This window comes from Polistes dominula, unplaced genomic scaffold, assembly GCF_049000335.1.
Source record: "Polistes dominula isolate Pdom_NZ unplaced genomic scaffold, Pdom_raw_medaka contig_24, whole genome shotgun sequence".
Lineage (NCBI taxonomy): Eukaryota > Metazoa > Arthropoda > Insecta > Hymenoptera > Vespidae > Polistes > Polistes dominula.
In genome coordinates this window covers 6114547-6177500 of record NW_028301150.1, presented here as the reverse complement: position 1 = coordinate 6177500, position 62954 = coordinate 6114547, and the positions used below count along the sequence as shown (strand labels likewise).

The window sequence follows — 62954 nt, the reverse complement described above, 5'->3', positions numbered from 1 at the left end:
ACCCAGTGATTCTACTTGCCTAAGTAGAAGAATGAGAGACGCTCTGTTCTTCTTTCGGTCTCGGCTTCGCATTCGCGCAACCGAGACACGGACCGGCCGCCGAGTGGCCGCACTGACATCGGCCTTCTGTCCCGAACAGCTGCGCATGCGACACCAGCCGAGCGATCGCACCCTTCCACTGACGTATCATCCTCGGCTTGGTACCACTATGGATATACACCCTCTTATTATGATACAACTTTCTTATTCCTTTTTTCTTATCCTCACCTTTCTCATTTATCCGATAATGCTCATTTTATCCTATTATTCTATACTGTTACTTATTAATGAAAAAATTGCTATTTTATAACCTACGCGATTAGGGAAAAAGAACGTTATTCGAATCATCATTTTTCCCGGGTTACCAAAAATACATCTTCCATCATTGCCCTAGTCGTCACCGTCAACGTAGTGCACGTAGTTGCGCTTGCTCTTTGTCGTCCTATCTTTACCTCTCCTTCTCTCCCTATCCCTCTTTCTCTTTCGAGAAGTCGACTCACAGTCGCGTCCAAACGCGCTCCACCCTGCTGCTGCTTGCGATCAGATGTTCAACATTTGCTTCTTTCGTCATCTCTTGCTTTTTAGGTCCTTTGGGATTTCAATTTAAAACCTATCCAAATATTACTCGATTTTACGTTCCTTTTTTTGTTCTTTCATTCCATATTTATTTGAACACAAAAGAGAAAAGGAAGGACGCGCGTTTCCCGCTTTTCTACTCTCTATTGTTTTATTTTGATTTTAAATATTATCGGAAAATAATCGAATCCATAATAACTTCGTTACTATCGTTCTTTGTGATTCATATAAAGTATGAACGAGGCGTCAAATGAACATCGTTATTGGTCTTTTTTAATGGGTATACTTGTTTGTTGTTTATCGCGCATCTACGAGATCAAATTGGGCTAGTTGATTGTCGAAAAAGGATTAGAGAAACGTGAAGACGTCATCGTTCTCGAACCGTACAATACGACGACAACGGTGACGACGATGAGGAGGCAACGTCGTACTGAAAATGTGTTGAACGCGCCGACGCGCATCATCCACCTCCTTTAGCATCGGTTATTCTCTTAACATTCTTTTCACCTAGCTTGTGTACTAAGAGATTTGATATTCATCAGCACATTATAATGATTATTTTCTACTCGACACCACTTTTATAGTATAGCTTTAGTAACGAATGTAAATTACGATGCTAAAGTAAGTCTAGCATAACAGGATCTATCATATCATTGTCAATATTACTGTGATCCAACACAAAAGAAACGTATGAATGCGAATGAAACTTCCGCGTTAATCGCATGACAGGGTGGTGGTGTTTGTGATTTTTCAATAACGGAACAAGTGGGAATCCTAGAGAGAAATGTTTCCCGTCCTTTCCGAGTATCTTCGTCCCACATTCTTTTTACGCGTTTTTTTAACGACGATCAACGTTCTATTCATTCGTAAGAACCAATACGGTGCCACGTTAGCAATCACGCATGCAACCAACAACCACACACACACGCAGTCATGTACGCACGCATGCACGCACGCACGTGCCAAACCAAGTTGGACGTTTCTGATGCGCTTTATATTGTCCGACGAAGCATAAATTATACTACTCAAACGACCTCGATCTATCTTACAAGGGTAGGATTAGACCTGTAGAATAGACCGATTTTTTGAAAACTCTACCCAATTATATGGGTCTATTATGACCGTGCACTGTATAAGCAGTAAAATCCAATATCTTACTTACTTGAATACTCAATCGTTTTTAAGTAAAAAGAAAAGGGAGAATTTTCACAAACACTTTATATATCAGCTGATAATGGCCCAGATTTGTAACCGCAAAATCGTTTATATCGGACGATTTTCTTTCACTTTCATTTAAATTTTATTTTCGCATTTTCTATTTTTGTTAGTATAAAATATGTTTTATTTTAATATAAAGAGGCTATTTAAAGGGCGAAATAGATTAGTCAAACTTCATTCGTCGATCAGCTTTCGTAACAAGCGGATGTTGCTTAAAGATGAAAATATCAAAAAATAACACTGCCAATAAAAAATATATTTTATATAATAAGAAATATAAAAATTAAATTTAAATTAAAGTAAAAAAAGAAAAGTCCGAGCCGTTGTTAATTTCATGCATAAAGGGATAGGATCGAATCAAGTTTGTTTGATCGGTAGGCAAAGATGCATCGTTTAAGGTGATCAAAACTAATCGAATATATTTATTCTTATATTTGTTTTATTTATTATGGACGGAGCACAAAGCATTATTTGCAATCAATGCAGTCTTAACATAAAATACATACATATTTCAATCTTAACATTGGTAAATGTTTTTCTATTAATTTGCATGTATTTTCTATAAACGTGTGCACAACAGTTGAGCACACACAGTTTACATAAAACGTAAAATATTTTTAAACCTATTTTTGATTACGTTGCAATGAAAAATATCTGCGTATTCGGATAAAGTCAAAACTACGCAAAAAAAAAGTAAACTATTCTTTTTATTATATTTTTCTTCAGACTTTCATATCATGCTCTCGTTTGATATTGTAAAAATGACAATTAATTTTTCACTTACTTTTTTTTAAATGTATGATTAATAAAATCGAAAATATTTTCACAAGACGTCTAAAGATTTCGACAAATTAAATGGCTCTAGGCCATTTATAAATATGTCCTACGAAGCAATTATACAAACTTTACAGAGTCATTCAAATTTCTTTTTATTTCAGCGATAAATCTAATAAATATGCCTTTTTTACGTACTCCTATACCTTACGTAGTTCTACGTTATAATCAACATCGTTTGATGAAGAAAATCGGACCCTTGATAGATATCATTTAATCGTTTATACAAATTCTGTTAGATAATATTTGAATATATTTATATTTAATATTAATTTTATGTATGTGTGTACGCGCGAGCGCCTATTAGTGTTTTTTTCGTGCGTATATATATTTATTGTCATTATTAAATTGAAGAATATCTTCAGCATACAGATAGATCCCACTTTAACAATTGAATTCAAAAATGTTCTTCTGCTTCTGATTATTCATTTCTCTCATCAGCAATCTAATAAGTGTGTGTAATATAGTTTAAATCTGTTTAATTTAAAGAAATTTTGTTAAAAGAGAGACATTTTCGTTTTGAAGAAATGTCGATAATTCATAGAGCAGGAGCTACCTGTACCCTAAATATTTGAATTAGAAACAATCTTTGATACCCATATTTGTGCTATTCCTTACGAATAATTATTTTCAATACGTTAGAGAATTCAATATTATTTTCCTTTCCTTAGTTCGTCAAATAGATTAAGGATATGAAAAATTTAATGAGAACATTATAACATGAATTAACGAGACAATGTGATGGAAAATGTGATGTATACTTGGAATATACATTTTATGGAGCATACAAATGGAAAATATCTGATATTTACTGCTAATAACTGTTATTTACTGCTATGAAAATCGTTAACAATGGCCTTAGATATAAATTCGTTTCTGTAATTAGCAACAGTATAATACTAAATAGTTGAGTAAACATAAAATCTGTATAACTTGAATATTATATTATATACACGTTTACACGGTCTAACTAAATGTAATTGTGCACCCAAGGTTCAACAGAGCAGTCTGTTCAAATGTAATCATTAATTATTCGTATAAACAATATAATAATGGTTCTCCAACAATAAGTACATTTTACAAATAATTCATCAGTCATTGGATCAGCATGAAAGATAAAACGTAAACAACTTGAAATATTATAATAATGAATTAATATAGATGATATAATTCATTGACAAGTCTTCCTTTACCTGATATGTAACATTGCTACTTGTAAAAAAGCAATGTACCTAATTTAGAAAATACTGACTGGTGACTTAGTAATACGTATATTACGCTATTCTTTAACTTAATTAAATCTTTGAAAAGTGATAATCGTAGAATAACATATTTCTTGTTAAAATTTGTTAAATAAATATTATTTATATATACATAACATTTAAAATAAATATTATATATATATATATATAAATAACATTTACTAAAAGATTTTTAGTGCGTTATTCATTCTTAATAGTTTAAGTAAAATAGTAGCTTACACATAAAATGCAATCAATTTCCTGGAATGATAGGACATTTCTATAGAATGTCTTGCCAATTGGAAAGAAAAAGTAACTCCTGAAAAAATATTATCCTAATCCGTGATCTTCGAAAAATCCTTGCGGGGTCTCCTCCTGAAACATAAGCAATGTGAATAGTTTTGGAAAATTTTTTGGAGTACTTTGACATAATATATGAATAGGGATCAATTACTTTGATGCTGCTTCCTATTATAAAGTCTATATAATACTATAATCACAGAATATATATGAGTAAGCAAGCACGTACCTACTTTGACTCAAGTTATCTTCTTGTTGCAGCTTCAAATGATGAACTGAACCCTTTTCATATAATCAAGTAATTTTGTAATCATTTTTATTAATAAAGTGATGTGTATAGTGCACGTTTATATACAGCGCCTAAATTTTTAAGCTTAGTTTAAACAGTTTTTCTTTAGCATGCTATAGGGCACCTCACATATATTATTATTAATTGTGTTAATAAACAAAAATCTATACAAAACGAACCATTATTGGACTGAGAACACAAATGTTAAAATAATATTTTTTTTTATTATTATTTACTCAATATATTAGTTTTATTTCTTATTTGAACATTTGAAAAAATTTCTAAATCACAATTTGTAAAAAAATTGAAGCGCGATTTGTCCAAAAATTTCTTAACGTTATACATTTATGAATTTATTACAAATACATTCGATGTTCTTGTTTCACATTGAAAGATCAAATCTTATTGCTTATACTATACGCTTACGTAGATATACATACATATAAAGATGATTCCAAATTGTACTTATTTACTATTAAAGATATCTATCTAATTTGTGTATACATATAAATTATTCTTTCTTTCTTCCTTCCTTCCTTCTGTTTTTTTATCTAGTTATACCACCAAAATTCTAAATAGTTTCTTCCGACATATAACGTATATGAATACAGATTTTGTTCGAAAATTTCTTATGTTCTTCTAAATACGTATGAGATATTATTGCCACAGTTATAGATCGTCAAAATCTACAGGATAACTATGATATAATATTAATACAAGTGAAAAATTCTGATTGTAGAATATAAAATTTGTATCTTTGAAATGTTATATTATTTTGTACCACTTTTCAATTCTCATACTGCACAATCTGTTGGTACAAAAATATGACATTATTTTTCAAATTTGAAGGGGAAAGAGAGTGAAAGTGAAAGTGAAAGTGAAAGTGAAGGTGAAAGAGAAAGAGAGAAAGAGAAAGAGAAAGAGAAAGAGAAAGAGAAAGAGAAAGAGAAAGAGAAAGAGAAAGAGAAAGAGAAAGAGAAAGAGAAAGAGAAAGAGAAAGAGAAAGAGAAAGAGAAAGAGAAAGAGAAAGAGAGAACTGAACGGCGAAGAAGAGATTAATCTATGTAGAAAATCTCTTGTGATAAAGTTGACACATATGATGATGCACACGACGACATAGTTCTCAAGGTGAATTTTTCGATGCAGATGTTCATCCAGGTAGAGTCATTTCTGGCATGTAGAATATATAAGAATGCAGCACCTATAAAAGCCCTATCTCCCGCAGAGCACCTTCCACAGCTTCATCCTTCCACAAAGAAACAAACGCTAACTAGTTAACGCATACTCTTGCGCAAATTAATTTGTTAACACTTTTTACTTTCATTTCTACAACATCATACAAACTATTTTATCGATTTTCAATCGATTCTGATAGTACAGCCAAAATAAATGTACTTCTATTATTCTTACATATTCATTATATTATGTTTCTTAACATACCTATTATTATTTTATGCACTCACAATGTTTACATTTATATCAGTGCCGTGTGTACACATTTATATATATATAATTATAAATACTTTAAAACAATTAATACTAACAGTCTTTATATGTATCGGTGGTACACAAGATGGTACACAAAAACTATCACTATAATATTCACAAGTTAACATTTCCAATAATGATGGTATAATAAATATGTCTCTTTTAAAATAATATTTAACTGTATATTTTTTTTTTAAACAATTATAATAGCATTAGCATCATATAAAGTAACAAGCAACTAAAAGCTAATAGTGAATAAAATATTCTCATTGGGATAGGTAAAGAGTTTACGTGCAATTTATAAATAGTTGGTAACATAATTTCTATCGTCTGGTATAAACGTTAATAAATTTATTATTGGAATACAATAACAATACATATGCACACAAACACGCGCGCATATAAACACTAAATTGAAAGAATAACAAGAATTCATTATTTATTAAATGTCCATAATACATATTGTCAAGAAAATATGTATAATTGGCAGCATATCCATAGCAATAATTTTCACGTTTGTCAAAATATTGCCATAAAACTACATAACAAATGATGTTAAATTTTTTTCTCAAAGACTCCTGTTATTAACATGAAATAGTAACGTTATTAATAATGGAAAGAGAGAAAAATACTAGTATATATTAGATACTATAATATTTTCCTTAATATTATGGCAATACTGTAATGTATATAATAACAAGGTAAGCATGCTTATGTTCGTTAACAATCATTGAAATATCAATAAAATAATATCAAATATAATGGCAAGCTTATCATTGCAACAAAGCAATAGAACGTTACTAGACCCAAACAAACTAGAGGAGAAACAAAAAAATCTTTCTTTCATATTCTACCAAAACTAAAATCAGTTTATTATTACATGAAATAAATTAGTAGCCTATACAATACATATATGATGCTAATACAAGAATAGTTGTTTTACATTCTTGTGAATCAAACTGACTAGATACAATACATTGTATATTATGCAACTTCCCTTATTATTTCTATGATTTATATATCATCTCTAATATATGCTTTGTTATCTCTCATAAAATATGTACATCATTTACATGGCACATTAAATATAAATGAAAACATAGTTTCTGCCTAGGTTACTATTATATAATTAGTTTATGTTAACAACAGAACATCTTTCATTGATCTTGGCACACCATAATTGACTCGTTGAGAATCTTCTATAGATAAAAAACGTATTTGAAAAACACATGGTCATGCAGTAGAGTTTACTTCCATGGAGATGCTACCGCATACACAGTATATAGTATTGTCATAAATAATTATATAAAATCTCGCTATACAAGCTCGCTTAAAATAATCAATTAACAAACACATTAAGCAATCTATGCACGCAAGATTAGCCATTAGAATATTTACTTCTCCATATTTTACTAGATTAACTCAATCATGGATAAAATATTTCTTAAACATGTTTATATAATTACTAGTTACTGTATAAAATAAGATAAGGAACTTAATATGGTTCTCAAAATAACCTTTCATCTACACCGATTCCATAAATTAAACAAAAATAAAAAGTACATAAATAGCCAAAGAATACAAAAAGTATTATTATTTAATAAGAAATTTTCAATTAATCAAAATACAGGAATATTATTTTATAAAATACTATAAAAAGAAAAAAATTAATGTCAATTAAAAATTGTTAAACGTAATTAAATTTTACGATGAATATGTTAAATAACAAATTCAGCCAATAAATATTGATTTCGACTGACTCGTCGTTTGTACTAAAATTGTAAGTCTACCTTTTATAATAGTATTGAATAAAACAATGAATCATTTGTACGCGAAGCATGTAAAATATTTTTTACGACTAGCATGATTAATGAAACAAAAATAAGAAAAATGTATACTTTCATTGTCATTAATAATAATATCGCAAAAAATATAGAGAGAATTTAAATTGCTATTATTATTTGATCTTATAGCTTCTGATGTATATTAAAAATTTCCCTATTAATTTATATATTATAATCGCTGTCAAATTATTTTTTCCTAATGCAATAGGTATTAAAAAAATATAATTATTATATATCTAAAACTGTTATATCAAAAATATATATGTATATACCACGTTATTATATCAATAAAAAAAAGATAAACATGCAAACCACATTTGCATCACAGTTTTAGTAGTATTTTTTGCATAGAAATCTTGTTCTTTTGTCTATCATTTAAAAATTGCATATTACTCTTGTTAGAGATATTACACAATAACTACTACTAATAAGAATAGTATCCATGGATCATTTAAAAGTGCAGCACTAGTTAAAGTTAAGTTTATTATGCATGTTTAATCAAAAATAACATATATGTATATAGCTAACTAAAGTTTGAACAAATTTCTATATATGCTACACGTTTAAATGATCAACGTATCACATTTAGGAAAAAACAGTCACACGAACACATTGTCAAAGAAGAAACATTACAATTCAATGGGTACATCTCCATAACTAACCTCCTGTAGTAAATCCTGAGCTGCAATGGCTTTCAATACATTCTTCTTGCTTGTTTCTTGTATTTCTCCGCCAACTAATAATTCATCCAATATATAGTATGCCTTTTCATAATTAAAAATTATATCCAACTCGCATACCTAAACAAAATATACAGTAAAACAGATGCATGCGTGTTGTATATGTAAAAATAGTTAACAAAGAAGATGAAAGGAGAAATTTGGTAATTTCTACTCACACTACCAAAATATTTATCCAATAATTCAACATATCGATGTATAATTTCTAGAGTGAGCAATTCATTATCATTTTGTTCTATTGCACAACAAAAATACAAACTTGCATATCTAAAATGAAATATTATTATTATTATTACTATTATTATTTCTTTTTTACAAAAATCAGAATATTCTAACAAATGGCAAACTAAATATATACTGAGTGTTAATATAAGTCAGAGATACCTTTTATAAACAACTTTGACATCTTTCCACTCTAAAAAGCTTGACATTTTTGGTTTCCGGGCAAGTATTGTCGTAATTAATTCTCTCGTAATCTTCTTCTTCAATTTATCCGGATGCGCGACATACCACTTTTGCAAGCGTAGCTTACCTTGACGGCTGAACAACAACATAAATTGCATCTAGAAAAATAAGAAAGACAATACTACGTGTAAAGAAAACTTTCTTTTCCAATATTTTCTTATGCAGAGATTAACGCACCATTTTGTGCAAAATATGTTATGTACTGTATGTTTTCAATATACTGTAAATTTCAATCACAAAAGCACTATTTATTTCAAAACGACAAAAGGCAACTTTAATTTTCATTCGACTATTTGTCGTTTATTACTAATGAGGTTATTGCATAATAGACAAATATAAAACTAATCACTTAATCACAAAAGGGAACTTTCCCTTTATCTTATGGCTGACGTACGCTTACGTCGCCTACATTACAGACAGTGATCCCAGAGACTTTAGTTCGTCTGATCGACACAGGGGCGGAAAATTATTATACGCCCCGGGAAAAATTTGAATTCCAATAATTTCTCGGATGAGATTTTCAAAATCTGGAAAAAGAGTGCAAGTTCCAACTTTTTCGAAGTTGATGACCTTTTTCTTTTTTTTTTTTTTTTAGTCTTCAACTCTTGAAAACCGGAACATCGAAAATCGAAAATCACTAGTTAAACCCAAACTTATTAAATTTGATGACTGAAAAAAAAGGTCATGAAGCTTTCAAAATTCAAAATTGGACAGGGATAATTACCGTAAAATCGTACGAATGGGATCACTGATTACAGAGATCTATTAACACGACTACACGACGTCACTTTAGAACTTTTATTCTTGTTAACGGAGTCTGCATTGTTGGCACAATATGCTTTTCAATTTGAAAACTCAAAATGTTTATCAATATCCTTTTTTATTTTTAAGAAAATAATGTCTCCTAGTAATGTTATTATTTTAATATGTATAATATTAATTAATATATATATATATATATATATATATATATATATACAGAAATGTTGAAACAGTAGGATATAAATGTATATATACATTATTTTTTGGAAATTTGATTATAACAATCTAGGGACAATACTTAAATAGATAGTATATATATGTATATTTAGTTACTACAAAATATGGTATGTCGAAATAGGGATGCATTGTAATGTTGATATGTGTATAAGTATGAATGCTAACATGTTAGTTAACGTAGAAATCGTCTTAAAATAAGGCATGAGTTAAAAACGCGATTAGTCTTTTCGTAAATGATCATTGTAATGATATGTAATTGTTTAAACTTATTATCTTTGCATCACCTAATAGTCTAATTGTAAGATAATCAAAAATACGAGGAGTTAGTGTCAAGTCTAGTCGAATGAATTAACATGGCGGTGTGATACGATGTTTCCAAAATATGTAATAATAAATAAGTTGGTACATGTAATATTTTTTTTAAAGAAATCCTTATAACTATAAGCTCTTATAAAATCATATCACAAAATAAAAAAAGAATAAAGTTTATTCAATATTAAATCCTATTGTAGATAAAATTCAAATAGGATACTAACTAGATGGCGACATAAGCAATGTCTCACATCTCAGAATTTAATATGGAAGCTTCGTATTAGCGTTATGAGTCCTCTGCTATTTCTTATTACTTGTTATTCAGTTTGTGCCGTTGCATTGTGTACATTTTAAATTATTTAAATGTATCTGTATATATTAGAAATTTAAATATTACACAAGTATATAATGCTTATATATAATGTTTAAATATGGAGATTTTTTTCATGTGTTAGCCTCTTTTGAAGTGTTTTTATGATTTATTCTTTCTATTGGTCACATCTATTTGTAATATTTTAATTTTAAATAACTTTCAACAATTATAAATCAAATAAATCGGATAATTTGTGCTGTGTGTGAGTAGTCTTGTATATTTAATGTAGAAAAGTATTTAAGTGCTATTTAGGTTATGTTTGTAATCCATGTATGTATATTATAGAAAATTCTCAACTATTTACTTTAATCTACAATATTGTATTGATATAGTTCAAAGACTTCTGGATTCAGAATAGTACCAATAATAGAATAAAAATATTGAAATATATTTTATTTTGAATGCAGAATAGATAAGAAAATATGGCGCAAAGATTTCCTGTTCCGAATACAGGAAATAATGGTCCTCCACCACAACGGTATCCTCCTTCATCTGTACCACCAAATCTGCGTCAATATTCAGGACCAAATTTTCCAGTAAGTGTCTAATATTTTTAATGTATCCTTATTTGATATCAAAGCAATGCAGACACATGGCTATAGATTTTTTTATGATTTTACATCTAGATGCAACAAAGATCTGGATTTACACCTCCTCCGCAAATGAGCAACACAGCACCAGGACCAGGAGGAATAATGAGACCTAATCAGCCTTATACCAATATGCGTCAAGGTCCAATGCCAACGCCTCCTGTTGGTAAAAGAAGCGCCGATCAAAGAATACCTTTATCCCAGCAAAAACCGTATGTAATAGATATCGCCTGTAATATACACTTTTTCATTTATTTTAATAGGAAAACAAATACGCCTACTTTTAGAATAATTGTTTTACATACATTTTTTTTTATCAACATTACTTTGATATAACATTATACCTATAACGGTATACCTATAATCACTAATTTACTCATACACGATTGATCTCATATTTCTCTGGAAAATCAGGAACCATACATGTCATCATCACGCTGCCAACAAATTTGTACACACATTGATCCTTGAATCTGTAATTTTTACAAAAACTTATGTAGGTATTTTTGGAACAGTGACTTTTCACATTCCACATCCAAGAAGAAAAAGAAACTTGCTGACAAGATATTACCTCAAAAAGTACGAGATCTGGTACCAGAGTCCCAAGCTTATATGGATTTATTAGCATTTGAGAGGAAATTGGATGCAACTATAATGCGTAAACGTCTTGATATACAAGAAGCCTTGAAACGTCCAATGAAACAGAAACGGAAGTTACGCATTTTTATTTCCAATACATTCTATCCAGCAAAAGAAGCAGCTGAGGGGGAGGAGGGTTCGGTTGCTTCTTGGGAACTCAGAGTCGAAGGCAGATTGTTAGATGATACTAAAAATGATCCCAACAAGGTATAATATACAATCCTTTTGCATTAACAACATTTTATATTTTATATTCTTGTTGGTAATAACATTTTTCTTATATGTATATTGTGCAACAGGTGAAAAGAAAATTTTCGTCCTTTTTTAAAAGTTTAGTTATTGAATTAGATAAAGATTTATATGGACCAGATAATCATTTAGTTGAATGGCATCGTACATTAACTACACAAGAAACTGATGGATTTCAAGTCAAGAGACCCGGAGACAAAAATGTTCGTTGTACTATTCTTTTACTTCTCGACTATCAACCTTTACAGGTATTACATATTTTCATATTATCCACATCTGTTTTTCTATCTATATAGGAGCATTCCATGTCAGTTTAAACGTGAAAATTAACTTTTTTCATTCTTTGATTTTTTTTTACTTTCTCAAAAGTACTATTTCCTATTTCACAAATTTTAAACTTAGGTTAGTTATATCTTAAAAATGAGTGGTTGAAAAAATTTGAAAAAAATCATTAAAATGTCTCATTAATAACATAAAATTTTCAGCTGAATCGAAAGGAATCAGCTGGAAAAGTGGCCGATTTTACATGGAATGTCCCATATGTATATCATTTTCTCGAATAAATATTTCAAATATAATTATAATTTACATGTGTATTATTTGTTGCAGTTCAAATTAGATTCACGACTTGCACGATTATTAGGTGTACATACGCAAACTCGGCCTGTTATTATTTCAGCACTTTGGCAGTATATCAAAACTCATAAGCTTCAAGACAGTCATGAACGCGAATTCATTAATTGTGACAAATATTTAGAACAAATCTTTACTTGCCCCAGAATGAAATTTGCAGAAATACCACAAAGATTAAATCCATTATTGCATCCACCTGATCCCATTGTGATTAATCATGTTATTAGCGTAGAAGGTAAGTTCAGTTAAAAATATACTTTATTTAAAACAGTATATGTAAACTTTTCTATTTCTAAATCTATCTATTAACTTTGATTTAGGCACAGAAACTAAGCAAACTGCGTGTTACGATATAGAAGTTGAAGTCGATGATACATTAAAAACGCAAATGAATAATTTTCTGTTATCGACTGCAAGTCAACAAGAGATACAAAGTTTAGATAACAAAATACATGAGACCGTTGATACAATTAATCAATTAAAAACGAATCGTGAATTTTTCCTAAGCTTTGCTAAGGATCCTCAACAATTTATTAACAAGTGGATTATATCTCAAACAAGAGATTTGAAAACTATGACAGATGTCGTTGGAAATCCAGAAGAAGAACGCAGAGCTGAATTTTATTATCAACCTTGGGCACAAGAAGCTGTTTGTCGTTATTTTTACACTAAAGTTCAACAAAAACGAGCCGAGTTAGAACAAGCACTTGGCATACGAAATTCATAAAACTATTACAAAATTGTCTATCAATACAATGGAGTGTAGAAAATATTTTCACGATAATCTTTAGTTACAGTTACTATTACATTTGAGTTTTTCGTAATATTATATGTAAACTACAAATGGACTCTTTTCTCTCTCTCTCTATTTCTCTCTCTCTCTCTCTCTCTATTTCTCTCTCTCTCTCTCTCTCTCTCTATTTCTCTCTCTCTCTCTGTTTTATTTTTCTGATTGTGCGGTTTAAATTATACAATCAGTGATTATTAAACATTGATATATTTATGAAGTGAATATGTATTAGAAAGAGAGACTTATTTATATAAATACGTATATTACGTATATTACTGGAATAAGATCTTTTTAAATGAATTATAAAATCTTATATTATATTATATATTTGCTGCAGTACTATTATCACTAAATCTTTCACATAATGCAATTAATAAAAATATTGATACAAATGTATTACACATATTTTGTTTAAATACGTTTTCAATTTACGAAATTTATTTTGTCTCATTTAATTGTTGATAATAAATTAATGTGAGCCATTTTAGCTCTATCTTGCGGTGGTCACAGGAAGCAAATTCAGTCGCAATTGTTTTACTAGCAGTGTTGCCAATCGACAAAGAACATATTATTCATCTATTTATCTATTCTCTCACTCATTTGAACTTTAATTTTTTAATTATTTGTTCATTCGTTTTCTTACGCTATTGTACTACAATTAAATAGGGATCCTATAGGAGGGATGCGCCATGTACATTGCTGGGGGACCGGAACTCGATTTTGCGCGCGAATGATTCAAACATTGAAATAATTATGAAATAATGAATTGCATCAAATACAGAAAAAAATGAACTATATTTAATGATAATTAAAAATTTATATTAAAATAGAATAGGTTACACGAAAAAATTATTATAAATTCAAGCGGTCCCCAAAATTTTCAGCCAATGGCACATGAGCTGAATATGAATGGCGCATCCCTCCTACAGGATCCCTAATAAAGTACACCATGTTCTTTCAAGTTCACTTAATCTTATTCGATTACCTATCTTCTTTTAACCAGCGTGCTTAAGCAGTACCAACCTGCCTCAGCTCGCCGCATTATTCTTTTGATACGCATGCGTAAACAGTTTTTTTTTACAAATTAAGAGCTTTTAGTTAAACAATTTAACTACAGGTGGTGCTAATGTGGTCTTGATTTTTTCACGTGTATAAATATATAATTCAGTAACCTAAACAGAAGATTTTATTTTTCTTTAAAATACAATTAATTATGTATTAATGAAATATCTAATATTATTAAAACAATGTTAACGACAAAAGTATATTTTAGAAAGACTAAAGGCGGAAATATTTTTAAGGTATAACGAATATATGTAAATAATTCTTACCACTATAATTATGCTTTTTTACATAAGATTGTGAATTTGTTTCTTTATATTATTTAGACTGTTAAGGAACACTACTTGCGGGATGATCTTTGGTGTGGTTCCAAAATCTGCAAAGAAACTTCTAACAATGTTACAAATCTTTGCAAACAAAAAGATCGAGAATGCATACTAGATGATGAAGATACCAGTGCAAAAAGCACATTTTTTTCATCACCATACTATCTTGTATTGGATACTAATATTATTTTACATCAAGTAAGCCATCCGTAATCTGTTTAATGTATTTTGTCTTTTTTTTGTTACCATTTTAATAGTAAGCATTTCATTGGTTTGAAATTATATTTGTGTATCTTTTTAGATTGACATATTGTCAGAAAATGTTTTTTACAACGTTATTATTTTACAAACTGTGTTAAAAGAAGTACAACACAAAAGTCCAATCGTTTATAAAAGATTAAAAGAAATCATTGCCGATGTTAAAAGAAGATTTTATATTTTTGTCAATGAACATCACAAGTAAGTCATTTATATTAAATATAACAATTATTTATACCATTTATGTTATAATTCATTCATTTTGTTTTATTTGCGAAGAGAAACTTACGTGGAAAGAGTACCAGGGGAAAATATAAATGATCGCAATGATAGAGCTATACGCGTTGCAACAAAATGGTACAATAAACATTTAAATGTTAACGGACATAAAGTTTTCGTTGTTTTATTAACAGACGATGCGGAAAATAAAATGAAAGCTATGCAAGAAGACATTCCTGTCTATTCTAGTAAGATACATTGTTATATTTAAACGAATGAAATTAGATTATTGTACATGTATATAATATTAAAAGAACATAACATAATTTGTGTAGTGGAAGAATACGTTCAATCATTGGAAAAGTCAAATTTTTTGCTAGACAAATTATCTAAAAGAAATTTTCAACTGGAAACAGAAGGACGAGAATTTTTTCCATGTCATTTGCCACCTTCTGAATTACATTCTGGTATTAAGAATGGAATATATTTTCAAGGAACATTTTCCGCATCGAGAGAAAATTTTCTCGAAGGAAATGTGAATGTAGATGGAATAGAAAAATCGGTAAAAAAATCTTGTTCGTAACATTTTACATATTCTATTGACAACTTATTCGTTCGTTATGTTTTTGGATTATATTAGATACTGGTGCAAGGTAGAATGGGGCTTAATAGGGCCATCGACGGTGACATCGTTGCGGTTGAACTTCTTCCAGAAGATCAATGGTCAATTCCCAGCGATATCGTATTACAAGATGAAGAAGATACAGATATACCAGACATATTAGATGATGAAAAACAATTAAATAATTTGTTTAACGTAAAAGACACCGAAAAAACCCCAACAGGGAAAATAGTAGGAATTATTAGAAGAAAATGGAGACAATATTGTGGTATCTTAAATCCAAGTATTATTCAAGGGGTAATTATATCTGTATCTGTTATATCGATAAATTGTTTTATAATTATAATTTATTTCTACGCAATATATGTTTATCACTTGTTATATATTATTTAGAATGTAAAACATCTTTTTATACCTGCTGAAAGAAAAATTCCTAAAGTAAGAATAGAAACTAGGCAATCGGAATTATTAAGTAAACAAAGGATTATAGTAGCCATAGATTCGTGGCCAAGAAATTCGAGATACCCATTGGGACATTTTGTACGCGCTTTAGGTAACATTGGCGATAAAGAAACGGAAAATGAAGTATTGCTTTTAGAGCATGATGTTCCACACAGCAGATTTTCCGATGCAGTACTTAGCTTTCTTCCAAAAATGCCATGGTCTATTCCGGAAAACGTAAATATGATTGATTTTAGAATGATAATGTTTTCCAAAATTATCTTCTAACAACTTTTTATAATATTTAGGTTATCGCGGCAAGAGAAGATTTGAGGCATTTAGACATTTGTTCCGTAGATCCACCAGGGTGTACTGACATTGATGATGCTTTACACTGTAGATTATTACCGAATGGTAATTACGAAGTTGGTGTGCACATTGCAGACGTAACTCATTTTATTAAGGTTGGAACAGCTTTGGATAAGGAAGCTGCCTTAAGAGGTACTACAGTCTATCTAGTTGACAAAAGAATCTCCATGATACCAGGTACGGAATCTAATGTATTGATGGTTCGGAAAGTCGTTTCGTTTTTCTTTTGTAAAAATGAAGATAATTTTTGCTTCGAGGTTAAACCTAAACATTTCAAGTGGTTATAAATAGTTGAATTTGATAAATTTAACCTCTCATCGATCTCATGTGTTACTATTTGTAGGTTTGCATAAACTAATGCCATTATTGCGTTAGCAAAAAACGAAACGATTTTCTGAACCACCTAATACTTGTTTTATAATATATAATCTTTTACAAAAAATAAAAATGTATTATTATTCTTAGATTATTGATATTTTTATTTAAATATATTTATTTATATTTATATCTATACAGAACTACTAAGTAATAATTTGTGCTCTCTAAGAGAAAATGAAGATAGATTAACATTTTCTTGTATATGGGAAATGGACTCTGAGGCAAATATCATAAATACCAAATTTTGTAAGTCAGTAATTAAATCACGTCGTGCCATGACTTATGAAGAAGCTCAAATTAAAATCGATGACGTCAATCAGAACGATGTAATTGCCGAATCATTAAGAAATTTAAATAATTTTGCAAAAAAATTGAAGAAAAAACGAATGGACAAAGGGTAAGAGAGAATATATACATTGTTTCTCTCTCTCTCTCTCTCTCTCTTTCTCTCTCTCTCTTTCTTAAACGTATTTGAGATGATAAATTTTAATTTTCAGGGCTTTGACTTTGGCATCACCAGAGATCTATTTGCGAGAAGATAACGAAACTCACGAACCGATTGATGTACAAGTAAAAAAATTAAGGGATACAAACTTTATGATCGAAGAATTCATGTTACTCGCGAATATTTCAGTTGCTCACAAAATTTTTGCGGAATTTCCAGAATGTGCGATGCTTAGAAGACATCCTGAACCATCGCAAAAAAATTTTGAACCATTGATTAAAGCTGGAAAAAATCAGGTAAGATAATAAATTAATTATATATAAACTTACATATATATTTCTTCATACGTATTTTCTGTATCTATTATAATAGGGTTTTGTAATAAATACAAATAGTGGAAAAGAATTAGCTGAATCATTAGATAAAGCGCAAAAGGAAGATAATCCTTATTTTAATACTATGTTGAGAATTTTGGCAACAAGATGTATGTTGCAAGCAGTATATTTCATCAGCGGAATGCACCAACAAAATGAATTCTATCATTATGGATTAGCTTCACCAATATATACGCACTTTACATCACCTATCCGTAGGTAGGTATTATGTTAAATATCTATTTTTCATCTTTAGATATATACATCATATAGTGTAATTTAATTCACTAAATCAATGATACCATTACATTTGATTTTATTTATTTGTAGATATGCGGATATTATCGTACATCGTCTCTTAGCAGTATGTATTGGAGCAGACGTTACTTATCCAGAATTATTGGATAAGCAAGAAAATCATAAATTATGTTCTAATTTAAACTATCGAAATAGGATGGCACAGTATGCTGGTCGAGCATCAGTTGCATTAAATATTCATGTATGTATACATTATTAGCATAAAAACATATATATATATATATGCATATACTAATTATTTCTATCGTTTAGTTATTTTTCCGAGAAAAAGTCAAAGATGAAGAAGGATATATTCTTTTCGTACGAAAAAATGCACTACAAATATTAATTCCAAGATATGGTTTAGAAGGGACATTGTATTTAAACAAAACTGAATCATCTGTTAATTTTATATATAACCGAGAGGATCATTCTCAGTCATACGAAAATATAACATTTCGAACATTTGATCCTATTGTAGTGCAGTTAAGTTTAGATAGATCGAACGTTCAACATGAAAAATTGATTTTCAAGCTTGTTAAACCAGAGGTAAATATTAAAGAAAAAACAATACAAAGTATATCTAGGAACGATCATTTAATTCCACTTATTTTTTCAAAATTTTTTAAAATATATTTTTCATTTGTAATTACAGATTCCAGGTTTCAGTGTTCCTCCAATAAAACAGGAATTAGTTGAACAACAACCCATTTCTAACGTAGAAATAAACGAAGCAAATGCAACGGAAAAAAGAAAAAGTTCAAATGTTTTACAAAAGAAACAGAAGAAAAAAAAGAGGAACTAAATTGAATAAAATATATATTTTTTTAAAATTATGAGTATATTTTTATCCAAAAAATATATACACAAATTGTAATAAATATTTATAATAATTATGTATGTGATGTTATATCGTTATTGCTATTATTATCGTACTTTTACATATATTTTGGCCATAGATATCAAAATCAAGTTTTAAGAAAATCCAACTGGAATATTATTACATCAAACAAACAAAAAGAGAAAACATCGACTTTTTTCGAATAAATGTTGATGACCGAATTATTAATCTAAAAATAAATATTCTTTTTAAAAAAGTAATTTAAACGATTTGATCGTTACGATAAATATTTATAATAATTGTAAATCATAGCAATAGAAAGGGAAACAGGTAATAATATGTTCGAAGGAGTTTTGTACATATAGAATGTGAAACACGTCGTATTGCGTTATTAGACGATAACCATTAGTTATTAGGGTCGATTGACAAGAATAACTCGACGTAAGGACCATGTTAAAAGACTCGTTAGAGTGTGCGTGCGTATATACAATAGTAATCACGGTCTTCCGAACGTCGTTGTTCATCGTTATTCACGGACTCTAGACGCATCAAGAGTGTCAGAACAAATTTACTTTTACTAACAGATCTTTTGATGCTTGTCCTTGATATCGTTTACTCTATCGAAGGTATTTCATTTAGAATTTGGTGTATCTTTTTGGCTTGCAAGATCATTCAAAGTCGTCTTTATACTTGTCCAGGCAATATTCGCTCTTATTCTTATCAATGTATTGAGTGACAGCAATGAAGTTGATGCATTTTTTACTTTGGCATTATCTTGCATAGTGGTAAGTATTTAAATTAATAAAATATATTTTAGATTAGAAAGAAATTTTAGCGATTTTTCAAATAACTATTAAAAGAATATTAAGATTACGTATATAGCGAAATAATGTTACATATAATATTTATTATTCTACTATTAATATTATTATTAAAATAGTATTATAATAAGTATCATATCAAATTTGAAAATATAATTAATATTGATTTTGCGTGATTGTGTAGTAAAATTGTGTATGCGTGGGTTGAAAATACGTTAAAAAGTATAATTTTATACGATTGTTATAAAGTTGTGTCTTATCAGATGAGTGGGAGCAGAAATTCTAAGGTCAAATGGTCGGACGACTATTTTGCAAATTATCAAATAATTATTTAATGAAATATTTATTAATTGTAAAAGATTACCGCATGCGCATACATTATCATTTTCAATGAACCATTACTACAACCCTTATATTTAATTGTTCATCTATAATTTACAATGTTATCTAGATTAAAAAATAGTTTAAATATTTTTTACAAGATATTTATCCTTGTCAAGCAAAACTCGTCAAGCTTGTAATAAATCATTAAAATTGATAATTTTTTTTTTAAAGTAAAATGAGGGCAAACAATACGAGTCGATACAACGACGAAGATTTTTTCAGCGATGGTGGCCCTTGCCCAACTTGTCGACTTGCTATTAACGAAGAAACCGGTAGACTAAAGTGCGTAGTTTATGAAGTTAACTCTCGATTTTTTTGTTCTTTATTAATTTTTCTTCTTTTTTTCTTCCCTCCCCCAATCATCATTCTTTCAATACATCAGATGGTGCACAGAAGGCGATGATACTTGGCGATTTCGCGTTAGATTAATGTTATTGATTCCTGCGGTGTTATTACCGATCATTATAATTTTCATAGCTTTATCGCGATCACAAATTACCGATAAATTAGCTCATCACCGTACATTTAGTCCGATTCGCAATTCTCAAGAACAGACGAAGAATAATTTTGTTGAAAATCATAATGCCTTGGTCCGATCATCCGAGAGCAAAGAAATACAGCAATCTCTTGATGGAAATGAAGATGAAGATGAAATTCGTATCTCCGAAATTCAGACAAGTTACGTACCGCCAAACGTTCATTTTTTAATACAATCTTCGAAACGACGCAAGAGGCATACGGATGCGGTAATGTGCATATATTGATATATTATAAATTTATTGTGAAATACATTTTATAATAGAAATTCGGCTAAAATTAGATCAAATCTCATTTGGTATTTATTCATTTATTTATTTATTTTATTTACATTAATTTATCTTTTTTTTTATAGGAAACGACGTTGAAAAAGAGTAACGATTACAATGCTATCAAATCGATCGATGAAATACGCGAGAGAATCCTACCTAAGGAAAACAAACAAATAGTTGTAAGTAGGAAATAATGATATTAGGAAAAAGTTAGCAAATCACATATTGTAGCGAAGTTTGAGATTGATTTTAACGCAGATAGCTAGTGGTGGGGTCACTCAGAAAAAGCACATCGCAGGTACGTCGAACGACGAAATGGATTATTTTCTACTTGATTATAATCCAGAATTAGAATTTGACGAGCCCTATGCATACAGCGATATACAGGATTATGAAGATTACTCGAAGTTGGTACATCCTTTTCTCATTTTCATCCTACGTTTATGTAGCAGCCTTTCTAATCGCATTCTGCGTTCTGCGTTCTGCGTTCTACGTTATTTGTTCCACGTGAAGAGAGGAAAAGACAGCTGCGGAAGAGAGAGAACAATTAGATTTCAAATCATCGAATCAAAAATATCGGAACATTAAGGATGAGAGGGATGAACGATCGCACGAACGGATGATCGATCATACCGAGCGAATTAGCACTTATTCCGTTTCTATTGGCAACGTTTACAGAAGATGGCCTGATAATTACGATCATCGCAATAAACACGATTCAACAGATTTCCATGCTTTTTGGAAAGACGAAGGCAACGCGAAAAGCATCAGAGAGGCCCAAGGTATGCAAAATATTGCATTTTTTCGCATATTGCGTTTTTATATTATTAACAACTGACGCTTATCTATTTTAGCAAAAATAATGTTAGAATATATGGATAAAACTGCCAATCCGTGTCACGATTTTTATCAATACGCTTGTGGAAACTGGGAAAAACGTAATCCCATTCCAAAGGACAAGGCAGCCTACGATACCTTCGAGATGTTAAGAGAATCGTTGGATATTGTTTTGAAAGAATTGCTCGAAGATGAAGTTCCACCTAACGTTCAATTAAATACCGACGATGCAACGGTCAAAGCAAAGTATCATTTTCAGAGTTGTATGAATTACGGTCAGTTCAAATAAACCTAGATAAAGTATTCATTTCCCGTGTTTAAACGATTAAATGCATTAATCAAATGTGCCTAGAGATCTTGGAGCAGCGTATGGAACAGCCGGTGCTACAACTTTTAGAGGAACTCGGTGGCTGGCCTATCTTGAAACCTGATTGGGATGCCGATAAATTTGACTGGTTGCTTTTGGTCGCACAGTTGCGTCTATACAATAATAATATTCTTATTTCCGAATGGGTTGGTCCAGATATTAAAAACAGTGACCAATATGTTATACAGGTGGGAATCGGATGATACAAGAGACTTTAAATTTTGCTGATTATTTAAATATAAGTATAAATATGTAATTATTTGACATTAATGTTTTCTTCGATTTTTCTCGCAGTTTGATCAAACGTCCCTTGGTCTTCCTACAAGAGATTATTTTCTTCAACCGTCGAATATGATTTATTTGAATGCTTATAAAAATTATTTCATTAAAATTGTAACCCTTCTTGGTGCTTCTTTGCAAAATGCTACTGTTCATGCAAATCAATTGATAGAATTTGAAACAAAACTCGCAAAGGTATAATAATATTATTATGAATAACTCACATTGTATAAATGATATATGCATATGCTTGTCAAATGTTCTTGCATTTACATAAATATATATAATTCATTATTATGAATATTTTTCTCATAGATTACATCTTCGCCGGATGAAAGGCGAAACGTTTCTGAGCTTTATCAAAAAATGACCATTGCTGATTTGATATCGATTGTCCCTCAAATTGATTGGCACAAATATCTATCGATCGTTTTAGCTCGGCCTGTGGATAATTCTGAATCGGTTGTTGTATTTGCGCTACAATACATTCAAGATTTGGTCTATTTACTCTCAGAAACCGAACCAAGGTAAAATATTGAAATGAAAAACTGCTATCCGTTCTTACTAACGGATACTCATTAACAAAATGTGAAATTTTAACTTAACTTATTGTCTATCGTTTTATTTTTTTAGAACTATAGGAAATTATCTTTTATGGAGATTCGTACGACACAGAGTAAACAATTTAGACGATCGATTTCAGGAAGCTAAACAAAATTTTTATTATATTCTCTTTGGAATAGAACAAGCTCCTCCTAGATGGAAGAATTGTGTATCACAGGTCAATGCCAATATGGGTATAGCCGTTGGTTCAATGTTCGTTCGAAAGTATTTTGATGAAAAGAGTAAGAATGACGTAAGTTATTTGATCATGTGAAAAAATCTTAATTATACAAAATAAAAAATAAATATACCACTTTTTGTAGACATTATCCATGACACGAGAGATACAACAATCGTTTAGGGAATTATTGAATCAAACTTCGTGGATCGATAAAGAGACGAAACGATTGGCTAGCGAAAAAGTTGATGCTATGCTTTTAAGAATTGGTTATCCAGATTTTATATTGCAACCATATTTATTAAATGAACGTTATAAAGATGTACGTTGTTTACATTTACTTTCGATTGCATTATCCTGTAGAAGATGCTATTAATATAATATTCTAATCTACTTTGGTTTGATATACTCTTCAGGTTGTAATCCATCCAGAAAAATACTTTGAAAATACGTTAAATATTTTACAACACTTGACAAGAGTGGAACAAGATCGTCTTGGGAATTCAGTTAATAAGACTTTATGGAATACCGCACCCGCAGTCGTCAATGCCTATTACAGTCGCTTCAAAAATCAGATAAGTCAGTCCCCTTTTTAATATTATCTCATTTTTTTATTAGATTTTGTTTGCACCAATTGGCTTTTTCTTCAAACGTCCATTCTTATGGACGCAAGACATTTAATTATAAAAGTACGTAGAACCTGGTCTTTACGCGTTATAAGTCATAATCCCGTATACGGTCACAAATTCAATAGAAGAATGCCAATAAAATTTAGCACATTTCTCATTTATTTACTTGCTCCCCCATCTCAGTGTTTCCAGCGGGCATACTACAGCCGCCCTTTTATCACAGATACTTTCCAAGGAGCTTGAATTACGGAGGAATCGGTGTAGTGATAGGCCACGAAATTACTCATGGTTTCGACGACAAAGGGAGATTATTCGATAAGAATGGTAATCTACACAGATGGTGGAAGAATGAAGATATTAATGGCTTTCACGAAAGAGCAAAATGTCTTATTGGTAAAATATTCATTGGTATCTCATCAATATTTAATCCATCTAGAAAATACTTCATTATCGATAAAAAAGTTCAGCTATATTTCAGACCAATATAGTCGCTATACAGTAAGCGAAGTTGGCGCACAAATCAATGGCATGAATACGCAAGGAGAGAATATCGCCGATAATGGTGGTATCAAACAAGCATTTAGGGTAAATACTTTTTCTCTTTGAAATATGATGGATGTTATAAGAAATATTGATACATATTAAAAATAAATTAAAATGACGATATAGGCTTATGAAAGATGGTTGTATTTAAATGGCGACAAGGATGAGACTCTGCCTGGTATCAGCGCGACCGGAAAACAATTGTTCTTTTTAAATTTTGCTCAAGTTTGGTGTGGTTCAATGAGACCAGAAGCTGCTAAAAATAAATTAAGAACTGCTGTCCATGCTCCTGGAAAATTTCGCGTGATTGGTACGTTGTCAAATTCAAAGGCTTTCGCGGAAGTTTTCCATTGTCCTCTTGGTACACCTATGAATCCTGTCAACAAATGTTCAGTTTGGTAACGTAGCAGTAGACAATTATCCAAAGTAAATTTTCAAAATAGATCATAGATTGCTTTTATCAATATATCAATATATTTTGCAATAAGTTATCCTTTATTCAATGGGAAATATATTTATTAATTCGATGTAGTTCGCGTTTATTTTAGAAACCAAATGAATGTTAAATTAGAAGAAGAGTAAAAAAACAAATAGAAAAAAAATAAGCAAGTTTTCTTTTACATTTCATTAGAAAAGCAACGAAATCACTTATTTTATGTCTTCAACAATGCGCTCATTCATTTATATTTTCTCTTCTTTAATATTATACTTTTTTCTCTACTAATGTTTACAATTTTGTACGAATAATGAAAAAACATTCCATGTCGCTAATGAAATATATTCTATACACGTTATTATAATGTTAATTACTTTATTACGTAATACTCACAGCGGTTCAAAAACGCACGAGTTGTTTCCACGCAAGTTATACACATAAAGAATTTTAGGTAAAAACAATAAAAAATTTATATACATTCCTTTATAAATAAATATAATATGTATATCTATATGTGTTTATATATGCGTATACATATAAGTGAGTTTTCCATGAGTTTTCAGTATGCGCACTTAAAAAATCACTTTTACGACTCATTAAAAATCGGAATGAAGTATGTCTGCTGTCTGCTGTATGTATGCTTATGTACGTAAGGGCTGGCTACATAGATTAGTCCGAAATATTTTCTTTAGTTTTATCGTAACTAATTCTTTTTGTTGCACTTTTAAAATTCGTTCGAAATTGTTGTAATATCACAATTAATTTTAATGCTACAAGATGTTTTCCATCTTGGAAAATATATCGTTTATACGTGTATAAATCGTCCGTTCACATTCTGTAAATTTGATACTTTTGTTTTATTACGATTTTTTTCTACGATGGGCTTTAATTATATTGTCGTATATGCAAACAATTTATACATAGTTGTATTCGTGAATTTATCAAATGTTTTTTTATCATTTTACATCAAAAATCTCTTCTTGTTTATAAATTGAAAAAGAAAATAACTAAGATTTAACGATGCATATATAGCATTTGAATTAATTTGAAAAGAAAAATTACTCTCTAATAATGAAAAGCTACAGAAGTATAATTATAAATAATAATTGATGAAAATTATGAGATTTTTCAAACACGTTATTAAACAGAGGAGTCAGTACTGGATGTACTTATAAAAATTAATAAGCTCTATCGATCTGCACGTATTTGCAGTAATTTGTAATATATATATACTTATTATATATATATTTATTCCTTAAATATATATACGCATATGCGTCGTATATGTATATAAAGAATACTGCATAAATAATACAACCCCTAGTATTGCAAATGCTTTGTATGAATTAACACAAACCGTAACAACATTTCAAAAAAGGACACATTTGTCACATAGAGATTTCAATGACCTTAACACTATTATGTATAGACATTATAAACCGTTATTACATGAGCTTGGACATTTTACCTTCTACAGCATTTTATCAAAATTGGCCTATTAAATATATAAACATATGTTTCGCGTGTGCTACTTCCGTCCATTTAATAAAACGACGTAGAATTATATCATAACTTCCTGTTTACGTCTATTAATGTCATTACGTATACGTATTACGTTATAACAAATATCTTCACTTATGCAGAAACTGGTACTCCAAAATGTCTTCTTCATCTGTAAAGAATAAAAATATTTCATGTTCCAAAGTATGTAATGTCTCATATCTACTGCACTGAAAGGGCGCTATACACTTAAATACACACACATTCTGTTGCAATTATGTTTGTGCAATGATAATTTATAAATATTATCTATCAAAGTGTGTATATAATAATAATAATAATAATACAAATGCAAACATATCAAATGCTAAACATCAACGGTGCAAGAAATTTTGTTTGTTTGCTCGTTCGTTCGTTCGTTTTTTTTCTCGTCGAAAAATACTATCCTCTCTGTAAATTTTAAAATAATCGTTTGATTTCAAGATAACGGTCTATACCGAGATTATTTTAACACAAATATCCAAACCTTTTAATTTTGTAATCATTCTATATTCTTTAATGGAATGTAAAAGAAAATATGAAAATAAAACTACACTCACAAATATTATCTCTGGTATTGTTGTCCAAATTACTTGTCCGCGTGCGACATTCTTCGTGCATACGTCACCCTGCATAAACCATCAGCGCAGCACAAGGCACAAAAAGGACTCTATTATGTCTTTGACATAATAATCATCCATATGCATACAACAGCAATCAGAAAGTAAATTGAGTCGCTATCAATTTTCAAAAGAAAAAGCAGTCGCGACCTTTTAGAGCAGCAGAAGTGAAAAACAAAAGTTAAACCAATGATATGTCTGCGAACCACAAAATATATAAATAAAATACAATGAGTTTAAAATAACAAGATATTTCAATAATATTCCTCATATAATTATTTAATTAATTTATAAAAGAGTGAAACTCTTTAGGTGCTCAGACATATATCAAACCTGTCAGCAACATCAAATATTTTTATATTTTACAATGATTAATAATAATAATAATAATATGATAATATTGACGAAGAACTTTTGTAATTAGTTTTTACGTTACATACGTATAGATAAAGATGCATAATTTTTTAAATTAAAACGTTTCATTTGACTATGCAATTTTCCATATAAGTTACAATGTGTTTATAATTAATTAATGTTTTACCGTTATTAACTACCGTATTAATAATTCACTTATAAAATCTTCTACAAATTTTTATATACGTTTGACGTCATTGATTATGATTCGTTAAGCAATTTTTTGTCTCTATATCTACCATATATACATGTATATATATATATATATGTATACCCGTTTATAAATGGGTTTTTAAAGTATGCCGAGAAACATGCTGTAAAATCTAGAATTAAAGATCATTCAAATTCAAATAATATTTAAGAAAATTATGCGAAATATGCTCATTTAGAAAGTATTTTTTGACTTAATCAAAATTCGAGTATAATAATGAAGTTGTCTTTGAAAAATTGCATAGAGTGGATTTTACAAAATTGTTCTTCATATCATGGAAACAACAAATACATAAAATTTGCAATAACATATATAATATATGTTGAACGAATTCATAAATTTGAAGAGAAAATGTATTCTAAATACTATGCAGTGCATGAAAAAGAATCAGCAATACTGTAATATAATTTTCAAGTGAACACAATTGTATATACAATATTTAAATTCTAGGAGTATGCACAAAATCATATTTTCAATCATGTTGTTTCTTTGTTTAAATGCACAAGGTGTATAATAAATAAATTTTGCATAACAATGAAAAAAAAAATGTAATCAAAAATATTTCTTACAAGATGGAATTAATAAGTGCATACACCTGAAAAATGTGTACAAGTTTTCTAGTTTCCTTGCACTTTTAACATGAATAAGATGGCACATTTAATACGAGAATAATGATTTAACCTTATATACACATTATTGAACCTTTCATGGTGTAATACCAAATAATAGATAATACGTGAACAGCTTTTTCCATTCAAATAATTTTAGGTGTTTGTAATAAAATAAAAGCGTGTAACACGTAACAATAATAATGATAATAATCATAATAATAATCAGAATAATCATAATCATAATCAATCATAATCATAATCATAATCAATCATAATCATAATCATAATCATAATCATAATAATCATAATCAATCATAATCATAATCATAATTATAATCATAATAATAATAATAACAATAATAATAATAATAATAATAATAATAATCATAATAATAATAATAATAATCAAACGATGCATCAACTATTGCATAATGTGCCTTCATAAATTCGGCATATGCCTGACTTCACACATTTTTCATCATATAAAGATTCTTTAAGGCAACAGTTGGTGAATCGTTCAGTACATGGAATAGTGTATTGTTGATTTTAAAGGAATAGTTGGCCCATTGTCGTAGACAGTCCTAAAATGCAATGAATGGAGAAATATTAATATTATTACAGACCATTTATTACACACAGGTACACATGCACTATATGCTATGAACAACTTATTTTGACATACATTTTTGTCAATAGTGTTATTTTTGTGATCATGCTTGTGCTCTATATTTTGTGCTATCATGCTTTTGAAAGTAAAATTACTTTAAAGATTAAAGCGTATATCACTGCCTATTTACTACAGAAGAAATGTATGTCCAGTGATAAATAAGTAACTAAAAAATATTTCAATTTTGATTATTGTTACTGTACTAATAGAAAAATAGGCCGTTTGTATATAATATATTCAATGGATTTTGACAGTCATACATTAATGAAGAAATAAATATAGACATAAACATGAAAAGTCAATTATTAAAAAAATTTTTAGCAAGAGATTGGCTTTAAATTACATAATATCTTTATAGATTAATAATAATCTAATAATGTCCAAGAAAATGGCACTCATCTCGAATCGAAATGTTACGTTTACATTATGATTATACCGAGTTTTAGTCTACTACATAAAAATAAACTACTAATACATCACCCTGGTTAACAACTATGTATTATACTGGTTATATCTTCATCCAATCTACACAAAATTTGACAGTAAATAGAACATCTGTCAAAATCTACTTAATTTTAAATTTGTTTGCCACTTTTCCTTCTTCTTACTATATTATTATTACTATTACTATTACTACCATTGCCGTTATTATCGTTACTATTGTCGTTTTGTTGTTAATATAGTTACTATCAATGTCAGTATTGTTATTGTCTTTAAAAAATAAGTTTAATCTATTCATATAATTAATACTAGTATCAACATTAATTGATATAAATTTCTAAATATTTCAACTTAAAAATAAAAAAAGTATTAATAATTTAAATATCCTTTCGCGAGAAAGGCGCGAAAATCATTTTATATTATACTTTCAGCTTAATCTTGAAGTTTTGTTGTACTATTTAATTATTTGTAGAAAATATTTTAGACAATAGAACCAATAAAAGACTGAGAGATATCGTTGACATGACTTCAAATTTGTTTAGATTATTTTCAAATCGTCAAAGATACATATAATATATCGTACTATTCCAAGAAGTTATTACGTAAAAGGATATTATTAGTATTTACATTTATGTAATACATGCAAACATTGAAATAAAAATGTGTTAAATATATTTAAAATAAAAAATTTATTGCAGAATAGTGTGCAAACGGAATGCAAATGTGAATTATTACACGTGGTGAATAATTTCCAAAATATTGCAGGCTATATTTTCCAAATGAATGAATGCTATACTATCATGCAAGGAATGATATTGATCATAACTATACTAATAGATAGATGTAGTAATTAAAATGTATAATGTATTAACACAAATCGTAAAAAACATCTTAAATCAATATTCAAAGTACAAGCCACACAATGTTAAATTGATATATGTACATATATAGATATATATATGTATATATATGCATATATATATAATCTTGTACTTATTATTAATTCATGACATAAGATGATATCGCATAACATTCTATCATATCCTATATTCTCAGTCAGATTTATAAATTATCTATTTACACGATACTAGCATCTACATAACATCGACAAAAAATTCACAAGGATTGCCCATCGCAATACGAAATGACTGTCTACTACCAGATAAGTCTTGTTGATTTTGTTGAGTTCCTGAACCAGTTCCTGTCTGTACCGATTGTTCGGACCCACTGGACCGACTATGGCTTCCATTAGACCTTTTACCATTCGAACCATTCCCATTACCAGAATTCTTACTTGGCATACTTGGCACAGATGGGATATGTAATTCTGATTCAGATGCTGAAGAACAAGACTTCAAGTCGTGGATAGGTTCCTTACAAATATGTTCACTACCTGCACTGCTACCACCTAATAAATCAATTAATGGCCGTATAATCGGCAGGATAAAATTTTCACCATCATATAAATGTATGATACATAACATGTAGCTAATATTCTATAGATCGTATGTAAAATAGAACCTTGCTATAAATGATAAATTTGAATTAATAATAAATCTTACCTGAACCACTATGAACACTTTCTTCTCTGTGATATCCATATACAGTTGGTTCGTTAGTAAAATTAAATGGCATTGGACTGTAACCAGTCGCAGAATGAGGTGCATATGTCCCTGAGTAAGGCATGTCCCAAGCATTAGGAGGTGGTAAAGGTCCAACCGTGTCACAGTCCAATTTCATGCTGCTCATAGCAGAACACAAATCACCAAATATGTAATAACATTGTTCGGAAAACGTGATCTTGTTCACAGTATGTCTGATGAATCCAGCTTTTAGCATCAATGATGCGTATTTTCTGGCTTCACGACGATCAATAATTCCTTCTACGTGTGTGCTAAGCCAATCAACAACATCTGCCCCAATAAATGCATTCGGAATTGTTATTTTAAGCCACATGCGATCACGAATTTCTAGACCCGAATCAGAACGTGCCATAGCACGTACTATTGTTGGCATATCTGTATTAATGGTAAGGTGGAGTTCCTCTAGTGGTCCTATTAACAAATTATAATAATAAATATTGTAAACACTTGTCTTGACTACCTAATATTAACCCTTTGCGATCGGATGCCATTGTGATAGATTACTATATAGACAAACGTGTCGATAACAAAGGGCTAATACTTCTCAATTCACTTTTAATTGCATATTTTAAATATATAATGTTATTGATATGAAAACTTACGTTCTGTATCAGGTAGAGTACTAGCAAGACTACTCGATGTGGATGTTAATGTTGTTGCACTTGGTGGACGAGGTGGGAAACCTTCGCCTCGTATAGCTGCTGTATGTGCCACCCATGCACCTGGATCTATAGGACGCACCGGCTCTGTTCTTGGTATGGTAAAATAACCTTTTGGATTTGGATCCCAACATTTAGCAACAACTAACTTGATTGGTCTGAAACAAAATGAAAAAGAAATTTATACATAATTATTATAAAACTACGATATATATTTTATTATCCTTGCAAATATCTTGTTTTTTGATAAAATAGAATGTACATATTTCTTATTGAAATTATTATAAATAAGCTCTCTCTTACCCTGGTTTTTGGACGACTTCACGTAGAACTCTTACCGCTTCGTCATTAGACATGTTCTCAAAATTAATGTCATTAACTTGAAGAATCATATCACCGGGTTCTATTCGGCCATCTAAGGCTACAGCTCCCCTATATAAATTAATAAATTCATGGAAGAATACTCAATCAAGTGCACATGCTTGTTAATATATAGAATATTAACGCTCTGTTCTCATATGAATAATACAGAGAATTATAACATCATTTGCATATATCAATTTCTCCATAATAATGCATAACGATGATACCCATGTATTTAATAGGTAAATACAATTTTATAGTGCATTTGATGCAAAGAAATAATATTTCTATACAAAATACGAATTTTTAAAAGAAAATAATCTAATTAAATAACGCTTAATTTTTTAAGTATCATACCCTTTCATTATAGATCCAACATAAATTCCTCCATCTCCACCCTTGTTACTTTGGCCAACGATACTTATTCCAAGGAAATTTACAGTATCCATATTTAATGAGACCGTTATGATATTCAAAGACATTGTGCTATCTGTGATACTGCTAAATGAAGATGTTCGAGACATAGGAGGTAATCTGTGTCTTCTTCTTCTTTGAGGTCTACGTCGATCTAACGTAAAAAAGATTAATATGAAAATATATGTAGGTAAACAAATTTATAAAAGTAATTGAAATAAAACGAAAACGAAATAAAAGATTCCATTAAAATGTAAAAGATATTACATATTAACCTAAAGTTGCTCTGTCAACTGCACTACTCATATTAGTATGACGACCTGTTGTCGATGTAATACGACTACTCGCATCATCGTCCGATTCTAAAAATGTTGTCGTTTCCAAATCTGAGCTCAATATTGAGGCTGTTTCATAGCCATGACCGGAACGATGCTTAGAATGACCATTTATTCGCAATCCTATAGAAAATACCCAAATTGATTAAATTAAATTGATATACAATCAATTTAAGTCTATTTTTTATCGAATATATTCTTCTCAAATTATATTTATATATAAAAATATGACACAAACCATTGTATTTATTATATTTTTCATATTTGTCTGTATGATGTCTTGAACTTTTATGTAAATGATGACCTTGTCGGCTACTTATAATACTTTCAGTTTCTGTTAAGGTATCATCGTGCGAAAGCGGTGGTGGACCACGATTTGTATGACCTGGTGTTACATGATCAATGCGATCGTGCTTTACTTCACTATGTGCTACAGAATCAGTGCAATGTGAAACTCCATCCGACACATTACTGCCCTCAGCAGAAACCAACTGTTAAAATAAATCATTAATATTTTAAGATTGAATAATATATGCATTTATTTATATATATGCTACGTATATTCTGTCAAAAGAGATTAATACATATATCTTTATAATATGTAATATATGTTGATCCTATTTTAATAAATAAGATAGGTAAAAGCGATTGATGTTAATATTCAATGATACTCTACAAAAAGTCAATAAATAATTCATTCTAATGTTTATAACATACGTGACGCATCTATCAAGGTATATTTAGTTTATGTAGGCGCGCGCGCATGTATAGAAGTGTTACCTCGTGTCTTTTATAGTATCTTTAGAGATTACAGTGGTTTTTAAAATAATCATTTAGATAGAGATCTCTTACCCATGAGACTACTCGTCCATTGAAGCATGGAAGATGTGCATCGTCGTCTACAATCTCCTCTTTTACAACCCTATAGTACAAAAATAAAATAGAAAAAATGAAAAAATTGATCGCATACGCAAGAGAGTATATAAATAATGATATTTTAATCGAAATAAAGTTTGTTATTGGAGCATATTAATAAAATAACAAAAAAAGGTATATGTAAATAATTTAGAAAGATTATCCATTTAAAAAGAGGTAAATAATTGAACAAGGATTAAATAAAAGTATCGCACATATTGCATATATGTATGTGCGTGCATACAATTCGATCTTGAAATAACACATAAAGCGCGTATCTTTCTAATGGCTTAACATTTATCTAAAAATTATAAAAGTATATCGAATATAACGTTTGAAAATTAAGGAATCGAAAAAATGTATTTAAATATACGTCTGAATTATATTCTATTAAAGATGTTTATATCAATTGAACACCAACCCGAAGTCATCGTCCATTGATTTGAAGAAATACTTATAATTCGGTCGGTTGAGGACATTTTTAAAATCTGCCAAAGTCACCCTCTCCGGCGAAATAGTCAGTTTAACCAAATAAGGTGTCTCTTCGTCGTCAATATGGTAAATTATTTTGGTTTCCTCCATGATTTGAAATAAATAATTCTACGTTGATTTGATAGAAAAGTTGTATCAGTCAGGCCCCCATTAACACGAGCAATTGTCTTAAACCAATATGGCGCGTTGCAGTTAGAGCCAAAGCCCTCACGCGCATCGAGTTTTGTAGTAGCATATAGTCATTAAATAGACACACCAAGCACCCTTTATTAAAACATTCCAATATGCAAATAAGTCACTAAAATCTATTCCTTATTATTCCACTAATTATTTTTTTGACTATTCATAGCTTCCGTATCCTTCAAATAAACGTCAACACTCCTGCCGACGTAATCACTACAGCGAACCTTCCATCGCGCCCCCACTTTACTTCTATCACCTAAGAAAATCCGCTGATGGTGCTGCAATCGTTCCCAAAGAAACAAGATAAGAACGGAAACTAACGTTTAACGCTTTTTTTAATCAATTATCAACGTTTTGACGTTGACTTACATTATTTTCGTTAAAATCAAAGATAGAAACTTTATTCTCTTTCATACGCGACGTATCTAAGTAGTAAAGTATACTATAGTACTAATCGATAAAACATATTGTAATTGTGTAGGGAATTTGGTGTTGCAATCGCTGCTGTGCCCGCTAATATACCTTCATGTTATTTCATTACAATACACACCAGTGATTGATTGTGCGCGTTGAATGTTTTATATTTGAGATAAATTGTTTTTTCGTTCCTTCCTATGCAAAAAGATATTCAAATAAATTTACAGATGCTTACAATTACAGATGCTCATTAAAGGAGATATTTTTTTTTCTTTCTTTTTTTATCATCGTTTTATTTTTATTTTTAACTACTTTATTTGTTAAATTCCGTATGTATATTACTTACTAGTTTCCAAGTCATATAACGCTAACTGTATTAAATGCTAAATTAACTAAATATGTTTTATTTAGTTCTATTTTAATAACTTGAACTTATTTCTTTAATGTCTTCAATTCTTCCAATTATTTTTCTGCAATAAAAATGGTTATACACATATATTTCTATGTGAATATGTATACATATATACCAACGTTTAAATCTTAGCAATTTATAGATTTTCTAAATATAATGTTTTACCTATGATTATTTGAAAATCCAAATAGTAGCTAGAGGATTGCACTAAACTAGAAGTCCACACGACACATTGTACTGTCAATAGTCTATTTGCTGCAAAATATTTCATTATATATTAGAAATATCTTTTTAATTACAGTTGATTAATGATATTAAAAGTAAAATTACGTGTCAGATTTGGAAATTTTAGAGCAACAATAGGAGATACGTAATCTTTTTGTCCCCTAAATGGAAAATATTCAATGGGAAAGCCAGGATTAGGAATATATTCAATCTTTCCTATATGTTCCTTGTCTATATTGTCTACTCCACTGCAAGATAACCAAATGTAAACCTGATATTGAAATAATATCAAGATATAATCAAAATCAAATATTTATATTTGTATCTTATCTAATAGATATTAAATATCATACTTGTTCCGATTTCTTAATGATATTTTTCAACAGATTTGGCATATTATGTGGTAACACAGAAGACCGATTATAATAACGTGGAATCCAATCAAGTCTCTATAATGCGCGACATTAAATATCGATAAATATTTATATTGTGTATATATCAATGCAGTAAATAAAGAGTAATAGTAAATTGAGCTTATAATTGTGATAATATTGGAATTTACTTTATTGAATTTAATTAGAACACAAGGTTGAATTGGTGTAGTATATCCGTAAGGAGGTTTACTACAAGTACCCAAACTCTTTATATCGAAAAAACAAGGCTTTAATTTATTATCTACTCTCAATTCACCCTTATTGCATTTTAATTCTTGATGGGAGGTATTCATTTTATAATCTGTATAACATGGTTTAACATTAAAATTCTTCGTATATACATATATAAATATGTTTAGCAAATTTCATAAGCATGTATACCTTTTAAAAAGTCTGTTAAAGCTTGAGCATATCGTTTGGATCGAGCATTTTTGTCTTTTTCGCTTATCCAAATGATCGGTGAAGTAAGAGGTAATGGAATGTTTGGTTTGTAATCAATTCCTGAATAAAATGTTAAAAGGTATAGAATAAAGGAGCAATAAATAAAAAACAAAGAATAAAATTGACAAAAAACCTGGATTTTCAATAAACAGAGATGTTGGCAATAAACGAAGATCTTGAACAAGATTTCTAACGTTAAGCAAGCCACTGTATATAAAGAATGGTTTTTTTATATCCTTTATATGCAGAAGACTCAAATGCATTTGTAATGCAAAAATTGCACCAAGCACACCAAAAAAGAAGAAGTAAAAGATGACCACTTCGCCTGTTTCATACATATACATATAGAATCATCTGTTTGTTTTCTTTTTTTTGGTTTTAATTACATAAATAATTGTAGTAAATAATATTCTATTTTCAAAAAGGAAATAATAAAATAAATTATATTTTTACCCCATTCCCTTGCAGTTCTGTCAAATATTGTCTTTTCTTCACCATTCCAAATGAATCGCAACAAATTACCAACCCGGCCTAAATCCGGTTGTGGTTTTCTACTTTTGTAATAAGCTTCATCGTGTAAAATAATCATCGTTTGCACATAAAATAAATATATTTCGTAATTGTTGTATATTTATTAATAATAAATCAATTATTTTTGTTGATTGTGAATATAGCAATTGTTCATATAAGGTGAATCCCCTTGTCATTGTACATCGATCAAAAATATTTAATTCTATGCATACGAATGAACCTATTCCTACGTATATTTGAATAATTTCATTAACATAATTTCGTTTGTTTTGTTTTTTTTCTTCCTCCTTCTTCGCCCCCCAGGCGAAAAGCGTCAACTTTTCTCCCGTTGTTCAAAACGAAGTTGCCGCTTTCCGCCTACGTCGAGCAGAAAAAAATGTATACTCACCATGGGCAGTAAATAAGAAAGCCTTAGAGCACATGTTTGTTGACCTCGGCTTCGCCTCAGACAACAATTACATGTGCTCTGAGACATTTCTTACTTTACCGCCCTAGGTATGTAGTATACTAATATTTAAAATATTGCAAATTTTTGTACACATCTAATTAAAAAATACAGGCACATGTGCAGATATGTGTGGAGAAATCGAGTCGATCGATTTCGGCATAGAATAATCAATAGAAGAATATTTTATACATTATCCAATAGCAATGCAAAGCTTAGTAAAATTGTATCTCGTATTTCCTAGTAACTTTTCAAATTGTAAAGCGGCCAAAAAATTAATTGCCTTTGTCCTCAATTGAAAATGAACACATTGGACAGTCAGCTGACCCGTCTTGTGATAGCAGCCACCTTATACCAGTTGTGTCGGCTGGATTCGCATTACGAGACGCTATACGTCGTTGTAAGTTATCCGTTCTTACTCCATTTTATTTCTAATATTTTTTATTCTTTAACTATTCTTAATATTCATTCAAATATTTTCTACAACTATTTAATCGATATTAACGAATCGATAATATATATTAAATGCAGTCTCGCCTTGTATCGATCGATTTACGTTGTCTTACATTTCTTTTATTTCTACGATTTATTTTTGTATCTTTTTTCTTATTTATTTAATAACTAAATAAATTATAAAATGAGATATTTATGTCATTCTTAATTCGATTGAATGAATTTTTCTTATTTGTATCACATTGCGATTAATAAATTATTCATTGCTTGTTAAAGTCATTTAGCTGCTATTAAGTGGAGGGCTACGCCTATTTTTCGAATATTGCTCTCACGTGAGTTTTCGAAAGATAATCTTTGACAATTCTTTTTTCCACCACATATAATATGATTAATATAAAATATTATATTTGACGATTATATTACGAGTGAATATTTTTTCATTTTTTCATTTTTCTTTTTTCTTTTTTCGCAAATATATAAATTGAAACGTCAATAAATAATAATTAAGATATACTTCAGTTATGTCATTGATGTCACACCTCAATTTCATAATCATATATCGCACTTTATTTTTTAATGCTTCATATGTTATTGATAGTTTTTCATTTAATTATTTTATTGCAGATAAATACCACGTGATTTATAAACAAATTCACAATGACGAGCCACGGGCTGTCAAAAATTGGACAGGATGAGAAGGAGTCCAAGTATGGATATGTTTATGCTGTTTCCGGACCTGGTTAGTCTATACTATATTACTTCTTATTTTTCTTCAAATAAAATCAATACAAAATTACATATATTATTTATTTTCTAGTTGTTACTGCGGAGAAAATGTCAGGCTCTGCTATGTATGAATTAGTTAGAGTTGGATATTATAACTTGGTAGGAGAAATTATTCGTTTAGAAGGAGACATGGCTACTATTCAGGTATAATTTATGTTATATATTTTTCTATGAATTAAACAATTATTCATATATTTAAATATTTATATAGGTATATGAAGAAACCAGCGGTGTAACTGTAGGAGATCCTGTACTTAGAACAGGAAAGCCATTATCTGTAGAATTGGGTCCTGGAATATTAGGCAGTATTTTTGATGGTATACAGCGTCCGTTAAAGGATATTAATGAACTTACCAGTTCCATTTATATACCAAAGGGTATTAATGTACCTTCCTTATCGCGTTCCACATCGTGGGAATTTAATCATTCGAACATAAAAAATGGCAGTCATATAACCGGCGGTGATCTGTATGGTATAGTTTATGAAAATACGTTAGTAAAGCATAAAATGATTTTACCTCCAAAGAGCAGAGGCACTGTTACTTATATCGCACCGAATGGAAATTATACGGTCGATGTGAGTCAAGATTTTGTCTATTGTAATCTTTTTCATGAAATGTGCTTTAAATGGAGTTTCTTAATATTTTCTTTTGCTTAACAGGATGTTGTATTGGAGACAGAATTTGATGGTGTTAGGCAAAAGTATACTATGCTTCAGGTACAAATTAATGGTCATTTAGATAAAGTCTTTTTTGCCCAACTGTAATACAAAGAATCTATATAATAAATTTATTTTAAAATGTAAAGGTATGGCCAGTACGTCAACCCCGTCCAGTTACGGAAAAATTGCCAGCCAATCATCCGTTACTTACCGGACAACGTGTATTAGATTCTCTTTTCCCGTAAGATAAGATAATAATTTTTTGGTAATATTACAAAAAGATATAAAAGTTTTGTACAGTTTCTATGATTGTAATAGAGTCAAATGACTCCACTGATTAACAATGTAATTTATATCTTAGATGCGTACAAGGAGGAACAACTGCCATTCCTGGAGCTTTTGGATGCGGAAAAACAGTCATTTCTCAAGCTTTGTCGAAATATTCAAATTCTGACGTTATTATATACGTAGGATGTGGTGAGCGTGGTAACGAAATGTCCGAAGTATTACGTGATTTTCCCGAATTAACGGTGGAAATCGATGGTGTTACCGAATCTATCATGAAACGTACAGCTTTGGTAGCTAACACTTCCAACATGCCTGTCGCTGCTCGAGAAGCTTCTATTTATACCGGTAAAAATATCTTGCAGTTTTTTTTATTAATATATTATTAACATTGATTAGAACATTAAATAATAATATCAAATATTGGCACCTACTTTTGCAGGTATCACTTTATCTGAATACTTCCGAGATATGGGTTACAATGTTTCAATGATGGCTGACTCTACTTCTCGATGGGCAGAAGCATTGCGTGAAATTTCTGGTCGTTTGGCTGAAATGCCCGCAGATTCTGGTTATCCTGCATATCTTGGTGCTCGATTAGCCAGTTTTTATGAACGTGCAGGACGGTATGTGCAAATTTTATCGTATTCATTGAAATTATTTTGAACTGATGATAATACGTCTATCTATTTTTTTCTATAGAGTTAAGTGCCTAGGAAATCCAGATAGAGAAGGATCTGTCAGTATCGTCGGTGCCGTATCTCCACCAGGTGGTGATTTCTCAGATCCTGTTACTAGCGCTACTCTTGGTATAGTACAGGTAAATAATATCTTGCTTATTTTGTTTTTCCAACATTGTACAAAGGAATAATTTATAATTTCATATTATATATATATATATATTACGTTTGTTTTGTTTCATTAGGTGTTCTGGGGATTGGATAAAAAACTTGCACAACGCAAACATTTTCCATCTATTAATTGGCTTATATCGTACAGTAAATATTTACGTGCATTAGATGATTTTTATGACAAAAACTTTCCTGATTTTGTGCCACTGAGAACAAAAGTAAAAGAAATTTTACAAGAGGAAGAAGATTTATCTGAAATTGTACAGCTGGTTGGTAAAGCTTCTCTTGCAGAAACAGATAAGATTACATTAGAAGTTGCTAAACTTTTGAAAGACGATTTTCTTCAACAAAACAGGTTAGTCTATCGTACATTGCATCGATAATGTATTAATTAATATATGCTATATCATTTTACTCTAATATTTCGTTTTCGTTTTTAGTTACTCCCCGTACGATCGTTTCTGTCCATTTTATAAAACTGTAGGAATGTTAAGAAACATGATTGCATTTTATGATATGGCAAGGCACGCGGTAGAATCTACTGCTCAATCTGACAATAAGATTACATGGAATGTCATTCGTGATGGTATGGGTAATATTCTTTATCAACTAAGTTCAATGAAATTTAAGGTAAGTAAATAAAATAAAATAATATAAAATATTTCCTTTTCTACATGTTCAAGTATTTTCCCGGTCAATATAAATCGAATCAAAAGAAATTATTCATTTGACATGTTATATGTATATATATTTCAGGATCCTGTGAAAGACGGAGAAACTAAGATAAGAGCTGATTTCGATCAGTTACATGAAGATATCCAACAGGCATTCAGAAATCTAGAAGATTAATTTGTTACGGGAGTATCAACTAGCAACAATGTTGGATTACTTTCATTTTTAGATAGTATGATTTAAGGACGTCCCGGTTTAATTTAAAAACATAAGGAAAAATGAACAAAAAATAATTCCTCACATAAAAAAAGAAACAACAAAAGAAATAAAAATAATAGATCATTTTCATTAAATTGACCATTTCTTTTACGAAGTAGCAATAATGTGTAATACATTAAAATGTATGTTTCTTATGTACTATAATACGCATAATAATGCGTACCCTTATATTGCATATAAATACGCCTAAGACAATAAAGCGGGATGTTCTTAGATACCTATTTGTGTCACTTGGAAATGTGTTAAACATTCTTATATATTATACTTGCATTACATGTGATAGAATCACTTGTGTAATTAGGAAATGATATAAAATTAGAAAATTTCATTTTGCAATCTATTTTTATTGCTTCCGTCTTCTATGCATTTGTATAATACACATATGTGAAAATATCGTGAAATGCTTCCTGAATATAGAAACAATAATAAAATGCAAGAGCAGATAATTATCTAACAGTTTAAATGTATGATGAAGATACAAAATGATTTTTCACTGAATTTAAGAAACACTGCTTTATCGTTAAAAAGACATGTTACCACTAGCTGTAATGTATCCATTATCTTCTATTTAAAAAGATTTTGGAGCATAGAATCATTACTGTAGAACGCAAAATGAAATATTATACTATATTTGTTGTTTCAATAACTTTGACGTTAATTCTATTATTGTACAATATGTAAAAAGAGAATAAAAATCATAAATAAAAGGAATATCTTTACCAAATGGTGATATTAAATAAAACAAACATCTTAATCGTCACTTTAATCTGATTATTTTAATGATGCGACGACGATCAATAATAATTACATAACAATGTAATACTATGTACATTAACGATATATTACAATTATTTTCTGCATAATTAAAGTTTAGACGTGTTATTTACTATATATGTGCATATATCACATTGTTGTTTACACGAACGTAAAAGTATAATTAATACGTTTTACATTCCATCCTATTTTATTGTATATATATACTTTACATATCTCGCGCGCGCGAGTTAATATAAAAGATTTATTAAAAATAAAATATATTCAACACACAATATTCACAAGTATTCAACTGCATATTCGGCATGTCAACAAATATTCATAATTGAAACTGCATCTGTATGATAATCAAAAAGTGAGCATCTATCATGCCCTTAGTCAAAAATGTTAATGTATCTATACCATTTGAATAATAACCACAGATAATTTAGCACAAAATTCATTTACGTAGTATACTAACTACCTATAATACCGAACCAAGTTATTAATTTACATGTAGAAATAAGCAATATATTTATGAACATGAAACATAGTAGTAACAGATTAAACTCAGTGATAGATGTGGTTGCAAATTTAAAAATATACAATATCAAATAAAACATTATTCAAATTCTTTGTTTCAGAATCATTTTTAATCTCAAAATCAATTTTTTTTCTGTAATATAGATTGTGAAAGAATATTTAATGTTATATTACATGTAAAACTTGATTCTGGAAATTAAATGTTTTAATCTTGTCTTTGGATTTGAGAAGACATTTTTTTATATATTAAAATATTGCATCGTATTTTCATAGCGTGAGTAACCACACTCATCCGCACACACGTTCACACATTCACAATTTTCGGTCATTCTTATTACTCTTAAAATCCTAATTAAATGATAGTTGAAAAATAACAATTATTATAGCACAACTTATATAGTTGCAGTGTTTAAATAACAATATTAACAAAGTATACTTAAAACCACAGCATATCAAATGTGTGTGTGTGTATGATATTTGTTTATTAAAGTAATTTACGTAATAACGTAATTACGTTATATATGTATCATATATCATAATATACATATATACGATATATATATATCATAATTATTTACTAGGTCATACTAATTCTTTATAGTTAATCAGATATTGATATAACTCCGAAATTATAGAATTTACTACAAGTTGATTTAAAGTTTAGGAAACAGCAAACAATAAAAAAAGGAAAGAAACCAAAAAAAGAAAAACTAAATATATATATATCTAATTCATATAAGACAGCTAATATTTACATGTGAGACTCTTATTCAAAATTACGAACTTAAATGAACATCAGCACTCGTTCCTGATGATGAAGATAACTGTGTTTGAAGCTGAAGATTCTCACGCTTCAATTGCGAAATAATTTGTTTTAAAGCAGTTATTTCTTGTCTTAATTTCTCATTATCTCGTAAACATTGACCCAATCCTTGATTAGCTGCACGTAATTCGCCTATGTACTCGCAAGCCTTTGCTAAAATCCCTCCTTTGCTCTAATAAAGGAAATTAGAAAAATATCACAAATTTATTTTTTACAATAATACCAACAATATATTGGCAAGTACGTTAACGGATAAATGTATATCTATCTAATCTGTTTCCTATTACCTGGGTTTCATAGTTTGCCTTTCCTTCTCCGCTATTACCACTTCCAGTAGTATTGCTGGTCGCATTACATTCGGGTATTATTTTTCCTAATCTTGCTATCCAATTATTGATTTTATCTCTACGTCGACGTTCAACTTCATTATGTGTTGCTCTTCTTCTATCATCTCTCTGAAATATGATTTCAATTTGTCCTCTGTTTAAAAGAAAATGAAAACTTTATTCGATATAAATACCTTTTTTAAGCCGGTAGTACAATTGCGTGGTGTTTCTATTTGAAGAGTAGTAGTCCTAGGAACTAAAGACCTAGATGTTTGAGCCGTAGTGAAAACGTCATTAGCATTGCCAATGACATAAAACTGTCCATTTAAAGGAGATGTTAAAACTTGTACGGTATTGCTTCCCGGTTGTCCTACAGGTAGTTCTATTTCATTATTGCTTGAATTACCATTGACTTGAACCACTCTATACGCTAGCGCTTCTTGATATCGCATTCCATTATCGCCAACTGCTTCTGCTAATATATAATCATATATATATACATGTACATGTATATGTGTATACATGTATTTATATAAAAAGAAAGAAAGAGAGAGTGGGAGAGAGAGATTTTATGCATGCTTACAAAGGTTAATATTCATGTAATATATGATCAATTTTATTTAAGAAAATAGAATTGGAAGTAAAGTTTGAAGTAATATTAATGCACATTCTCTCTTTAAACATTCATTGTAATATAGTAAAATTGAAAAAATAGGTAAGATTTACCCTTTTACCTTCACAATCAACAATCTCTGCTTCTTCGATAACAATTCCTGTTCCAGATTCATCCTTTGTTGCAACCGTGCTGAAAACAAAAGGCTTTATCTGAAATACGTTCGCATAAAATATCACTGCAGTTACAACTATGCCTATTACTTCCACGACTCCTGTCGTCCTACGGCTGTAAGTGCGCACCGTGCACTATCTGGTGACCTTGACGAAACCTCAGGCGGAACAGGAGGAATATGTGTTTTCATCATTAACCAGCCGATAGTTAATATAAACGCTACCTGACATCCTGCTGTTGAAGGTGTTGATCCAAAATGTCCATATTATCCACCAAAAATGTTTGAATTTGCCAAAATTCACGTGAGCTGGTCACGGGACGCGGCAACGAGGTCATGTGGTGTACAAGATGGCGATTCTCGACGTAGGCACCATCTATTGCTATTGTAATCCAAAAATGAACAACTTATCTACGCAGTAGTTGATCAATTCCAAATTCACAAAATGGTGAACGTATGATTTTCATTCGTATTCTCAATTACATTATAAATGTACAGAAAACTTTTAAATTATAAAATAATAAAAATAACAATAAAATGAAATAACACGAAACATTAAATTAAATTGTCTAGTTATTAAAAAAGATTCAATTAGAATTGATACTTGATATAAAATTTGTCCTTGCATTTTTTAAAAGTTCAATTCCAAAATTACAAATTTCCCGCTTTTTCGTCAAATCCCTAGAAATAGAGTAAGACAAGTTTTGTGTGGAATACCGATGTTGGCGTTCTGATCTAACCCAGCTGGCAACAGCGACAGCTGGGCGGTTTGTCAATGTTAATAAGACGATCAAAGATTTGATTTATAATCGAAATAGTATCGTTTTTAATTATGTCAAGATATGTTTTTAATATATACGTAGGACAATGAAAGTAACTGACATTGTTTTATGACCAAAAGTATTATTTTCTGTTGATTTATAGTTACTATGATGTTCACGACCATATCTATTTTATTCCTTCTTATTTTATGCAATATTAAAGGAGAATTGATATCCAGCCATCCAAAGTTATTAATAGTGTCATACGATGCTTTCAGGTATATAACTTTTATTTCTGTATATTCTTAGTTATCAAAATTAATGGTATGTTTGAAGATAACCTTTTTTCTCCAGATATGATTACTTTAATAGAAATGTTACGCCTTTTATGAATAAGTTAAGGAACGAAGGTACTCATGCCGACTACATGATGAATATTTTTGTTACTAAAACTTTTCCAAATCATCATACTATGGCAACTGGATTATATGCAGAAAATCATGGAGTTGTGGATAGTGAAATTTATGACCCTGTATCGGGCAACGTTACTAAATATTCATCTAAACTTTATCAGTATGACAATAAGATTCTTCCAATTTGGACAATTAATGAACAGAATGTAGGAAGGCATAGTGGTACTATGATGTGGCCTGGTAGTGTATTTGAATACGGTGGGATCACTCCTTCTTATACACAAGTATAATATTTTATAATACTTATATACTATGATGAATGCCCTATGCATACATGTATAGTGTATTATTTGATGCCATTGTCTTTTTCAAATGATTATTAAATATTAAATAATCATTTTTTTCAAGGGTTTTAACGATACTATCAATTGGGAAGAAAGAATAGATACGTTGATATCATGGTTTCTACATCCCACAAAGCCAATAAATTTAGGAATATTGTATATAGAAGAACCAGATTATCATGGTCATTTTATTGGGATAAATAATGATTCTTTTAACAAAATTCTAGAAAAGTTAGATACAATTACAAAATATTTACATATCAAATTACAGCAATATGGCTTAAATGATGTTAACGTTATCCATTTGAGCGATCATGGAATGACATCTGTCACATTGGACAGAATAATAGACTTGAATAAGTATATTAATAGTACCGATTATACTTTTGTTGGGACATCTCCAGGTTTACATATTTATCCAAATCCTGGTAAATTAATAAAATTTTCATTCATAGTAAAATAACTTTATTATTATTTTAGAAATTATCTACTTCTTCCTTCATTTAATCTAATTATATTTCTATAGGGAAAGAAGAAATTATTTATCAAAATTTGAAATCTGCTGCAGAAGAAACATTGAATTTTCAAGTTTATAAAAGACACGAAATTCCACAAAAATATCATTACGGTAATAATAAACGTGTCGGCCCTATTTTTGTTATAGCAAATGTGGGATATGCATTTCAGAATCTTTATGAAACTATTGAGTATTATAAAAAAAAGTTTAATATCACTGGTAATTATTAATATATATATATATATATATAAGTATTTATTAATATATCAACTATACTTTGCTTATCACTTATTTATCTTTAGTTAGATATAATAGTCATTATTAATACAAATAACAATAAAAATATATAGTAAGTCTAATAAGGAAATTGAAAGTAACATGTACTCTTTTACAGTTGATAGTACATCAGAATTTGGATTACATGGTTATGACAATGAAGCTATAGAAATGCATCCAATATTCTTTGCGAAAGGGCCTGCATTTCTTCCTGGTTGCAAACTGAAACCTTTCAAAAATACTGATTTATTTCCTTTATTTTGTAAAATACTTGACATCAAATGTCCTCGAACAAATGGTTCTCTGGCAGATGTAAGCCGATGCCTTAAATCACATCCCAATAATATAGACCTTGATAATATACCCATATTAACTTACGGAATTATATGTAAGTATATATGTATACATATATTATTTTTTTACATTAAATATATACAGGGTGATAAAAAAGGGTTTGATATTTGAAGGGTCTATAGTACTCATTGAAAAAAATAGCAAATGTCTAAATTATATGGGTCTTAAAAATCAACTCTTTTGCATTATATTAACTTTTACTATTTATGAACATTTGATATTGTTAGCGAGTCAACAATTTATATTATAATTTTTACATAAAGTTTTAAATGACATATATTTCTATTATATATTTTTTTCTATTTTTGATTGTAGAATACGTTTACAACCCTGTATATATATACAATAACAGCAGATGAGGTGTCAGTGATTTATAATTAATTATGAATATTTCAGTTGCAAGTATTGCGTTAGGTATAATGATGGTGGGAATGTCTGTAGCTCTATTGGTGGCTATAATAAGGAAGAAACAAATAAGAAGAATTAACTATAGGTACAGAGTTTTATAAAATATGACTGGCCTTAGTTTTTATTGTACGTACGTATGTGCAAGTATTAAAAAATTGAATATAAATATTTCCATAGTATATGGGTCATCGTTAAAGCGTTTAATTCCGTTATTTAAAGAAAGCATATAAAAAGAATTTTATTATACACTTTAACTAGTTATTCTATGGAATAATTAGTTGCTCCATATATTAACAAGAAGTGATTAGTTAAAGTATGAAATTAAAATTTTAATGTCAAGTATAAACAAAATATTCTTCGATTTTGTTTTAATACCTGGCTATTCTGTACTATTGTAAATTCGGAGACAATAAATATACTTTTATTCGTTTTATTATTTTTCACATTTACTTTTGATTAATGTACGTTAGAATCTGCATATGAAATGACGTATATAAGGTAAAATAAAGTGAAGAAAAAGAAGGAGGGAAGAATTAATCGGCTAAATCGAGGATTTCATTATACGATGAGTACTTATTGTATTAATTTTAGCCGAGCCATTGCCTGGAAATAAACATACATTAGTAAATACGTTTATACATGCTGTGTACTGAATATTTTTAAACTCTTTTATTATTTATCATTTTATATTTCATTCTTTCTGTCCTCTTTTTCCTACCACTCTCATTCGTAGATAAATAAGAAATGAAATTTCAGTAAATAAAATATATTTCACGTTCATTCTATTTCAAGAAACCCTTAGAAATATTTCTGAAAATAATATTTTAAATACCATTTTAAATACCAAATTCTCTCTTTACAATAGAAATAACAAGTACAAGTTTTTTACAGTATTTCATATGCTACACTTTGAACTTTTCAACTCTCTTATACATAAAAAAACTGCTCTACGTTCATATATATAAAATACGTTTATGTATTCCACCTGTGAAAATCTTATTTCTTAAACATTACATACTTATTAATATATTTTAAGTATTAACAATTGTTATAGTAATTCAATGTGATTACCGACGTTATCTTGTAACGTTAGTCGATAACGTAGAACATGATATAATCAACAGAAGTTAACACCGAAGATATTTTTATTACTTTATCAATAATTTTTAGTAGTTTAATATGGTTACTAACGTGATCTTGTAACGTTGATCGATAACGTAGAATATAGTATTGTTGATAGAAATTAATATTAACATTATTTTTTTTTTTTATTATATTCTTACTATTTTTTTTGGTTTTTAGCATTTTTAAATAATTTTGCATAATTTAACGTACTCATAACATTGATCAATCATATAGAATAAAATATTTAAAATTTAAAATAGATAGAGTAATTTTCTTTAAATTGAAAAAAAAATTGTATTTTTTTAAACTACTTTTATTTCTATACTTACTGCCTGTTAACTACGTTTACTGTTTTACGTGTTTTTTTAGCCCACTTTTTTTTTATTCGTTTATTCACTTTTTTCATTCTAGCCCTTTTTCATACATTCATCTCTAACTCTCACCAATGTTTCAGTGCCGGACAGTTGTCTAATAGGTTTATTTTTCATAGGCTTCTTGGAATTAGTAACGTGCAGTCCTTCATTGTTAGGTTTTCGTGGGCATCAACTGATCAGTTGAATTTGATTTTGTAGAAAAGATTATGAGAGAAGCATGGCATCAGTCCAAAAAGAGAGAGAGAAGGATTTTAAAAGATCATGCTATAGATAAAATCGATTAAAATGATGTTCTTTTTGTTTTTATCAATCATACGATGAACAATATTTACCAAGACTTGCATATTATTAGATTTAGCATCTGAAGTAATTAACACTGTCATGAATTATCGATATTAAAAATAAGTTTTTGATAATATAACCAGTTCATACAAGATTGTTATAATAAATGAGAACTACTTGAACGACATTGGTAGGGATGCTGGACGTGATAAGTAGTCATCTTATATGGCTGGTTTCATGTTACGTCTAGACTGACTGGTCACCATATATCGGGTGACAATTATTATATATATATATATATATATATATTTGTTATATTATTATTTTACATCAGAGTAATTATTTATCTAACCATGGAAAATTTCTTTTCCTAAATCGAAAAATTCACTTCTTCCCCCTTTTAAATCTTTCCTTTCCTTATCTCCCAAAAATATACGAAAAATATATTAATCGTAACGATGTAAAAAATACATTTCATTTTTTAAAGAAGACACAACATTTTAAAGGACTTCGAGTACGATCGATGATAATACGAACTGGAATGAAGTCACGAGGTTTATAAGTTTGAACGGATCACCCGTTGTATAGCTTGAATCGACGCACACCTGGATAAGATACAGATACTATACGAGGAGGATCTTCTTTGTGCTAGTGTTAGCTCGATGCAACGTAGGTAACAAAGTGTAAACCACCATTATTATTAGTCAGACGTGTAATAGGAAGCTAGGACCTAGAGTTAGAGAAAATAGTGAAACACAATGAACTTTGTTTTTTCCTTTTTTTTCGTAGTAGGAAAAGAAATGAAATATAAAAATGAACGGTTCTTACTAGTTATTTTTTGTTTTCGATGAACGACTAGGTAAGGCGTGACAACAAATTGTCGAAAGGAAGAGAAAGAGAAGTAATAAAAATGCAATTACAAAAAAAAAATAATAAATGAAAAATGAAAATGAGAGAGAGAGAGAGACATTTTAATTAAAGGACAAACGTATATAAATATATGATAAAATAATTGTCATCGTGATATGTCAAAAGAAATTATAACAATTTCTATAACAGAGTATAAGGGCTTTTATAAATGAACTCGTAAGAAAAATACGCTGATTAACGTGAATTTTCTCTCGCAAATTTTCTTCTTTCTTTTTTTTCCCCTGTTTAATTTTGCTTTAATTCTTGAGATACGTGAAAAAGAGAGCTGGTTGGTTGGCTAGTTGGTTTGTTGGTTGGTTGGTTGGATCGAATGCCACTCATATTAAATTTCAAAAGAAATTGAAGAAAGTAAGAATGCCTTGTCGGGGTTGAAGCAACGAAATAAAGCGAGAAGAGACACTCTGTGTTGCATGATAGTCTGCGGGAGGAGAAAGAAGAGGAGGAGTAGGTGGTGGTGGCAGTGGTGGATGGAAGAAACGGTGGAAGAAGAAGAAGAAGAAGAAGAAGAAGAAGAAGAAGAAGAAGAAGAAGAAGAAGAAGGAGGAGGAGGAGGATGAGGATGAGGAGGATGAGGATGAGGAGGATGAGGATGAGGAGGATGAGGATGAGGATGAGGATGAGGAAGAGGAGGATGAAGAGGTGGAGGTGGAGGTGGAGAAGGGGAGAGCGACATTCCAGAAGGCGGCGGTGGTGGCGGCGGTTGTTCTCGTGGGAAACCAAAGAGAGAGAGAGGAGAAGAGAAAAGAAGAAGAGAAAAAGAGAGAGAGAGAGAGAGAGAGAGATCTCGTCTCGAGAAGAGGAAAGGTTGCGAGCTTTAAGACATCGTTCTCATCTCCCGACGTGCGACAAGAGCAGCGAGTTTTCTGTCTGTCTGTCTCTCTTTTTCTTTTTCTTGAACTCTTTCTTTTTTTAAGAGAGAGAGAGAGAGAGAGAGAGAGAGAGAGAGAGAACTCACCGAATTTATGAATTAGCAAGGGGTGTCGGCGTGTCGGCCATTCCGAAGGATTCAAGATATGCCCGAAAGGTTTTCGCGCAGGAAGGAAACCTTATGATTGACGTCTCGAAAGAAAAATTTGAAATAATCGGACAACGATGAAACGAGGAATGAAAAGTACGAACTTTTCCTCTTTCTCTAGGTCTAAATACTTGATCATCTAATGTTCTAATACTTTTATGAAATTGTAGAACTTTTAAAGTAATCTAGTATCTAAAATTGTGGAATTAGATTTTTCGATGATGCTTATTATCTCTTTTTTTGTTTCTTATTTAAAAAAAAAAAAAGGGTATTTTGTAACTTTTCGTTAGATTATTTCATAAGTAATTGATTAATTTTTTTTAATTTTATTAGTAATATTTGTAAATAATTTAGAATTAATTTTTCCAAAAGAATCTCTTTTTCGTTTCCTTTCGTTTTTTGTTCTTATTGAAAACGGACAAAGTGAATATTCTTCTTCTTCTCCTTTTTTTTTCTTCTTGTTTCTTTAGTGTAAACGTTTAAAATAAAATTGATCGTTAATTATGAACGAAATTTATAATGACGAAGATATAAATTTATTACGAACTAAATCGTCATATATATAAAAGTTTTCAAACACGAGCCGGTCCCGCCGACGAGAAAATGTCACGCTGATGCATCCGATCGGACGTAACTGGACACCGGTGTACCGGTATCGGTGACTTACGAGCTCTCTAAGAAAAAGAGCCGATGACAAAGCGATCGTGTCCTTCGACTTTTGCAAAACAAGAGCATCGATTAACTTACGTTAGTGGTTCTATGAAAATCAATTGCATTATCTTGTTTAAATGTATGCGTGTAACACACGGTATATGTAGAGAAGAGAAATGTTTATTACGAATAAACTGATATCTCTACAGTTGGTAATTGTTGCATACAAACATGTGCGTACGTGTGTGCATAGCAACTAGAGTTAATTCACATATTGTAATTCAATTTTTCTTATGTATCTGAAAACATGAAACATAAAAATTATGTTTAATATTTGTAATTTATATTCTATATATAAACTTATATATTAATATGATAAATATATAACATCAAGTATAATTTATAATCAGTATACTTGTAGCATTTATGTGTTGTGTGCAACTTATATTATATTCTATACAACTATTATATTAATACTTAATATATACATATATCAAATTTACATTAATTATTATATGCATATATCTATAGTAATAACTTCTAGAATAAATTACATAGATTTTTTTAGATATAAAAATCAAATAACACTCGAAGATCAATTAAACATTTTCCATCGTATTAACTAACGATTAAATTATGTTAGATAAAAGAATTGTTATATAAAAATGAAGAAAGAATTGTTTTAAAAATTAGTATAATAGTTTCGTATATTATAAAAGGTTTTGCATTTATTTAAGAGGAAAGAAAAAAAAATAGGAAAAAAGAAGAGGAGAAGGAGGAGAAGGAGAGGAAGAAGAAGGGAATAAGGGAATCTCGTGAAAAATCGTGAAACGCGTGCAGATTCGAAGCGTCCTCGTTCCTTACCATATCCTTATCTTTCTCTCTCTCTCTCTCTCTCTCTTTCTTTCTCTTTCTACTTTCTTTTTCTTCGTCCCTTTAACTCGAGCCTCGAGGACGGCTCTCACGATGGTATACGGCGGCAATAAAGTGCCTCATTATTATTATTACCCTCGTAAGTCACGGCGTGCCTCTGGAGGCGCGTTGGTAATTACGCGATAATCGTGCGCCGACGTTGTCATCGACAATGACGTATACTCGTCCTTGCATTACATGCGTATCTTTATATGTATTACATATATATGTATATATTTTAAGTTCAGTAGCTCAATGTTTCCTTCAATTTATTTGAAAAGTACCTCTGTTCTATACTACGTTTTATGATTTGTCCAAAAAAAGAAATCTTCCAATAAACGAAACATCATTTTCAATTAATTTCTAATTGGCAATTCAATTTAAAATTTACACTATCGCGAATTTATAATATCATCGATATAATTGTTATATCAGTTAATCGGGGAAAGATTTTTCTATCGGTTGAAATTTGTACTCCTATGTACGAAATTTCAATTAAAAACGAAATCGTTCACGATTTGATATATACAAAATACAGGTGATTTATTTATTCTTCTGCTAAGAGAGAGAGAGAGAGAGAGAGAGAGAGAGAGAGAGAGAGAGAGAGAGAGAGTATGAAATATCTTATCGACGAGTGTGTTAATTTACATTAACGTCTAATTATAGTTAACACTGGATTAACACGTAGATTAGTGAAATTTTATAAACTGTATTATAGAACCCATCAAAAGTTACATTATTCCTAAAAAAAAACAATGTAGTAGTGGATATTTTTTAAATTTATAATACAATAATGCTTGTTTCACGTATCTTGAGTGAATTTGAGAGAATAAAAGAGATTTGCTAAGGTATATTCGAATGTGCATGTCCTGAAGAAGAACACCCAGTATAAGGAGAATAAGGGGCTCGGAGAGGAACGAGAGGAGGTACGGCAAAAGCCGCGAGATGAGAGAAGAGAGGAAGAAGAAAGAAGAAAGAAGAAGGAGAAGGGAAGAAGGTGGAGAGTTAATTGAATCCGAGCAGCGTATAAGTGGAATGGCCTATTCCTCCTCCGGTTCACTCCTCTTATTCTTCTTTCTTCTTCGAGTCCTCCTCCTTCTTCTTCACTGCCCTTTTTCACCTCTCTCTCTCTTTGCCGTCCTTCGCGGCTCTGTTCCTCGTCGTTATATACCCCCTTCGAACGTCGCTGCACCAGGGTAGAATCCATTCGAGGGAAAAAGGGAGGGAAGAAGGATCGGAAGGTTTTGAACAAGGAGTAGGAGGAAGTATTCCTTTGTTTCTACTCGCATGGACCTAGATCATGTGTGAGATTCTTATACATACCTATATTCTATATATAAATATATATATATATATATATATATATATATATATATATATTGTGCGTATGTGTATTTAAATATAATCATGTTTTATAACCTTATTTTATCATAATATGTTGAATTATTCGTGAAAAAAGAAAATAAACAAAATTATAGATAAAAGGGAAAAGATAGGAAAAGAAATGATTTGCGTAACTTTTGAAAGATATCTTTCTTAATTAATTATTAATTATCATCATAACTAACAATTAAATATCTAATGTAATTATTTATATCCACACTCCTAGTAGATGCCTAAAATTCATACGATCTATCCTTTTCGGTAACGAGGATACCAGCGTAGCTTCCTCTTTTTAGATCTCCCATTCCTCCTTGTCTCCTCCCCTTCCTCCCCCAACTGTAGAATACATCCGAGTGAAGAAAGAAAGAGTTTCGATCTTCCTACGTCATTCCACGTGCCATCGTCGGGTGGATTCCTTCGAGCTCAGCTGGGCTCATTGACTTCTTTTCTACGTTACAGACAATCCTCCTTTCCTCTTCTTCTTCCTTTTCCTTCTCCTCCACCTCGATCTACTCCATCTCTTTTCCTTTAACGCAACGTAGTCGAAGTATGCATGTACATACGTATTTGTGTATCTCGAAATAGCCTTTTTTTTATTCTTTCTTCTCCCGTCTTCTGAAGCTTTGCTAGAGTCTAAAATGAAAAGACAAGGGAGTAGAAAAAAATAAGAAAAAATAAAAGACCAAACAGAGAATAAGAATGAGAGGAAGAAGAAGAAGAGAGGAGCGTGTACACCGCAAAACCAGTTCGCTAGTGAGTAAACAAAAAACGAGAAGGAGCCAACGCCGTGCGGCCTCGTTGTCCGTTCGCAAGGGGGAGAGAAGATAGCTGCTTTATTGCTAATTCGAAGACATTCGCCCGGTAGAAATGGAACTTTATAGTTCGTTCCAAGTTCCCCGGTGACTCCTCCGAGAAAACGTGTTCATGCGTGCGTCTCGTATCGCAGCTACGGAAGCTGCGCCGGACTTTCCATGGGAACCAAACAGCTTATCCTTGTTTTTCTTACAAGAGTCAGGAGTATGCTTGTTGGTTGGTTGGTTGGTTGTATTCGTTCCTTAGGAAAAATGGAGGAGGATCTCATACAGAAGCTACCAGAAAATAATGTAACGAGATCGTTGAACGTGTAAAAGAAAGAAAAAGAAGAGGAACAGAAAGAGAGAAGGAGTGAGAAGGAGTGAGAAGGAGTGAGAAGGCTCGCTACTTTCCGAGATCCCGTCCTCCCCCTAATTGACAAATTGGAATCTTATTAGAAGCTCGTGATGTTGGAGAGGATACCCGAGGCAGAAGAAGCCTCCAGGGTCAATCGGGGAGAGAACGAGTGAGTGAGTAAGCGGCAGCAAAGAAAAGAAGAGAGAGAGAGAAGGAGAGATGATCAGAGTTCTGAAAGGTGAAGAGAGAACGAGGGGCATAACGTGCGGATAGCACGACACTAACAGGTTGTACGAGGCTCGAGAACGGTGGAAGAAGAGACAACGACGACGAGGACGATGACGACGAAGCAGCAGAAGAAGAAGGCGAAGAAGGCGAAGAAGAAGAAAGAAGAAAGAAAGAAAAGTACCTTACGTTCGTCCTGCCGGCCGGCAGGCGAATGCCACCCAGGAAGCATTCGCGCGTGCGCGATCTGTGTGGCCTCGGTTGCGCTCGACCACTGGGCCCAGTCGAAGACGCACGAGCGCGACCGAGGTAGCACGAGGACGCCCGAAGCGGACGTGTGCTGGCCCACCCGGTAGAGCGCGCGCGTGCCGCGTCCTGTGTGGTCCTTGCGCGCGCGAGCGAGCTTACCTCGGCTGCTCCCGGGATATCACGCCGACGACCAGAGCTTCGAATCTTTCTTCTCTTTTTCTTTTACGTCTACCAATCTTCCTTCTTTCCTTTCTTTCTTCCTTCCTTCCTTCTTTCCTTCCTTTCTTCCTTCTTTCTTTCCGTCCTTCCTTCCTTCTTTCTCCTCGCAGTATCACTACCACCACCCTTGTGTATCGCCGTCTTTTCTCTCGGCTCGGGCCGCGAAGATGAGGTGGCTCCAAGAGGATGAAGGAGCGAGGAAGATGCAGAGAGAGAGAGAGAGAGAGAGAGAGAGAGGGAGATTTCACTGGCGTCGCTATCGAGGGAGTCCTCTTCCTATCAGATAATGTTTTTTCTGTTAACATTTTAAACTTTTTTTCTTTTTCTTTTTCTTTTCTCATCTTATTTTTTTCTATTTCTCTTTCGTACATTTTTTTCTTCCCAAATTTTTCTTTTATTTTATTTACGCATCGTTCAGTGTAGTTCTTCCTATCGAACTTATTTCTTCTTTTTAATCCTGCTTAAATTCTTTTCTTCTACTTGTAGTATAAGTGACATCTCGTAAGATTGATAACAGAGTTCGAAAGTTCGATTGGTGCTAACTTCGCGGCGTAGAGTTAAACAATGGACGGACGGCCAGTGATCAAATTCAATTTTTAACGCGTGGTTTGAAAATGAAAATATCCGGGAAAATTTCGAAACGGCGACGTTTCTATCGTGAATAAATCATTTTCGAAAGTTCATCTATGTTATATTTCGTTAACTTTCACGTAGAAAAAAAAGATCGATGATTTATATCATATTCGTTACACAATACCGTTTATCAGAATATTGGCGGCATATTTGAATACGTAGAACGAGTATTGCCGTTGAAAGATAAAGAAAGAAAGAAAGAAAGAGATGAGAGTGCCTAAAAATAAGTTTCGTAAGCACTCCACGGGGCCCTGACGCGAAGAGATAGAAGTATATAATAATGTGGTAGTAAGTGGAAGCATCGAAGAAACAAAAGTATAATACAAACGAGACGCTTCTACGTCAGTGGATCCTGGAGAAGATGGTGGGGTGGGACGAGGTGGTAAGCCTGGCTCGACTCGTTCCACCTCTTCGTTCCTGCTTCTCGGTTTCCTTCGCACGGCTCGACTCGACCACGTGCTAACTTACGAGCTACGAACGCTGTACCCTTCCACTTGCATGTCTCCTATCTCTCTCTCTCTCTCTCTTTGTCTCCCTCCCCACCCCTCACTCCATCACTCTTACCGCTTTCTTTCTCTTTCTACGCGACTCTCGCGTTTTCGCGACCCTCCCCCTCCTCTTTCTTTTCCTCCTCCTCCCACTCCTCCTACTTCGTCGACGTTCGAGCACAGTACCTTCGCCGTCTCGCTTTTTCGCTCCCTTCGAAAGTTTGCTTCGTATTATTAATCCCTGTAAGCGTATACAAGAGTAAGAAAGAACGGGTGAGAGAAAGAGAGAGACAAAAAGAAAAAGAAGAAGAAGCGAGAGACAAGGATACGTAGCATTCGCGGAGAAGATTATGGGTTGAGAGCACGGTCAAGGTGCTGCTACGTTAACAAGCGCCAATAGGGAAGGGAGGACGTCGTAAAACGTGATTTCGAAGATGAAAGAGCGCGCTTCTTTATCGATGCTTATCAACGTCTCCGTATCCTTCCCTTACAGCTAGTTATTTCCTTTATATGTACAGCACAACATACGTGTGGTACGGTTGTGCGCCTCTTTTACAGTGAGATTTCAAGTGGCTCGTTATAAGCTACTTCTTTTTTTCATTTCTTTTTTTTTTCTTTTTCATCGTCATTCTTTTATTTCAATAACTTGGAGTAATAGTTTCGATACGTTTTTGCATTATCGATTATATATGGCGAATCTTTTTGTTTAAAAAGAAAAAAAAATATAAAATAAATGGAAAGAATCCAAAAATCATTATTAGACTTTGTAATCGATGACATTACATTTTTTAGCAATGATCTTTTTACGGAAGTTGAAAAGGGGGAAACCTTTGGGGAGCAACGTCGCCGTGGGAATTCGCGCGTAAATCGAGCGTGCGAAGAATTCGGCGGCAAGATTGTGTCGGCGTATGACGAGAGAGAGAGAAAGAGAGAAAAAGAAAAAGAGAAAGAAAGTCAGTGGTAGCGTGCTCCGCGTGTGAAATGTAAATGTGCATCTCTTCGATATACACATACATACATACATACATACATACATACATACATACATACATACATACATATAGGTAAAGAGAAGGAAAGGTGCATATATATATTGAAAGAAAGAGAGAGAGAAGAAAGTACAGGCAAGGTTCAAAGAGCCGACACAGTGGTTAAAGAGCCTTCTTCCTCTCGACACGCACAAGTATAAGGCGCAACCTTCCAAAGGTTGGAAAGAGGAAGGATCGTTTTATCTTTCTCTTTCTCTTGTTTGTTCCGTCCTTTTCCACGCCGGCAACAGCAAATTTATTTCACGTTCCTGCCTCTTCTGGACCTTTCACAATATTTGGCCGTTCTTTGGCATCCCAAACGCACCGGCCGGCAGCACCGGTCACCAGGAGAGATACAGCTTTGAGCCCTCGGTGATGGATGATTCGCTCTCGAGCTCGCCACGGACTGCTGTTTCTACTCTTCTTTTCTCTTTCTCTTTCTCTTTCTTCCTTCGGAAGATGCTAGACCGCCGCCGCCACCGCCGATGAGCAACCGTGTTCAGGGCCGCTAACTCTGCCGTTCTCCGACTCCTCTTCTATTATTCTCATCTTCTAGATATCCTAAACTAGTATCTGGTTAGTCTTCTGTTGATAGCCTTTCGACGGAAGACGAGAAGGTACGCCAAATTCAATTTAATTCGGGATTAGATCAAAATAATACGAAGTACATATACTTATCCATAATATATTTTTGATACGTTGAAGGTGAATACATCTTTTACATATTTTCAAGTATCTCACGGGAGGAGGAGGAGGGGTTCTATTCACTTTCTCTCTTTTTCTATCAAGATTGCAGGTATGTACAATGTTTTCGAATCATTTTCTCCTGGAAATAGATGCCGAATGACAAGAAAGAGAGAGAAAGAGAAAGAGAGGGGGGAGGAGAGGATCACGAAGCCGTCCCTGAACACACCGTGGAGCCTTCGGCTACGGGATCGTTCCGGCGAGTTCGTGCAGGTATATAAATTCTGGTGCTATTATTGGGGTTTGTGCCTTCTCACTGGGCCCTCTGAGCCCCGCGGCGGTCCCTTTGAGCTACTCTTTCTACCTCTCTTGCCCTCGGCTACCTCTCGCTCTTTTCTCTTTCTCTTCCTTCCTTCCTCTTCTTATTCGTTCTTTCGTTCGTTCTTTCGTTCCTTCGTTCGTTATCTCTCATCCTACGTGTCCTCAGATACGTTTCTTCCCTTTCCTCATCCTCATCCTTCTCAAACTATCTCACTTGTTTGTTTTCCCTTTGCGTCGTCTTCCGTTTGCTAAACGCACCTTAAATTACGCGGCCGATGATAAATATTTGAGCCGTCCATTACGCGAAAGGGCCCACTCTCTCTCGGTGGACCTCTGCATCGTTCGGTGTTACATTCTCTCTCTCTCTTTTTATTTTCTCTTTTCTCTTTGGACCTTCGAAAGATTTTTTTTCTCCTCCTGCCTTCTCCTTCTCCTTCTTCTCCTTCTTCTTTTTCTTCTTCTGGGATCGTGTTACTTCGAAAAAAGAGACCTAGAGCTCGTCGAACCTACTCGTGATCTACTCAACGAAAAACACAATCTGATGATCTGAGGAATCCTATTGTGACGAGTCATTACTAATCGATGATTTCTTCGATTGTCGTTATGTGTCACATAGTAAATATATATATGTTAATAAATAACGTACTATTCTAACGTCATCTCTCTTTCTCTTTTTGTAAAGTATAGCAATGAATTCAGACATTTAGTTATTTTAATATTCTATCGATAAATCATCGCACGATAGTGGTCAAATATTTTATATTTTAACGATAATTTAAAATACGAGAAAAAAATAAAAAAGAAAAGAAAATGATATGTATTAAAAAAAAGTAACCATATTGGATTTCTCCAAATGACGTGAAAGCGTTCGTCCCATTCAAAATGAAAGTTGACATAATTTTAGTTTTTGAAATAAGTCTCATCTTGTATTCTATTCGTTGGTTTTTTTCACGCGTAGGTTGTGTCTCGATGAAGATAACGATATCCGAAATGACGTTGAACGATTGCCGGATTGGAAACGTTGTCGTTGTCAATGTTTCTTAGTTAGGCCGTTATTTGCACCTTGACGATGAATTTTTATTATTTTTTTCGATCGGCAACAACAGCAACAACGGGAAATCGCATTCTCTCGAGTCGGGACACACACAAAAGTTTGAAAGTGCCTCGTAACAGGATTATGAAATGTTCCGGAGTAAAGTACCCGCCGTACCGTATCGTCCCATCCCGTACAGTTCCGTTCCGTTCTGTCCCGTTCTCGTGAATGTTTACAGCTCGCGAATACTCGTTACCTTTTACTGCCGGCGAGTTTCAGCGATTCTGGTATCGGACGAGAACGAACGGACCCCTCCTGCTAACGAGCGCCATTTATACTTTCATTGGTTCGTAATTCTTCGGGGTCTTCTTCTACATCGAGAAGACCGCTTTTGCCATCACGAACAACAACGACGACTCTCTAACCCTAACCATTGTTTCATTATTTTTTCTTTTTCTTATATTATCGTTTTGTCTTTTAACACGAGAGAAAGGGAAAGTTGAGGAAAAAGTGAATTTAAATTATCCTTTCGACAACTTTTCTTTTTTTTTCTTTTTAAATTCTTATTTATTATTCCCCCCATTTCTCTTTATGGGAAGAAGGGGGATAATGTTTTTACTGATTAATAAATAAATTCATCGATCGTTTTGTTTTTATTGTTCGTTTGTTTAATAAATGTTCGATATAATATTCCTTTTTTTTCAAATACTTATACACGAGAGCAATTATTTTGCAATAATTAATGCAATTTTGTTAATCAATCTGATTACAAAATATATATATTATTGTACAAAAAATATATATTAATGTATAAAGCGGCGAGTAAAAAGTAGAAATAAATTTCTCGTGAAAATATAATATTATATCTTGGAGAATAGATTGAACGAAGAGATTAGGTGCTATAATGTTTCGTAATCATCCGATAATAATCGATTAGAAATCTAATAACGATTGTTTACTTATCAATGGATGTTGCTTATCAATGGAATGCAAGAAGATGAGAATCTTTTTAACTACTTTAGAAAATACATAGTCATTTATTTATTTTTAAATGATACGAAATATTGACGAAATTGAGTAAAATTAGTTACATATATTAATATTTAATATTTCGTTATTATCAAGATAAGTGAGTGATTTATCTTTTTGATTAGATCCAAATCATAGTTTTGTGAAAATATTGAAAAAGAGAGATAGAGAAAAAAAGAAAAAAACCATAATTTTTAGCTTTTTTTAAATTGACAAAGTCATCGTTTTCGTCATCAACGTTCTATTGATCTTTAGCACCGATCTATGAGAAGAAAGATATGACTGTTTAAAAATTTACTTATATACATACATATATTCACACATATATACACGTGTGTCTATATATATAATATTTTTTTTTTTGAACGTTCGAAAAGAAACATTTAAAGGACTTATTACGTTTTCCGCATGTTTAACGGTAATTATAAAGTACCTCGAAGTCACGTGAAATATCCGTCTAAATGTGCCGTGTAAATTCGAAGTCGTTTCGATAGAATGAGAAAATAAGAAGAAGAAGAAGAGAAAAGAAATATAGAAAAGGAGAGAAAAAAAGGGGAAAAAAGTAAAAAAGTAAAAAAAAACAGAGAGAGAAAGAAAGAAAGAAAGAAAGGGAAACGTGCCGTGCGTTTAGAAAAGATGTTTATTATCGGTAAACCGAGCTGTGTTCGGAGACCCTCTTGCCCCCGTAAACGTTAGCTCTCTCATTGGGTAGAAGTTCGACGTTCGTATCAGTCGGTTCTCGGTTTGCTTGGCGCGTGCACACACTTATATCAGATCATAAAAAGGAATAAGAAAACAATTTCAAAAGTCCCGTCGTAAGGTTGGGTTTTTTTTTGAAAATAGATACTACAGTAGAAGAATAAAAAAAAGTGTGCGTATGAGAACGAACGTTATTGATAAAATCGTATCACTTCGATTATTTTTATATATGATCGATTGGAGATTGATTTTTTTATGATAGAACCATTATTATATTTTCACGTGAATGAAGTATCGAATATCGAGATTATCGTTTGGTTACACTTTATTAACATTCTTCAGGAGGGTGCACAGTAGAAGTATAGAAAGTCATTGAGGATTTCTAAATTGTAAGCTGAAAGAGGAAATAAAATGAAGAAAAGAGGGGGGGATGAAAGAAGGTATCTTTTCTAAGCGAGGAAACGACTCATAAGGAGGAGAGAAGGAAGGGAAGAAAAGGACGAAGAAGAGGAAGAAGAAGAAGAAGAAGAAGAAGAAGAAGAAGAAGAAGAAGAAGATGAAGAGGAACTTGGAGGAGGATCGAAGGAGGGATCTGCAGAATCTGGAAAGAAATAAGAGAGAAAGAGAAAGGGAAGAAAGGTATCAACCGAACTCTTTCTTCCCTTTGAGGAAGAACCTTCCTCCTC

The 62954-nt window shown here is 31.2% G+C and overlaps 10 protein-coding genes and 1 long non-coding RNA gene across 27 annotated transcripts in view; 7 read left to right on the top strand and 4 right to left on the bottom strand.

Moving 5' to 3' along the window:
* Positions 1–2250: 2250 nt before the first annotated feature.
* AP-1sigma (AP-1 complex subunit sigma-2) lies at positions 2251–9460 on the bottom strand. 2 transcript variants are annotated; one of them, XR_016178356.1, is made up of 6 exons: positions 9212–9460; positions 8954–9132; positions 8728–8836; positions 8492–8629; positions 4438–5743; positions 2251–4283 (listed from the first exon to the last, which is right to left on the bottom strand). XR_016178356.1 is itself a non-coding variant. In XM_015321172.2 (5 exons), the coding sequence occupies exons 1-5, from the start codon at positions 9212–9214 to the stop codon at positions 4239–4241; spliced, it is 474 nt and encodes a 157-aa protein (XP_015176658.1). In that variant the 5' UTR covers positions 9215–9460; the 3' UTR covers positions 2251–4238. The 2 variants fall into 2 exon arrangements, 1 of the variants encoding a protein (XP_015176658.1); XM_015321172.2 differs by lacking the exon at positions 4438–5743.
* A 1038-nt stretch (positions 9461–10498) lies between these two features.
* Positions 10499–14015, top strand: Bap60 (Brahma-associated protein 60). Of its 2 annotated transcripts, none has more exons than XM_015321173.2 (7): positions 10499–10920; positions 11126–11254; positions 11345–11520; positions 11809–12154; positions 12247–12444; positions 12806–13064; positions 13150–14015. In XM_015321173.2, the coding sequence occupies exons 2-7, from the start codon at positions 11141–11143 to the stop codon at positions 13554–13556; spliced, it is 1500 nt and encodes a 499-aa protein (XP_015176659.1). In that variant the 5' UTR covers positions 10499–10920; positions 11126–11140; the 3' UTR covers positions 13557–14015. The 2 variants fall into 2 exon arrangements, with proteins under 2 accessions (XP_015176659.1, XP_015176662.1); XM_015321176.2 differs by having other exon boundaries at positions 10501–10920; positions 11824–12154.
* A 704-nt stretch (positions 14016–14719) lies between these two features.
* Dis3 (exosome complex exonuclease RRP44-like protein Dis3) lies at positions 14720–19310 on the top strand. Its single transcript, XM_015321177.2, has 14 exons — positions 14720–14920; positions 15008–15205; positions 15309–15466; positions 15545–15732; positions 15820–16046; positions 16125–16403; positions 16500–16784; positions 16856–17093; positions 17433–17691; positions 17792–18035; positions 18112–18332; positions 18444–18612; positions 18684–18959; positions 19066–19310. The coding sequence occupies exons 1-14, from the start codon at positions 14867–14869 to the stop codon at positions 19213–19215; spliced, it is 2946 nt and encodes a 981-aa protein (XP_015176663.1). The 5' UTR covers positions 14720–14866; the 3' UTR covers positions 19216–19310.
* Positions 19311–19719: 409 nt separating this feature from the next.
* Positions 19720–25648, top strand: LOC107066511 (neprilysin-4). 6 transcript variants are annotated; one of them, XR_016178351.1, is made up of 17 exons: positions 19720–19877; positions 19950–20036; positions 20628–20738; positions 20839–21202; positions 21349–21444; positions 21524–21672; positions 21779–22047; positions 22120–22377; positions 22455–22657; positions 22764–22943; positions 23064–23275; positions 23382–23604; positions 23675–23851; positions 23946–24108; positions 24342–24551; positions 24626–24743; positions 24828–24905. XR_016178351.1 is itself a non-coding variant. In XM_015321178.2 (17 exons), the coding sequence occupies exons 3-17, from the start codon at positions 20632–20634 to the stop codon at positions 25101–25103; spliced, it is 3009 nt and encodes a 1002-aa protein (XP_015176664.1). In that variant the 5' UTR covers positions 19720–19877; positions 19950–20036; positions 20628–20631; the 3' UTR covers positions 25104–25648. The 6 variants fall into 6 exon arrangements, 4 of the variants coding, with proteins under 4 accessions (XP_015176664.1, XP_015176668.1, XP_015176665.1 ...); XR_016178352.1 differs by having other exon boundaries at positions 24621–24743; XM_015321178.2 differs by having other exon boundaries at positions 24342–24566; positions 24637–24743; positions 24828–25648.
* Positions 25649–25739: 91 nt separating this feature from the next.
* dsh (Segment polarity protein dishevelled) lies at positions 25740–35178 on the bottom strand. Of its 6 annotated transcripts, XR_001475743.2 has the most exons (11): positions 34391–35178; positions 33907–33976; positions 33293–33545; positions 32995–33177; positions 32663–32873; positions 32246–32374; positions 31886–32100; positions 31203–31694; positions 30800–31048; positions 27237–27305; positions 25740–26809 (listed from the first exon to the last, which is right to left on the bottom strand). XR_001475743.2 is itself a non-coding variant. In XM_015321186.2 (10 exons), exons 1-10 carry the CDS (start codon positions 34549–34551, stop codon positions 29079–29081), a joined length of 1998 nt encoding a protein of 665 aa, XP_015176672.1. In that variant the 5' UTR covers positions 34552–35178; the 3' UTR covers positions 25740–29078. The 6 variants fall into 6 exon arrangements, 4 of the variants coding, with proteins under 4 accessions (XP_015176672.1, XP_015176673.1, XP_015176671.1 ...); XR_016178355.1 differs by having other exon boundaries at positions 27237–31048; XM_015321186.2 differs by having other exon boundaries at positions 25740–29113.
* Positions 35179–35323: 145 nt separating this feature from the next.
* Positions 35324–37483, bottom strand: LOC107066515 (sodium/potassium-transporting ATPase subunit beta-1). The gene is made up of 7 exons (XM_015321191.2): positions 37027–37483; positions 36707–36898; positions 36514–36633; positions 36261–36433; positions 36052–36147; positions 35804–35969; positions 35324–35728 (listed from the first exon to the last, which is right to left on the bottom strand). The coding sequence occupies exons 1-7, from the start codon at positions 37160–37162 to the stop codon at positions 35610–35612; spliced, it is 1002 nt and encodes a 333-aa protein (XP_015176677.1). The 5' UTR covers positions 37163–37483; the 3' UTR covers positions 35324–35609.
* LOC107066516 (uncharacterized) lies at positions 35822–36238 on the top strand. The gene is made up of 2 exons (XR_001475744.2): positions 35822–35963; positions 36085–36238. It is a non-coding gene; the product is annotated as an uncharacterized LOC107066516 (long non-coding RNA).
* Positions 37484–37793: 310 nt separating the features above from the next.
* Positions 37794–42260, top strand: LOC107066514 (Vacuolar H[+] ATPase 68 kDa subunit 2). 2 transcript variants are annotated; one of them, XM_015321189.2, is made up of 13 exons: positions 37849–37949; positions 38279–38334; positions 38627–38741; positions 38820–38932; positions 39000–39365; positions 39450–39506; positions 39596–39690; positions 39811–40082; positions 40177–40360; positions 40437–40554; positions 40660–40940; positions 41026–41215; positions 41342–42260. In XM_015321189.2, the coding sequence occupies exons 3-13, from the start codon at positions 38660–38662 to the stop codon at positions 41432–41434; spliced, it is 1851 nt and encodes a 616-aa protein (XP_015176675.1). In that variant the 5' UTR covers positions 37849–37949; positions 38279–38334; positions 38627–38659; the 3' UTR covers positions 41435–42260. The 2 variants fall into 2 exon arrangements, with proteins under 2 accessions (XP_015176676.1, XP_015176675.1); XM_015321190.2 differs by lacking the exon at positions 38279–38334 and having other exon boundaries at positions 37794–37949.
* A 26-nt stretch (positions 42261–42286) lies between these two features.
* Positions 42287–45306, bottom strand: LOC107066517 (upstream stimulatory factor 1). 4 transcript variants are annotated; one of them, XM_015321194.2, is made up of 5 exons: positions 44992–45306; positions 44716–44786; positions 44176–44453; positions 43943–44110; positions 42287–43827 (listed from the first exon to the last, which is right to left on the bottom strand). In XM_015321194.2, the coding sequence occupies exons 1-5, from the start codon at positions 45102–45104 to the stop codon at positions 43609–43611; spliced, it is 849 nt and encodes a 282-aa protein (XP_015176680.1). In that variant the 5' UTR covers positions 45105–45306; the 3' UTR covers positions 42287–43608. The 4 variants fall into 4 exon arrangements, with proteins under 4 accessions (XP_015176680.1, XP_015176679.1, XP_015176682.1 ...); XM_015321193.2 differs by having other exon boundaries at positions 44176–44456; positions 44992–45300; XM_015321196.2 differs by having other exon boundaries at positions 44858–45141.
* A 183-nt stretch (positions 45307–45489) lies between these two features.
* Positions 45490–48272, top strand: LOC107066518 (ectonucleotide pyrophosphatase/phosphodiesterase family member 5). The gene is made up of 6 exons (XM_015321198.2): positions 45490–45805; positions 45882–46224; positions 46349–46712; positions 46811–47020; positions 47196–47465; positions 47828–48272. The coding sequence occupies exons 1-6, from the start codon at positions 45696–45698 to the stop codon at positions 47938–47940; spliced, it is 1410 nt and encodes a 469-aa protein (XP_015176684.1). The 5' UTR covers positions 45490–45695; the 3' UTR covers positions 47941–48272.
* Positions 48273–62317: 14045 nt separating this feature from the next.
* hh (hedgehog signaling protein) overlaps positions 62318–62954 on the top strand; it is a 57797-nt gene continuing 57160 nt past the window's right edge. Inside the window, exon 1 of the mRNA XM_015321199.2 lies at positions 62318–62954. This exon is cut by the window's right edge and continues 2041 nt beyond it. The gene's annotated coding sequence lies outside the window, so the exon portion shown is untranslated.

Excerpts from the sequence above, each read along its gene's own strand:
- LOC107066514 (XM_015321190.2), top strand. The coding sequence starts at position 38,660 with ATGACGAGCCACGGGCTGTCAAAAATTGGACAGGATGAGAAGGAGTCC. Across the intron at positions 40,083-40,176 it reads AGAAGCTTCTATTTATACCG|GTATCACTTTATCTGAATAC; the intron begins GTAAAAATATCT and ends CTACTTTTGCAG. Across the intron at positions 40,361-40,436 it reads TTTTATGAACGTGCAGGACG|AGTTAAGTGCCTAGGAAATC; the intron begins GTATGTGCAAAT and ends TTTTTTCTATAG.
- LOC107066511 (XM_015321178.2), top strand. The coding sequence starts at position 20,632 with ATGAGGGCAAACAATACGAGTCGATACAACGACGAAGATTTTTTCAGC. Across the intron at positions 20,739-20,838 it reads GAAGAAACCGGTAGACTAAA|ATGGTGCACAGAAGGCGATG; the intron begins GTGCGTAGTTTA and ends TCAATACATCAG. Across the intron at positions 22,378-22,454 it reads TCAGAGTTGTATGAATTACG|AGATCTTGGAGCAGCGTATG; the intron begins GTCAGTTCAAAT and ends AAATGTGCCTAG.
- LOC107066518 (XM_015321198.2), top strand. The coding sequence starts at position 45,696 with ATGATGTTCACGACCATATCTATTTTATTCCTTCTTATTTTATGCAAT. Across the intron at positions 45,806-45,881 it reads GTGTCATACGATGCTTTCAG|ATATGATTACTTTAATAGAA; the intron begins GTATATAACTTT and ends TTTTTTCTCCAG. Across the intron at positions 46,713-46,810 it reads ACATATTTATCCAAATCCTG|GGAAAGAAGAAATTATTTAT; the intron begins GTAAATTAATAA and ends ATATTTCTATAG.
- Dis3 (XM_015321177.2), top strand. The coding sequence starts at position 14,867 with ATGTTAACGACAAAAGTATATTTTAGAAAGACTAAAGGCGGAAATATT. Across the intron at positions 15,733-15,819 it reads AGACATTCCTGTCTATTCTA|TGGAAGAATACGTTCAATCA; the intron begins GTAAGATACATT and ends TAATTTGTGTAG. Across the intron at positions 18,613-18,683 it reads CAGTTGCATTAAATATTCAT|TTATTTTTCCGAGAAAAAGT; the intron begins GTATGTATACAT and ends TCTATCGTTTAG.
- LOC107066517 (XM_015321193.2), bottom strand. The coding sequence starts at position 45,104 with ATGACCTCGTTGCCGCGTCCCGTGACCAGCTCACGTGAATTTTGGCAA. Across the intron at positions 44,111-44,175 it reads GTACTACCGGCTTAAAAAAG|AGAGATGATAGAAGAAGAGC; the intron begins GTATTTATATCG and ends ATCATATTTCAG. Across the intron at positions 43,828-43,942 it reads AGGCAAACTATGAAACCCAG|AGCAAAGGAGGGATTTTAGC; the intron begins GTAATAGGAAAC and ends TTCCTTTATTAG.
- AP-1sigma (XM_015321172.2), bottom strand. Across the intron at positions 8,837-8,953 it reads GTCAAAGTTGTTTATAAAAG|ATATGCAAGTTTGTATTTTT; the intron begins GTATCTCTGACT and ends ATTTCATTTTAG. Across the intron at positions 8,630-8,727 it reads TGGATAAATATTTTGGTAGT|GTATGCGAGTTGGATATAAT; the intron begins GTGAGTAGAAAT and ends TATTTTGTTTAG.
- Bap60 (XM_015321173.2), top strand. The coding sequence starts at position 11,141 with ATGGCGCAAAGATTTCCTGTTCCGAATACAGGAAATAATGGTCCTCCA. Across the intron at positions 12,445-12,805 it reads TCGACTATCAACCTTTACAG|TTCAAATTAGATTCACGACT; the intron begins GTATTACATATT and ends TATTTGTTGCAG. Across the intron at positions 13,065-13,149 it reads TCATGTTATTAGCGTAGAAG|GCACAGAAACTAAGCAAACT; the intron begins GTAAGTTCAGTT and ends ACTTTGATTTAG.
- dsh (XM_015321184.2), bottom strand. The coding sequence starts at position 34,551 with ATGGAGGAAACCAAAATAATTTACCATATTGACGACGAAGAGACACCT. Across the intron at positions 33,546-33,906 it reads ATGGACGAGTAGTCTCATGG|TTGGTTTCTGCTGAGGGCAG; the intron begins GTAAGAGATCTC and ends TTATTTTAACAG. Across the intron at positions 32,375-32,662 it reads GTTGGATCTATAATGAAAGG|GGGAGCTGTAGCCTTAGATG; the intron begins GTATGATACTTA and ends TAATTTATATAG.
- LOC107066515 (XM_015321191.2), bottom strand. The coding sequence starts at position 37,162 with ATGATTATTTTACACGATGAAGCTTATTACAAAAGTAGAAAACCACAA. Across the intron at positions 36,899-37,026 it reads CAGAACTGCAAGGGAATGGG|GCGAAGTGGTCATCTTTTAC; the intron begins GTAAAAATATAA and ends TGTATGAAACAG. Across the intron at positions 36,148-36,260 it reads TTCTAATTAAATTCAATAAA|AGACTTGATTGGATTCCACG; the intron begins GTAAATTCCAAT and ends CGCGCATTATAG.